The sequence below is a fragment of the Nyctereutes procyonoides genome, unplaced genomic scaffold, assembly GCF_905146905.1.
Source record: "Nyctereutes procyonoides isolate TBG_1078 unplaced genomic scaffold, NYPRO_anot_genome, whole genome shotgun sequence".
NCBI classification, from domain to species: Eukaryota; Metazoa; Chordata; class Mammalia; order Carnivora; family Canidae; genus Nyctereutes; species Nyctereutes procyonoides.
The window spans coordinates 5,223,148-5,295,236 of record NW_026575160.1 but is presented as its reverse complement, the minus strand read 5'-3'; the positions used below and the strand labels follow the sequence as shown (position 1 = coordinate 5,295,236).

Genomic DNA, 72,089 nt, shown 5'->3' with positions numbered 1-72,089 from the left:
CTTTGAACATTTTTGTGTTTGAATCCTGGCCCATATAATCACACTTAAGTATTTAATTGCTAGGTCATCATTTATGTGCATGGTTAACCTTACAAGATAATGCCAATTTTCTTTTTCTTTTCTTTTTTTTTTTTTTTTTACCAAGTAGCTCTAATAATGTTCTTTCTTACCTGCTGGGTAAACTTTTCTATGGTTCTACCTCCTTTTTGATGTTCAGTATTGCCAGATTCTTTAATTTTAAACAATCTGGTGAGTATGTAATGGTTTCTCATTGTGGTTTTTGTTTGTATTTCCCTGACTGCTAATAAAATACTTTTTCATATATTTAAAGGGCATTTGGATTCTTTTCTTTGTGAAACAGTTGTTCAGATATTTTGTCTGTATTTGTTTGAGTTGCCCGTCATTTTTTTCTTATTTATTTGTAGTTCTTTACATCAACTTAAATTAAACATGTTTTGGATATACATACTGCAGATATGTTTTCAGGACCTATGGATTGCCTTTTCACTCCCTTAATGCAGTCTTTTGATAATGAGACGGTCTTTTTTTTTTTTAATTTTATTAATTTATGATAGTCACAGAGAGAGAGAGAGAGAGAGAGGCAGAGACACAGGCAGAGGGAGAAGCAGGCTCCATGCACCGGGAGCCCGACGTGGGATTCGATCCCGGGTCTCCAGGATCGCGCCCTGGGCCAAAGGCAGGCGCCAAACCGCTGCGCCACCCAGGGATCCCGAGACGGTCTTAATTTTAATGTAGTCTTATTTACCAATCATTTCTATTTCTATTTCTATTTCTAAATTATTTGACCTATAACTATGAGGTCTGGAAAATTGGGCTCTACCACATTGGCGATATTTAGTCTAGGTAGACATAGGAAAGAAAGAAAAACATAAGCAAACACACAAAGGCATAAACAAATGAAATCACATGTAAAGAAGACAGATGGCATCAAGTCCAATAGCAAAGCAGATTAGATAGCTCCAGTGAAGCTAAAAATGGAGAGAATCCAAGATTTTAAAAAGATAGATAAAGTTATGCTACAGTAAAAAAGATTCTGGAATTCCAGTGGCTTAACACAACAAAAGTTTTCTTATTGCTCATATAAAATGTGCTGCAGGTGTTGGAGATAGCCCAGGGCAACCCTCTATGCAGTGACTCAGTGGTCTGATCTGCTTTGTACTTGCATCCCTACCATCCTAACAAGAGGACTCTTCAATAATTCTCTCACCAGAAGAGAGTACCGGAGAGTCCCATCCTGGCAATTAAACACTATTGCTCAAAAGTGACACAACCAATGGGTCTTGCTAACTAGAAGAGGACTAATAGTATCATCCTCTGATATGCACGAAGAGAAGAATTGTGGGTGAAAACTAGAGGAGAATTTAGATTACATGTGACAGACAAAAGGGAGCCATCCAGAACTTAGCAAGAAGAGGATGAAACCATGTGCAGCCACCATTCCACCCGCGGGCTGTTAAATGCCTCGGACACTAACATCTCCTCTTATTTAACCCTCAGAATAATCCTGTTGATGAGGCACCTGTGTGGCTTACTGGTTTAGCATCTGCCTTTGGCTTAGGTCTTGTTCCCAGGGTCCTAGGATCAAGTCCCACATGAAACTCTCCACAAGGAGCCTGCCGTTCTCCCTCTGCCTATGTCTCTGCCTCTCTCTCTGTGTCTCTTAAGAATAAATAAATAAAATATTAAAAATATATATATATCCTATTGATGTAGGAAAAGGTGTTATGGTTCGAAGCTGACAGCCAAGAAAGAATTCTTGAGACGTCTTGGGTGCAAAAAAAAAAAAAAAAAAGGTGGTTTTATTAAACCACTGAGACAGGATCTGTGAGCAAAAACTGCTGCGCTAGAGTCATGAGAAGTGGCCCATTATAGACTTTCAAGTTGGGAGGGGGTTAAGGATAGCCTAATCTTCCCAGGTATTTTGGAAACAAGTTTTCCAGGATCCTGATGGGGCTAGCTATTGTTAGGAAAGGTCATCTGTTACTGTTTAGTAAAAACTCAGTCATGAGACCCTTCAGATATGTATCATTGGGTCATTTGCTTGGGGAATGATTGCCAACATGTATCTTGGGGGGGTGGGGTAGAGATAAAGAAAGTTTCCAAAGGAATTTTTGCATGTTAACTTAGACTTACAGGATCCTGGAGGTTGGGCCAAGATTGCCTTTTGCCCTTAGCAACGTGTCAACATTGAGGCAGCTGAGTCTCTAGAGGAAGATTGCTCTGCCTGTTTCAGAATTTGTCAGTGGGCTGTAGATAGTAAAGAAATTTAACAATTTTTCTTCTGCCTTTGTTTCCCACATCACTATGACTGAAACATTAGATCTTAACAAATAAAGGATCAGAAAAGTTGGGGGATATACCTAAGAGATCCCATGGCTAGTAAATGGAAGAACTAAGATTTCACCTGTCTTTCCAATTCTAAGTCTGTATTCTTTCAATAGTAGTATCCTATTACTTCCAAAAACATAAAGATTCAGTGGTAGGAGCATCAGGAAGGATAAAGGATATTTCAGGGAAGGCTGTGGAAGTTCTTTGCATGTGATGTGCTAAAGCTTTAGTAAAATTATGAGGAGCAGACAAAGAATGCTCACATATATGATTATTTATGGAAAACAATCTTTAAGAAAGATTTAGTATCTAAATCAATAGGAAAGGAAAGAGCAATGAAGAAATAGTGATAATATAAAGATTATTTCTACTTGCTAGCCAATCTTGTTGGTACAGGGATGGCACACTATAAAAAGAAATGGAGGCTAGAAAAAAAATACATGTTTGTAGAAAAAAATCATAAATTTGGTTTCAGATATTTGAGGGAAATGAAACATTTAAGTAATAAATATCTAAGGATATGAATCTGGATTTTTGGAGATAGATAGTGAAGCCGTTAATTTTAGCTTTTCTTTTTAACAGTATCTATATAAATAATCTTTTTAACAGACATTGTGACAATTTATAAAAATCACTGTAATTACATGCTTATTAAGTAGTTCCTAATTTTGCCAAAATATTCCTTGGGGGGAAAATACTTTCCTAAGATCTTGAAATGAATCCTATCAATTCTCAATCTCTCCTAGAAAGGCTTCTATAGCTCCCATTATCTACAGAATAAAATCCAAACTTTTTAATATGGCATTTAACCTTCTAAAATCTAGTCATCCTACCTTGCCTTTGTGCACATCACTGCCCTATAAAAACCTGAGCTGGTCACACTGCCTTTCTCTCAGGTTGAATGTGCCATGCAGTAGATGAATGGGTAATCTGAGATTCTTTATTTTTCCCAAAATGATAAAACACAAATTTAGTTATAGTACTAGTTATTTAAGTATTTTGATTTTATCTTCATGGCTATAAACTATTGGCTATAAATGATAAATAGCATATAAGTATTTACAATCAGACAAATCCAGATTTACTTTACGTGAAGACACAGCTTTTAGGTAATGGTGACTCATTCAAACAGAACATTTGCTTATACATGTGAATGGGCATCACCCTTCTCTCCCCCTAGCTCAAAAGCAGAGAGTCAATTACTTTATTATCAGTTAAAACTTTTAATCAGAAGTTTTGGTCAACTGGAAGGTGTTCTGTTATGTGGGAAAACTATGGACTGTTTTACTCAAGACCATATATTTCTTCTATATGTGCTTATTCTAAAAGCCAATTTTTCAATTTCTTATAGGCATATGTATGAACCCTTTTGAATCAGCATGCACAGTGATAGGAGTTTTGGACATTTATTTCTTTGCTGTTGAATGATAGAAAGAGTGCCCTCTTTGCCTAAGAATACATTTGGTTCTATAACTGACAGCGAAGTTGAAGGATAAGTGAACAGTTCTCTCTTTTTTGTTAATTTTTCTAGAATGTGAATCACTCAGTACTAGTGTGTGATCTGTTGAAAGTGGTCATCTTCAGGTGATAATATTTGCTCCTGGGGTTGTACTTATCTGTTTTCTAAGGTAAGTCAACTTGCTAAACTTCCATTCTTTCATTTTGAATATTCACAAAGCCATACTCTTGGATGTCTGATAGAACTTTTAAACTCCACTTAATAGTCACTTAATTTCTGATGTTTTGTCTGAGACCTGCTCCAACTTGCCTAAAGAGTAACAACTCCATCTTGCAGTTGCTCAGGCCAGAAACCTTATGGTTGCCCTGACTCTTGGTTTTCATCAGAGTTTCACATCCAGTCTATCAGGAAATTCTGTGGCCTTTACCTTCAAAATAGGCCCACAATTTGAGCATTTTTAGATCTGGGTCGCTTTTTGGCTCTTACGTGGTCTTGCTTCTATCCTGCTTCCCTCACAGTCTGCTCTGAAATCCATAGCCAGAGTGACCCTTGCCACTCTATAAAACCTAAGTAAGATCTGTTATGCCTCACTCCCTGCAGTGACTCTCCATTTTACTCAAAGCAAAGCCCAAGAACCAAACCATGACCTACACAACTGACCTTTGATTTCCTCTCTCACCACTGTCTCCTCCTTTCTTCCCTTCAGTCACTTTGTTCTGGCTACATGCACCTCCTGGCTATCTGCTGAACATTTTAGGCACAGTATTCCTCAGGACCATTATACTCATTATTCCCTCTGCCTGGAATGTTCTTCCTCTAAATGAATGTATGACTTATGAGGGTGACATTAAGTATATGCAAGTACAAATGTTTCATTAACTATGAAGTAACAAATAAAGATTATTATTTTCATAATAAATATCTATTGGCACTATTCCTAATTTCTTTAGAATGCATTTAATTTAACTGTATATTGGAATCTAACTAAAATAGCACTTGTAATAAATAAATAGCTTTAATTATAACACTGGTGAAAGCACAGTCTTTGGGATATTTATCATTTAGATATGTGCTATTACTCTCAATAAGACAATTGCTATTTGTTTAGCATTCACTATAAGCCAGGCCCTGGATTTAAGATGCATTATCTGATTTAATCCTCACCTCAATTCTGTGAGATAGGAAATATTGTTTCCCAATGTAACATCTGAGGAAAGATTAAGTAACATACTTAAAGCCATGGTGAGGAAATATGCTGGAACTTACATCTAGGACTGACTCCAAAGACTTACATAGTCCTCCTTACAGCTCACATTAGAAATAAAAAAGCATTACTGTGCATTTGAACACATTTATCTGATTTATAATGCTCTTGAAAGTACTTGAACTATTTTGCATGCCAAAGCAGTTTAAAGATGGGACAAAATGATTTCACACTAAAAATGCAATGGTTACCCTGTTTCCATTTAGCAGTCAAGCAAACATGGAACATTCCTGATGCATAGTACAACATCTAAAAACAAAGAACCAAGGTAAGTTAAAAGTGCAATAGTGTAAAAGACGGAAACATCAAACATGTTTGAGAAGATCAGAAAGAGTTCATTTAAGGGTAAAGAATTCTAAAATGTTATAAACAAAACAAAACAAAACACAAAAGGGACAGGTACTTCTTTTTTATTGTAAGAAATGAGCTCTGATAAACTTGGCCCTGTGATGGCAAATCCAAATTATGGACCAGCTAAGGGCAGATCCATGCTGGAATGTTTCTAGTTACCAAGCAAACAAATGGCCACATTGCAGTTCAGCAGAAGAGCTTTCCTCCATCCTTTCCCTTTGCCTGGCATGTGAAAAGACAAGCAGTAGCTTTAAAGCCAAATGGGAGATAGAAATGTGTAGCAATGCCATCTGTGCTTTTCTATTTTTGGTCAAGAGGAGGCATATGCTGATTGAGAAGATACCAACAGATACAGCTGTAAATAGTTACTCTAATTAGCGTGTGTTAGGACCAAAGAATAGAAATTGTCATCTGGCTCAAGGGCTGAGACCCTTTCAGATGAGGAAATGAGTTGTAAGTCTATTACCTCTTGCTGGGAAATACTGTTGACCACGACCCAATAACAAACATATCTACCCAGTTGTTTGAAGGCTTTTAGGAGTCATTAACTGAAAATGTTTTTGTAATTGATACGCATCTGCAAACCATAAGGTAGCCAAAACATAATGGTTATAAAGAAAGAATGGTCAAGTGCCAAAATGAAAGAGTATACCTTAAGAATCTGGACATTATTAATATAATGCATCTCTTGTCCTTTGGATGGCCAGGGAAAATACACTTCTTTATTCACCAAATATATATGTAAGTCTCAGCTAAAGTGTTTTTCATTTTTAAAAAACCTCTAATGATAACAGAATATAAAAATTAATTACAGGGTCCTGGGTGATTCAGTCAGTTGAGTGTCTGCCTTTGGCTGGGGTTGTGATTCGGGGGTCCTGGGATCAAGTCCTGCATCTGGCTCTCTGTTGAGCAAGAAGCCTGCTTCTCCCTCTCCTTTTGTCCCTCCTCTACTCATGCTCTCTCTCAAAAATAAATATTAAAAAATTACAATCGTGCTTGTTTTCCTCCACAAAGAGAAAAATGTTTATGCTGCTAGGGAAGAAAAAAAAAAAGACCAAAGGATTAAAGTATTTAAGAGTTCTTACATTTTGATGAAAAGATATTTAACCTCTCTTGGCCATCAGACCTGTGTTTTCTCTCTCTCTCTCTCTCTCTCTTTTTTAAGTATATCAAAGACTTATTTTGGAATCTGGGAAGAACTCTTTTTAAAAGGAGGAAAGTTCTGTCTAGATGCCACAGGCACAGGTGAAATCTTCCGCTCCTCTCTTTCACTTATTCAAGAAGTATTGAAGAAGGACCTACTATGCACTGGGTGTTATTCTAGTCACTGCGAATAAAACAATGAACCAGACAGACTCTGTTCTCAAGTTCTCAAGGGGCTAACATTTTAGTGGAGGAAGGAAAGCTCATAAATGAAAAAGGTTTTATACCATGATTAGATACAATAAATAAGAGTAAAATAAGAAAATATTAAGATTATGTAAAAGGAGGAAGAACCTATGTATTATTCAAGGTGGGCAGGGTTTTCTGTACTAATAAACAACCTCAAAGTCTTAATAGTGTGGAAAAAATTCTTTTTCTTTCACAGTACACTTCTACTATGGTTCAGTGAGGGGCTCAGTTCCATGTCCTCTCTCAGGGATGCAGGATGAAGGAAGCTTACTTGACTGCCACCAATAACAGTGACAGGGGTAAGGACACATGTGGCAAATTATATCCCAGCTTCTAGAGGCTTTCACCTAGCAGTGTCAGGCCGTATGCTCTCACATTTCATTGACCAAAGCAAGTCATGTGTCCATGAGTAACTTTAAGGAGGTAGGAAAGTGCAATCCTACTGCATGCCTGGCAGAAGGAGAACTAGGAATATCAGTTAAAGGCAATAATGCTTATCACAGTCTAGTTTAATTAGCCTTATGGAAGAATGCTTCTCTGAAGTAATGGTATTTAAATGAAGATCTAAATGATGAGAAGCGAGTCATAGGTAGATCAGCAAACAGTAAGTGCAAAGTTTCAGGAGGAAACACATTTGGTGTGCTGAAGGAAAAGAGAACAAGGATGCTGAGGCTGGAGCACAGCTAATCAGCACAATTAAGAAGATTGGAAGAGGGACGCCAGGTGGTTCAATCAGTTGAGCATCTGACTCTTGGTTTTGGCTCAGGTCATAATCTCAGGGTTATGAGATCGAGCCCCACATCAGGCTCCCTGCAGTGGGGAGTCTGCTTGAGATTGTCTCTTCCCTCTCTCTTTACCCCTCCCCTTGCTCATGCAAGCTCTCTCTTTCTCTCTCAAATGATAAATAAATACCCCCCCCCCAAAAAAAAGGAAGACTGGAAGATTTTAAGGCTGCGATCAGAGAGGCAAGTAGTGACCACATCACATAGAAGCTTATAGGTAATAACAGTAAATGTATAGTTATTTTATGTATAATGATAGACCATTTATAATTTGATAAAACTAAAACTAAAGAGATCAAACAAATTCTTGATCCACAAAAGGACACACACAGTTATATACTCTTTGAACTCTTCATATTGTGGTACTACTATTCTTTCCTACAAATTAACCAAAGTCATTGTGCTACATGATAATAATGTATATTCTTCCCACATATGTCACTACTTAGACATTTTCTTGAGAAGATATTCTCAAATGCATGCAGAGATTTACTAATGTGCTGCTTGTCATTAGGTTGCCTCATAAGATGAGACACACTCAGGCCTTTTAAACTATGCCAATGAAATGTTTAATAACATGGGAAAATTTTACAATCTATTATAAGCCAAAGTAATTAACTCTACATTTATTTATCTCATTTAAAGAATATTTCATTTTATGAGAATACACACACATATCCTGTTTTGTCGTTTCAAATTGCTATAATATCCTAGAAAGCAATTTGTTATTCAAAGACATAAAAATATACATAATCTTTGCATGGATTAACTATGCTTCTGAGAATTTGTCTTAAGGAAGTAATTAAGGATTTGTTTAAAAATTAAACTGTTAGAACGTTCATTGAACTATTGCTTATAAAAACAAAAAGGCCAAGTAAGTAATGTCCAACAATGTGGTATTTCTGAAAATCAATCGTGTATATCCACAAGATAATTTTATAAAGCTAGCAACTATGATGGTGCAGAACTATACCTATTGATGTAGGGATTATTATATTATATTATACTCTTTAAAAGTACACAAAGAGATGGAAAAATATTCCATGCTCATGGTTTGGCAGAATTAATATTGTGAAAATGTCAATGTTACCCAGGACAATTTACACGTATAATGCAATCCCTATCAAAATACCATGGACTTTCTTCAGAGACTTAGAACAAATTATTTTAAGATTTGTGTGGAATCAGAAAAGACCCCAAACAGCCAGGGGAATTTTAAAAAAAGAAAACCATATCTGGGGGCATCACAATGCCAGATTTCAGGTTGTACTACAAAGCTGTGTTCATCAAGACAGTGTGGTACTGGCACAAAAACAGACATATAGATCAATGGAACAGAACAGAGAACCCAGAAGTGGACCCTGAACTTTATGGTCAACTAATATACGATAAAGGAGGAAAGACGATCCACTGGAAGAAAGACAGTCTCTTCAATAAATGGTGCTGGGAAAATTGGACATCCACATGCAGAAGAATGAAACTGGACCACTCTCTTGCACCATACACAAAGATAAACTCAAAATAGATGAAAGATCTAAATGTGAGACAAGATTCCATCAAAATCCCAGAGGAGAACTCAGGCAACACCCTTTTTGAACTTGGCCACAGTAACCGGAGAAGGACAAACAGTGTATGTTCTCATTCATTTGGGGAATATGAATAATAGTGAAAGGGAATATAAGGGAAGGGAGAAGAAATGTGTGAGAAATATCAGAAAGGGAGACAGAACATAAAGACTTCTAACTCTGGGAAATGAACTAGGGGTGGTGGAGGGGGAGGAGGGCGGGGGGTGGGGGTGAATGGGTGACGGGCACTGAGGGGTACACTTGACGGGATGAGCACTGGGTGTTATTCTGTATGTTGGTAAATTGAAGACCAATAAAATTAATTTATAAAATTAAAAAAAATAAAAGTACATAAAAAAATATCCTATAAGATACATAATCTATTTTCCAAAAATATATTTTTTTTTCCAAAAATATTTATTTGCAAATATACAAAAAATGTTTTAAAGATCATACAGCAAGATATTAACAATGGTTATTTCTGGGCTACTGAGATTTCGCATATTTTATACTCTTTTTTATTGTATTTCCTATTTTTTTGTAAATAAGCATTTATACTATAATAAGAATCTCTGTTTTTAAGGAAATAAACATCCAGCACATTAATAAACATTGTGCATAAGAGCACAGTTTTGTAACAGTATTTAAAAGTATGTTTGTTATAAATTTCTGGTACTAACAACACAGGTACTACACACACACACACACATACACATACCACACACAAACACAAGAATATACAAACATGTTTTATTTATTTATTTTTTAAAGATTTTATTTATTCATTCGTTAGACACAGAGAGAGAGAGACAGACAGAGAGAGAGAGAGGCAAAGACACAGGCAGAGGGAGAAGCAGGCTCCATGCAGGGAGCCCGGCGTGGGACTCGATCCCGGGTCTCCAGGATCACGCCCTTGGCTGAAGGCGGCGCTAAACCGCTGAGCCACCCAGGGATCCCCACAAACATGTTTTAAATAATTGTGCTAATAGTAGGAAAGATTTTTCTTATTTTTTCTTATTTTTTAAGATTTTTTAATTTATTTATGCATGAGAGACAGAGAGAGGCAGGGACACAGGCAGAAGGAGAAGCAGGCTCCATGCAGGGAACCCGACATGGGACTCGATCCCAGGACTCCAGGATCATGCCCTTGGCTGAAGGCAAGCTCTAAACCAGGCATCACAGAAAGATTTTTCTTTTGTTTTGCTATACTTTAAAATTTTCCTGTAGTAATTATATATTACTCTCATGATAAGAATTTTTTTAAACAATAAGTCTTACTTCTCTGATACTCCCATTTACTACCATGATTTTCAATGAAAATGTTTTACACAATGCAAGATTTAATTCTCCCACAAGCTACAACTCTATTTTGACTGTCTATGCTTATAGGGATTAATTTCAATACAGATGCTTTATTTATCTTTAAAAGATAATCTAGTTTTCTCTCATCATTATGTAATCACCTTTTGGCAACTGTACTTAAGTCTGATACCACAATGAAATTCTCACAATTCATTGATTTGGTAAACTCTAACTAGAGCATAAAAAGGAATAAATCTTGAAAACACATTTGTCAAACTTGAAACTATGAGTTGACATGCATTTGTTAGAAACCTATTTTATGATGAGATCTGTGAGATAAACTTTGGTTCAGTTTTCCTAGAGTTTATATTCTCTAATTTGAAAAACAGTTATAGAAAACAAAGGATATCATTGTATCTTCAAATACTAGCTTAGAGTACTATCCAATATCTGTTCTATTTGAGGAGAAACTCCCTTTTTTTGTATGAGTCTTGGCAGGAGGCAACGAGATCGGATCTCTCTCCTTAGACTCTGACAGGCAGCTATACTTGGATACTCACTGGATACTTTCACCCAAAACTTTGACATTGAACATCTGATGTATGTGTGTGCATGCGTGTGTGTGTGTGTGTGGGAGAGAGAGAGAGAGAGAGAGAGAGAGAGAGAGAGAGAGAGAGAGACAGAATGTGAGAGAGAAAGATTATGAGAGATTGAGAATTCACTAATGGTGATAGCATACAGTGTCCAGATACAACAGTGTCCAGCCATGATATTCTAACCCAACTGTCCTATAAGAGCCTGCCTATGAGTCCTACTAGCTAGTATCTTTTGCTTTTAACCTATATATTTCAGCCTCGCTATCAAGATATGCTGATGATTCTGTGAGTTACCCAATATAGTTCTGCATAAATTAGCTAGAATCTGTTTCTGTTGATTGTAATCAACAACTTTAACTGATAGAACTGTATTAAATTATAGGCTCTCCAATGATACCAGTTAACATTTATTAAAGGCTTGATAGAATGTTTGGTTCTTTGCATTTACTATCATATTTAATCTTCCCCAGAAACCTATGAATAGATATTATTTGTATTTTGTCAAGGAAAATCTGAAGTTAAGATTGATTGTTTAACTTACCAAATATAGCTGACAACGGACGGAAATCGGATTTTAATCTAGGAAGTTCAACTTCAAAGACCAAGCACTTGACCACTACATACGAGCCACCTATCTTCTTATGTGGGTCAGGTCATCCACATTGGTGCCAATCTGAGAAGTGGGTCAAAGAGATCTTGGGTCAAGCACTAAGCAAAGATTCCATTCAGAGGAGAGAAAAATTTCTGAGGCAAGGACCATGACATGTTCATGGGTCTTGGAGGCAGCCGGTGTCTATTAAAAAGAAGACTAACTTCATGCATAAAACCAGAGCTTGGAGAAATGTGAACAGCATGGTTCGAAAATGGTTGTCTTAATACAATGATAGAAAGCATCTGGGATGTGAAAATGGTATGAAAAAAGGGCCATTTAACTGACTAAAATCTAACTGAGCTCAAAATGTATAAAAGGTGCCATTTTTGGGTTTCGCATTACCATGACTTTGGCAGTTGTAAAAAACAACCAAAGTGCATGGAACTATTTGTCCTGATTATCGTCATTGATAGACTTGCAAGTTCAGGGGAGGAGAGCAGGGGGTGGGGGTGACTGGGTGGCGGGCACTGAGGGGTACACTTGACGGGATGAGCACTGGGTGTTATTCTGTATGTTGGCAAATTGAACACCAATTAAAAAAAATTATTATTAAAAAAAAAAGACTTGCAAGTTCATAACATTACCTGTTCATCAAGTGAGGGCCAATCGACTAATGTTTATTACAGGCATAGAGCACAGAGAGCTAATAAATCCTTGGACCTTACCTAACCAGAAACATCTTCCCACAAAGTCATTTAAAAGGGCTGGCTGGATGCCTTTAACAACTTTAAGCTTTGTTCTAATTATATTGCAGTTAATTGACTATTCCAGAGAATGTGTAGTTCATGGTCATTATTATCAATATTTACTGAAGTTTTCCCTCTGGACTTTCAAGGGAATAATGATGTACTCTCCAGAACACATTAAGAATAATAATTTATTTTTTCTTCACATCTTATACACAGCTCTATCTAGATTTCTGTACAACTCCCTGTTTTATATCCCTTTTAGAAAAGACATAATTATGGAAAACTATATGCAATTAAAAAAAATGTCTTTATCACCTTGTAAGAGAGGCAGATGGCAATCTGTTCTATGTTTAATCATGTTCAAGGGAAAGCATCCACACAAAGGTCATAAACAAATGCCTAACAAGAAAAGGTTAGTTACGTAAGTGAGCAGAGCAGGCTTAAGGAGGAACTATGGCAAACGAGAGGTTGCAAACCCAACAATAAAAAAAGGCAGTCATACACAGTTTTGGCTAATTGTTGTCATGTGGGAAGGTGAGCCTAGTGTTACTAGTAATCTTCTGATTTTTCAAAAGATGCCAGAAATCCAGATTTTTATGTAAAATATTTGTTCTTTCAAAGATTAGCAGCTGATTAATAGTTTTTAATAATGTAATCTAAACAAAATGTTGAGTCCTCTCTGAAAGTATACTATTAGTCATAAAGACATGCAATTGAGGAGGAGCACTAAACCGGAATATCAGGGAGGCAATATAAAATATTCGAGTAACTTTAAGTTTGGAGTCAAGTAGGTTTGTGTTTAAACTTCAGTCTTGACATTTAATTTCTATATTATCTCTGAGTTTGAGTATTCTCATCCATAGCACGAGCTTTGTACCATCTGTGAAGATTAAGTACAAGAACATAAATATAAAATATCTATAATGTGTAATTTATAGAACATGATGAAAAGCTGTTTCTTGCTTCCTATGAGGAACAGATGAAAAATTTAAGAGTTAGAAATAGATGTAATTTGCTGTTAGCCCTCCTATAAAGTGACAATATTGGTGGGATTATGCATACTACTAATGATTTTTTTAAAAAACTAATATCACTTAAGGACAGACTTTGAGTCTCCTCTCCTATCAAATGGCCTAAAAGGAGGCAATCTAGCATGCTATAAGAGCTCAGTTTTATGATCTCATCAGGCACCAGGCTCTTGCAGCACCATCTCCCACAGCTGGGGTATGACAGTTGTCCACAAAGTCCAAGACAGCAGCATCTGAATTCCAGAGAGGAGAGTCAGACAGAAGAGGGGCAAAAGGGGTACATTAGGGGACTCTTAAAGAAGGTTCCACAAAAAAGCCATAGGATAGTCAGCTTACATCTTATTGGCTGAAACCTAGTAAATGCCATTTTGCTGCAAGGAAGCCTGGGGTATGTAGTCTTTAGTTTGAGTGGTCATATGTTAGGCTGAAATTTGTCACTATGGCCAAAGGAAAGATGAATTATTGTGGGGGGGAAACTGTAGTTTGTGTTTCAGAGATCTTTTTACCTAAGGAGGGTGAAGGTGTAACTTCACATCTTTCCATTCTTATCTTACAAGTTGTCCCCAATGCAAACAAACTGTTGTCTACTCCACATTTATGTTCTATTACCTTTCCTTCCTTTTGGAAGATGGGAATGGAAGGGACAACTGGACATGGGTGCCCATATTTGAATGCTTTCCCCAACTTGATTGTCCACATTCTGTTGTTTGTGGGAGTGCCTTATTACTTCTAGCAACATATTAAGATGTATAGTTAATGGAAAAAAGACTTCATTTTCTTTTAAAAATTACTTTTTGAAGCAGCATCACTAGTTTTATCAGGTTTTATATGTTCTAAAATTCTCAAGTGGGTGAAAGAAATAGAAGCCTGGAGCACTGAGCATTTCTTTCCTCATAATTTACTGTTATTTCTCAATTACAGACTTTTAGATTAAGAAACAAATCATCTGACACAACATAGGAATTCAATACATGTATGATGAATGACTGTGAAGAGGGGAGAAGGGAAATAAGAAGGAAAAAAAGAAAAATAGATGACAGAGAAAACAGAAAAGAAGAAAGACCTCTAGCAATACAATACTCTCTTCTTTGACTCCCCTGAAATCCAAAGATCAGGAAACCTTCTCCATCATGAAGCAGAAATTCAACAGCTAGTTATTGCTGAGCTCTTTCTCAGATGGAGCAAAAATCTACATTCATACACTTTGCACTTGCACGTGTCCTATGTGCCCTTTCCAGAACCAGAAGTTTAATTTCCACATCAGGATATATTCATTTTAGGCAAGTACTTTCTGACTAGAGCAAGGATTGCTTCATCAGTATGTATCTGCTTTTTAAGTGGTGATAATGTTTATGCATTTTACAAATAGAGACAGTAATGTGCACAAGTCGCTGAGCAAGGCTCAGAGGACAAAAAATGGGTCACAGGAAAGCTCCTCACCTCCTTCGAACTCACGTAGTAGGTGAAGAGTTAGGTTACAAAAACATAGCAATAGGTTAGTGTATGCAAAGATCTAAAAAAGAAAGTAAACGCAAATAACCTAATTTTGGTTAAGGGGCTCATAAAGTTGAAATCCTTCACTCCAACATCAGGTCAGTGTTTGTATCTTAATCGCTGTTCTCCAAACCTCTTGCCTGCAAAATCAGGTCAGAGATTTCTATCATGCCCTCTTCAGCATGCACTCATACTGTCAGCGCAGGATGTAGGGAAGTGCATTTGGAGAAACTATTCCAGGAAGAGGCATGAATGTAATGTTACACTCAGGCATTTGTTCTAACAAAAGAAGCCAACATTGAAAACTACGCTTTTTTTACATGCAGGATGGCTGAGAGTAAATCATAATGAAAGTGAACACATACCGTGATAGCAGAGCTATTTACTGCTTTGTCACTATAAGATATTAAAACAGAGTTGCTGTGACTTTCAACAGAGTAGCTAAGGCCAGAGTTAATTTGAAAGTACCAATACACTTTTCTAATATGGAGAGTCAAAATGGAGTCAAATAATAAAAATAACTAGGCTTTGAAATCTCTTTCCCGAAATGTTTCACATCTATAACATTATTTATTATTCTTTCTATATTCAGTAAATATTCATTTCTTTTGGTCAGCGCTCCCCACACATGTGCAATTTTTATTTTAAATAAACTTTTTGGAGTAATGCACTTTCTAGACATGTAAATAAGATTGCAGGGAAAGAAAACAAAGTGTGCCTACCACTCCAGACAGGGGAATAAAAAAAACAACTACATGACTAAATATTTTATATAGACAAACTTCATGCCATCAAAAGAAATCATTAGTGTCTGCCAGTAAATCCAAGGTTTGCAAAGAACCAAAATGTTGGCTCCTGTCATTCTGATGTCTTAAGAAAACAGAGCTCACTATCAGTTGAGGTGGAGATGTCTGACTGTGATTCTTTCATTTTTTACAAAAGAAATACCAAATCTGAATATTGTAAGAAACAATATTACACAAATTACAGAAACTACTGTATCTGAATTTACAGAGAATCATCAAAAAGACTTTCTTCTTTCTCCCAACATTAACCACACTTTTTTCTTATCAAATCTGTGTTTCTGACAACCACGTCTGTATATAATATACAGACACATAAACAGTCACTTATAATAGTCATGTATGTATAAAGAGTCACGTGATTAAAGCTTTCTCTCACCTGTACATACACAGAGAAAAGGAGCAAACATAGCACACACAATCTGTCCTCTCTTCTTCATAGCTATACTTCCTGAATTTTGTTTTTAAAATGCCAAATATGAGTGAAAACCCCAGAATGTGATTCTCGTCTCACTGCATAGGTCTTAATGGAATGACACAATGCATCTAATATACTCTTTCTTCCTCCAAAACTATACCTTTAAAATAAAATCCAGAGTAAAAATGAGTGGCTCTTTTTGTGTTACAGTTCATTACACAAACTATTTGTCTATCCCAGCCGTCCACATTCTCCAGATTAATCTGCTGTGAGAAGCCCTTGAGAAACTCATATTGACTCAACCTCACAAAATTTTAGAGTTACTGTATCATTGCTTGTTTTGTTTTAACTTTGCTGGGCTGGTATAGAACAAAGGGCTGACTTCTGCTTTCTTCTCAATAAAATAATAATAAAAAAAATCAGTCAGGCATCATGTCAATTTGATGTGGACTAGGCAGTTACCCGTTTCTAATCGTTAAATTACCTATCTACTCTGGCAGTTCCGTGTTTGTTTGTGGCTTCTCTCCACCCAGTGGTTCACCCTGGAGGGTACTCCCTCATTGGCAAACACATTTTACTTGATGAAACTTACTATATTTTCTGTGCAAAAAAAAAAAAAAAATTCTATTTGAAACAGAGCCAGTATCTCATTCCAGGAAGAGAAAAAAATATATATATCAAGAGTTTCCATGGCAATCAGTTGATGGAACTAAATTAGGCAGGAAACCTCTTCAGAATGTAAAATAGTCTGCAAAACAGAGTGGCTTGAAATAGCCAGGAAATGTGTCACAGCAAAACGAAAGAAATGTAGATATGAATACCTCCATAATATAAACTCTCTAACCTTAAAATAAACAATTAAAAACTTGCCTTTGTCCTACAAAAATAAACTCCCAAACAACTGTCATCCCTAATCAAACCCTTTGTTCCCATTCTTTTCAGTTTTTTTAAGTCTTATCTTTTATGATCAACACCATGGAAGAATATAAATCCAATTGTTTATGTAGCTAGGAAAAATAATTTCTTTTAGGTTACTGTTGTTGAGTTTAATTTGCACCTACTTCGTAATGAAATTGTACAAACTTCCTACTTCTTTACCAGGGAGGTCAGAAAGAACAAGCAAAATTTACAAAGAAGAAATAAGTAGATTCCTTAGTTTAGAGAAAGGAGTTGAACTTTTAAAAATAGGACTTTCTGTGGTCATTTAGATTACTGATGGTTTAAAAATATCATTCTACTTCCTGGAGTAGAGTGAAAAGAAATGAGTTTTGAAATTCCAAAAAACAGAGGAGCTAGAATAAACCAGGGATGCCTTACCTCTCTTTCTGGTCAATAGCCAAAGCTTCAAGACAGTGTGCTTGGAAACATGGTAGTTACCTGTAAGAGTATTTATTTTCAGAAGGTTTTCAGACCACCCAAATACATTAACATAAACAAACATTTCTAAAGCAGAAAAGACAATGTGACAAAACAAAAAACACATTTCTAAACCAGATTTACAATTAAAAAAAATGTTAAGCCATTCCTAAAAGTCCATGAACCACTGGTTAACCTAATTCTTAGGTTAAATTGGTACTTATTTTAGGTGAAACCATAGGGTCTCTTTTGGTAACAAACACATAAAACAAATTTCAGGACATACATCATAGAAGAGGAAGTTTTATAGATTTCTGTGTCAAATAGTCTAGCCTAATTTCAGTGTGAGCTTTAAAGTATGATCTCAATGATTATTGTGTGTAATAAAAGCATTAGCATTTTTCATTATGAGTTGCTTAATGTAACTTTGCTGGCATCACTGTGCTAAGCTTTCCCCCAAGTTTTTGGTACCCAAACCAGCTTTGTACAAGCACAGCTTTGGACTGATGCGGTGCGTCATAATAACATGCACACACACAATTTTACATACAGAGAGAATACAGTCTTAAATACAGCACCAGTAAGCAGAAAGTGCCACAGGAAGGCCCAGTTGAGAGTGTTATCAGAAACTGGACTCTTCTGGTTCATGGCCACCAGCTTCTATTCACCACCATCCTTCCCAAGTCTCTTCCCCAATTCCACTACATTCCTCAAATCACTAATCTCACTGGTGACGAAACATTGAGATCTTTTAAAACTCAATCTCTTAAAAATATACTTTAACTTGGAAGAGATTTTGTGTTTTGGTGGGGGTTTGTTTGTTTTTTTTAGGGTTTTTTGTATGCTAGGTAGAAGAAAAGCAGGTGGTTTTCTAAGTTTGGGTTAGCAGAAAGACAAAAGAATCTGAGTGCAAGCGGTTCATTTGGGAAGCACTTCCAGAAAGAACAGTGAAGGAATAGGGAAGTGAAACAAAGAAGGAAAGCCAGTAAAGGGTATGTGAATGAGCAGATTACTGAGATGTGACCCAGGCTAGTTCCAAAAGATCCTCTAAAAAGCTGTGCAAAACATTCCTCAGAACTGTCTCCATAACAAGAAAACTGGATACATATCCACCAGCTCTCTTCCTGTATTAGTTGAGGGTCACTACTGCAGTTTTAATACCTTCACATCTCAGGCCTTCACCTCTTGGATCTACCATACTCTCTGGTCAGGGAGTGTCCTCGGACAGAGAGATTCCAGACACCCCACTTATTCTAAACTAAAGTTGAGTGACTCAGAGGCTCATAAGTGTTAATAAGCCAAGTGTTCTACGGACTTGGCTAGCCCTAGTGGAGTGTCCAGGAAGCTGAGCAAAGCAGACCAGGTCCTCTTCAGGAGCACTGCATAAATAGCATGGCTTTTTACCTGGTCTCTGGGGACAGCTAAACTTTGCCCATAACAATGAAGAGGACCTCCTGACCCAGACATCTGAGAGTGTTTGAAGGGAGTTCTTTAATGTAGAGCCATATATAAAGGCAACAAAATGGCAGGAGACACAACAGAGGATGAGACTTATAGTTTTTCCTCTATCGTTAACTTTGATACAAATAAGCGTACAAAAACTAAAATGTGGAAAGTGAGTGTAGAGCGCAGTTGTCCTGTTAACACCTAAACTCCGCTCCTTAAAGCAATCGGTGAAACCAGTGTCACTGAGGCAAGTCTCTCAATTGGTCCTTTCTGTTATCTCTGTGTCCTTGCTTTCTAAGTCTGCCCTCACCCTAACTGTCACATTCCATGGGGTTACATTCCTCTGTGCGACCATAGCAGGATGATTGCTTCCTTGATGCTAGCCTCCTGATAATAACTCCAGAGAAATGTTTCCATCTGTTATGCTAAAAAAAAAAAATTACAGGGTGTTGCTCAACACTATTCCTAAAGAGACTGCTCTTCTTTGATGACATTTTAAAAAAAATACTTGCTGCCTATTGTACTTTAAGAATGACATTTTTTTTATTCACAAAGCATTGAAAACTCCCAATTCTATCTTTCTGAAATACCTCAAGATGTATCTGTGAGAAAAATATTTTCCTATTTGGGCTTTCATGGGAAAGGGAAGTTCCCGAAGTATTTCCACACATCATGAATGTATAATATATTTAATAAGACCCTTCAAATTTCACTGTTTAATTGCTTTTATGCTCACTAATAAAAAGTTAGACTAGCATTTAAGAAAAGAGGTACAAGAAATGGTCTTATTGGGACACCTGGGTGGCTCAGTGGTTGAGCATTTGCCTTCAGCTCAGGGCATGATCCCAGGGTCCAGGATCGAGTCCTGCAACGGGCTTCTCTCAGGGAGCCTGCTTCTCCCTCTGCCTGTGTCTCTGCCTCTCTCTCTCTCTGTGTGTGTCTCTCATGAATAAATAAAGAAAATCTTAAAAAAGAAAAAGAAATGGCCTTATTTATTTGGGGCCACCTAAAACCAGGACTTAAACTTGACCAAAAGATCCTAAGAATAGCATATAAAAAATACAATACAGTATAGCACAAAAGGTAGAGTCTGAAGTCTAAGTTTGTGACTCACTAGTGATCAACTCAAGGCAAGATGGTAACTTGGAACTCTCTTGTCTCATCTAATAAGTGGAGGGATATCCCCTATGTCACAAGGCATGCAGCCATTCTAAACGAGACAGCCTAGACCAGTGTCCTCCATTGCTCATATTATAGGCTCTCAGCAAATATTAATTCTTTTCCTTTCCTCCACATTTCTCTTTCCAAAAACCATGCATCAGTGCATCTTTTCTTATTTCTAAGTCAATGAATCTTTATCTCACTGAGAACAGTAATAAGACATGTGACCAACACAAATCCTAAATCTGAGTGGAAGGTTTTGAAGGTATCATAATCAGGTTTGAAATTACTAGAAGGGAGAATAAAGAAAAGTGGAAATAACTGTTCTGAAATAAAATGACTGACCATACACTGCCACTTTTTTACTAATGAATGGTGAATATGACCCAATCTATGCAAACACAACAATCAGCAGTGAATTCTTTATAGAAATACTTAGCTTACAGAAAAGGAGTATGCTGAAATAACAGGCAGAGAAATAGACATGCATGCAATCAATACAGAATGAAAGTGAAAAAAAAATTAAGCCTGAATTTTCATTATTCAGCTTTGCGGCCTCATACTGCCAAAACAGCTTATTTAGAAAAAAGCTTACTAAGACAAAAACATTAAAAGAACATGCAGCATAGACAAAATTTAATGATGTGCAACATACATAGTAACATGGTTAATTTCAAAGTTATCATTCCATACTTTGGGTGATTTTAAATCCAAAATCTTGAGGATAAAAATTTGAATTTCCTATGAAAATCAATATTTCTTCCAGAAATAGTGTAACTATAATTCTATTGCTAACATTAAAAGTATGAATTATGTGTCATTATAGCACCAGCATATTTGTTTGCCACTATATAGGAGAAATGGGATTAGGCTGATAGTAAGTAATCAAAATATTCCATTTATCTAGGACCATTTTATTATAAAATTATATGTATGGAAATATTTCCTTCTGGAAAGCACTATAGGTTTGTGTTAATATATTTTACACTAAAATATATTAGCAAGCAATTTTTCCTTCACAATGTATTTATCATTCTCTTTTCTCCAGAACTTTGGTCATTAAATGAGTTATTAAATCATTCTTTTTATAAGATCATTATCCTAATATAAATTTTAGAATAATAATTGTTTATGCTATGAAATGAGCATACTTTTCTGCTAATCTAAGAGTAGCTTGATTAAGTTAAAAAGGACTACAACCCCCTCATTTTATGTATATTGGACTCAAATTTAATTTCCATAATTTTTCTGGATATTTCTCAGAAGACCAAACCTTATCTCAATGTCTTCTCTACTAGGAGTAAACCAGATTTTAACACTAAAAATAAACAGCTCCCCTCTTGGTAACATCTTAGTGGGTTAAGTTCCTCATATTTTCTATAGCATTTTATTTTCAAAAGCATTTCCTCACATGTGGCTTTTTAAAAAAAGAAGTGTAATATTTCAAATTATCTCTTTTTTATTTATTTGAGAAGAGAGATAGTGAGGGTGGAGGGAGAGGCCAAAAGAGAGGGAGAAAGAGTCTCAAGCAGACTCTGAGCTCAGTGGATCTGGGGCTTGATCTCATATCCCTGAGATCACGACCTGAGCCCAACCAAGAGTCCCACATTTAACCAACTGTACCACCCAGATGCACCCAAATGGATTCTTGATTATAAGGATGCAGCATAGAACAAGGATAATGAGTTCAGGTTTTAAGCTTTGGATAACTTATTTAATTTCTCTAAGACACACTTTGAATGTGCTCCTCTATGAAGTTAGGATGGGGGAAGAAAATTAAATGTATTTAATATGTATTGTACATAAAGTACTTAGCACAATCACAAACAAAATAAGACCTCAGTGGATTTCAAGTGGTGGATGTCATAGCATTAGAGTGTTAAATAGTAGAATAACAGCGATCATTATGACAGCTCCTTTCTCTTGGGCCCTAATGGAACCAGATGGTTCAACCATCCAGTATTGGTTCAACCATCCATGTATTTACCTGTCCAAACCTGATTCCATAGCTCTTTCTGCAATTTTACAACAGTGCTGGCAGGGTCAGAAGCAACTACAGCAAGTATCTTCCAAACTCTGCCATTGTCACTAGTATTCTGAGGCCCTTTAGCCAATTCCTTCTCAGAAAATAGGAATCATTAGGGTTCTTGGGTGGTTCAGTTGGTTAAGCGTCTGACTGTTGATTTCAGCTCAGGTCATGATCTCAGGGTTGGGAGATACAGCTCGGAGTTGGGCTCTGCACTGGGCATGGAGCTTGCTTAAGATTCTCTCTCTTTCCCCCAGCCCCTGCCAGCTTCTTGAGCACATGCATGTGCTCCCTCTCTTTCTCTAAAAAAAAGTAAGGATACAGGGACACCTGGGTGGCTCAGTAGTTGAGCATCTGCCTTCGGCTCAGGATGTGATCCCAGGATCCGGGATTGAGTCACACATTGGGCTCCCTGAAATGAGCCTGCTTCTCCCTCTGCCTATGTCTCTGCTTCTCTCTCTCTGTGTCTGTCTTTCATGAATAAATAATTAAATCTTAAAAAAAAATAAGGATACAAAATGACACTAGAATTAATGAATTATTTACTACATCAAGAGAGTGTGATAGTATGATACAATATGATAGAAAAAAAATCAACTTGTAAGAGTCATTCTTATCTCTTTGGGAAATAAATATCAACTATCCTATTCTGCAAAATAATTTCCAAGTAAATTAAGTAATACAGCATAAAAAAGAAAACTATAGGAAACTACAAGAAAATATAAGTAAGTATTTGTCTGCTTTTAGTGGGAAAGGCGTTTCCAAACATTTTACATATATATATAATATATGGCCAATGAATAAAATAGTATTCAAATAGTATTTGATAGTATTTGAATAATAATTTGAATAATAATTCAAACTAGTCAAAGAAAAGCCCAATGCTATATCTTTTATCTTAGCAAATGAGTAAGATTAAAAAAGATAATATTGTCTATCAATAGTGTTTCTAAATAAACTCATGTACCCAAAGTATAAATCCATTAAATAATACGTTTCTGGAGACATTTTGGCAATGAAAGCCTTAAAAATATCTACACTCTGATTCAAAAACTCCCCCTTAAGGGAAGTATCCTAAGAAAATTCTCAGAGATTTGTGCAAATTTTTTTATTTTAAAAATATTCATTACAGCATTATTTATGGCAGCAAAAGATCTTAAAACATCATAAATATCCAGAACTATAGGGCTAGTTAAACAAGTAATGAATGAGATTTTCATACAAAGGAAGACCATATAATCATACCAAAAGACACTATAGTTTTTACTTACCTGAGAAACATTTATAACACATTACAGAACATAACATAAAAATTTGAATTTTGCAAACTTAAGTATTTTTTTTAAAGATTTTATTTACTTATTCATGAGAGACACAGAGAGAGAGAGAGGCAGAGACATAGGCAGAGGGAGAAGCAGGTTCCATGCAGGGAGCCCGATATGGGACTCGATCCCGGGACTTCAGGATCATGCCCTGGGCTGAAGGCAGACGCTCAACCACTGAGCCACCCAGGTGCCCCAAACTTAAGTATTTATACACACAAACACACAGCAAATATCAATGAAATGTCAAAGATACTTATCTCTGCACAGTAGGATTATGGGTATTCTGCTTTATAGTTTCGGAAATGTATTTATGTGTGTATATATATAATACATACATATTTATGTATAATATAAAATTTTTATACATATATGTGCATATATATGTATATATATAACCTTCTAAATTTTAAAATATTGTTCTTAAAATACCTATAAAACCAGTTGCTAAAAAGAGAATATGGAAGAGATAGGAGGCTAACATAAAGTATGGGATGGGCATCAGACAGTGATGTGAACAGTGAGAATATGGGTAGAGTTAGACCAGTAGATCTGAATGGGAAGATGTTTATCTTGAATTGTTCTTTCAATAACCAAGATTCCAACCAATTAACTTGCATATCTGCAAGGCCATTTGATTGAGATTGGGCAGCTGCCACACTGTAAACTTCTTTCAATTTCTGGGTCATTTCCATTGAAAATGGAAGAAAGGGAAGTGGCTGACAAAGTGCTCTTCCCATGGCTAGTCACATCAGGTAGGGGCCAAGAAGGGAGTGAGGGAAGTTTCCTGATTCTTCCTTAGAAAAAGACTTGGTGCCAGCAGCTATCCCTCTAATCTCATTCTTTTAGCAAATACCTGGTCTCTTTATGTCCCCTTTGAGATGCAGGGAAACATTTGCAGTCCTTGGCCCAAAACCTTAAATAATTTAGCAACAATGTAAATACTAGATGTTAGTTTTCACAAAATCAATTTAAAGTGATACCTGAGGCCCACTTCTCAAAATTGTAATTCACCTGGCTAATATTAGAGAAGAAAAACAGTGGAAGTAGAAGAGAATGGAATGAAGATGGGAGAGTGGGACAGAACATAGGTGTGGAGCAAATGTCCTCCGATGTCTAGAAATCCAGAGAAATCCATTAGGTACTCTTGAGCGTCTACTATAATGTGATCAATGTCTACTCTCTAAGGAAAAATTCACACGTTTTTATTGGAAAGCCTGGAATCCTTGGAAATCCTGCTGCAGGCTGGTACCTGCCTTTGTACAGGGTCAGAAGTGTGTTCTCATTTCCCTCTTTCTTCAAGTAGCCAAGAGAACCAGGCACCCAACTTCCCTCATCTGTTACAGGAATGGAGTATGTTCTCAGGAGACAAGCCACAGCTGAACACCATGTTAAAAAGAAGAAAATGGGCCCAAAATGTATTTATATATGCTAAGCTCCAAATCAAGATTTAGCTCAATTATAGTTTTGGTTCTCCCAGAAATGGCGTCTTTTTCTTTTTGTTTCTTTTCTTCTTTTCTTTTCTTTTCTTCTTTTCTTTTCTTTCTTTTCTTTTTTCTTTTCTTTCTTTCTTTTCTTTTCTTTTTTTCTTTCTTTCTTCTTTCTTTCTTTTTCTTTCTTCTTTCTTTTTTTTTTTTAGAGAGAGAATACCTGTGAGTGCAGAAGTGGGGATCAATCTCATGATCCTGAGATCATGACCTGAGCTGAAATCAAGAGTCTCATGCTGAACTGACTGTGCCACCCAGGCACCCCCGAAATGGCATTTTTAAACCAGTGAATCAGGAATTGTCTAATCAGCATGAGTTAGACTGCCTGATAGAGCCCTACCATGCCCTAAAGGAAAATTACCTTGTAATAACCAATTGTTTTGCCTAGTATAACTTCCTTATTCCTGCTCCCTTCTGCCTAAAAGTCTTCCATTTTGTATAGCTCCTCAGAGCTCCTTTTCCTCTGCTAGACCGGATGCTGCCTGAATCATTCACAAATCATTTTATAAAGACAACAAGCTCTTTAAAATTTACTCAGTTGAATTTTGTTTCTTAACCACCAGGATCCCAAAAATCAGGGCTATCCCTCTCATTGTCTGTCCCAAAGAAAACCTAAAAGGCAGGGGTGGTGTTCTCCCAAACACTACCCAGAGTGATTCCATAGTACACTGAGGAAAAAACAACTCTATGGTTTGCTTGATTAAGACTTTCCTTCAGTCATGTATCAGTCATATTTCCTTTTGGAGACATGGAAGCCTTCAAGATAATATTCTATTTACAATAGAAATCTAATTTTCCTTATTAGCTATTCTGTTTTTCTTGACAAATTAACATTTGATAGACTTGATAATTCTATTTAGAGACTTTGTTATGGGAAAAACAACCCTCTATAAATGACTAAATTCCCTAAGCTTACCTCAGACATAATTATTTGATACAAGGTGCAGATTGCTTTGTATTTTGGTAAAGGGGATTAAGATTTGTAGGATTTACTCCCTCATTAACAAGAAAATAGCTGAAAGCAAATGGGTTGAATTTGAGGTTCCCGTGAAATACCAAATGTCCAGGAAATAACAAAAAAATAACAACCCTGAATGTATGAAAAGTGTGTTTTGGCTTTTCTTTGCAGACCTCAGCTCTACAGAGAAGATATAGTCTGATATTAAAGAAAAAAAAAAGGCACTGTTTTATTATCTTGGACTACATCTTTAAGCAAGGCTAAACAGAAAGAATTCTAATGCCACTTCCTGTCTCCCGGGGCTAGCTCTTATACTTTGGCAATGACCACAAAATAGATATAGATTATGAAGCACTAGCTAGTATAGGCCTGTGGATCTTGTTTCAGTTTGAAACAGAGAAATGCCACTAATCCAATTAAGAAAGTTCAGCTTCCCAGGTCACTGAAGGAAAATGTCTCTCAGGAGAGATTTGGACATGATAGAATTAAGGTTTGATTCTCTCCAGTACAGTGTTTTGTAGACCTCTAGGTCAGGAAATTAATTAGAGATGAGCAGAAATCCATAAATATGTGAAAATGTATTTGCAAGAAATTTGATAGAGCATTGGTTTCTGTACCATCTTATAAACATACTAACAACATTTCCACATATGTATCTTTGTGCATGACTTTCCTACTCTCTTTGCTTTCTGGATAAAACCATATGCTACTGCCTAACTGAGATCTCACCTTTCTTTTGGTAAAATTTTCTCAGTCTAAGATTGCTTTATTTATTTTAATTCCTATCATGGCCATTTGCTGCTTAGCTTATCATTTATTATCATGTTATCATTAGCTTATCTTATTATCTTATATTTATTCATTCACTCACTAATTTATCCAATTGACAAATACTTATTCAAATTTATAGTATTCTGGGCATTGACATAGTTCATGGGTATGCAATAGTTATCAAAGCAGAGGTAATAATGCCATCATGGAGCTTAAATTGTGCTAAATTCTAGCAAAAACAAATACACAAAACACAAAAAGCTAGGGAGTTAAAGAGGAAGTAACCTGGGAGACATACTTTTTAGTTGAGGGATCAGGTGTTGCTGGTGGCAATGGACATCTGTCACTAGGGGCTGCCCACTATGTTGTCAACATCTTTCTTATATTGATAGTTTCTACATTGTGAAAAACAGCCTTCTTAAGGTGGAAACCAAAAGCCCTATGGTATAGGACAGAAACCTATTATGCATGTAGAGACCACTTGTAGGCAAGAGGCTTGAGCAATAGAAACCCAAGCAAGGCAAAAGGGCTCACAGTGACCAGTGAGCTGAATGCAAACAGGCTCAGGAAGCCATAGGTCTTAACCAACATTGGGCGACTTACAACCAGGCACAGTTCCTAAGGTTACCGAGAAAGGGAAAATCCCATACATTCCCCACATTCCCTCACTCCACCCTCTATCTATGGCTATCTATCTACTCAGGGTAGACAATCTGTCTTGCCAACCTGCCCACTGCTCCCTTGCAGCATATTCAATGAACTTTTATCTCCCTTATTCTGACATGTGAATTCTTTCAATGACTGTGCTGCTGGCTCCCATCTGATCAGGATGCCCCACAATACAACTTAGATTTTTCTCAACTGCCTCCTACCTTCAAAGATACTGACCATTTCTGGGATGTGTCACTGCCATGAGATGAAACTCCAACCCACATGGTCAACATCGCTCAGATGTAAAACTATCCACCCTCAACTTCCCCTCCACTTACTTAGGTGAAATGCCACAGTACCAGGAGGGGAATCTGGCTTCCTGAATGGTCACCAGTGGGCTGAATTATACAACTTAGATGCATGAGGAAACTGGCCCACAGTAAGGCTGACCTTAGCCAATAGGAAATACCTGTAAAAAGCACCAGACAAATTGTTCCTTCTTTTTCCCTTCTGAGAATTACCTTGAATCAATTCCCCTTTTCAGTTGCTCTGCAGAACAGCATGCCAATACACATGCCTAACAGCAGCCACAGTAACACACTAGAGCAACTTGTTTGTCACCACTTCTTCCTCACTCTCAGTCCTGAATTTGTACCTCTCAAATACCATGTCAGCATATGAATCCTTGTCTTAGGTTCTATCTTCTGGTGGACGTGGCCTATAAGACCTACATTTCCCATGCTCCTTGCAGCTATGGATGGGCATATGTCCAGGTTCATTAGTCAGGTACACTTGAGATTTGTATGAAGATAAAAGCAATTTGAGTGAGTGGCCACTGGTGGGGACATCTTCTTGCACATGCTTTGAGGGGAGTAATATCGTAGATCTTCTAGAATCCAGATCCAAGATCCATGAATGACCACTGCCATCCTGGGACAGTAGAAGCTGTGATGTTTTTGCTAGAAAAATCTCACAGTGTATTGGGTATGGTCCTAGCTATAACATTAGTCTTAGTCCTATACCCCTTTTGAATAGTCTGTTATCTTTAATTTAAGTATGAATAAATTTCTATGCTTAAATACTACAAATTTGTTGCTTACAACTAGGAATCTTGACCAATGGAAGGTTGGTTCACTGAGCACCCATTCTGAACCTCCTCTTTTCCTTGCAATCCTCAAAAAAAGACACTAAAGGGAAATATATAAATTTCTACTGTTATTTGCAGGGTACACAGGGTATCCCTGTTGTGTAGGACTGGTTTAAGAGACAGAAGAGGAGGCCTTCACTTCCTGATTAAAAAGAAAAGGACTTGTTTTCACACTTTCCTCTTGTTCCTACCTTAAAGAGAAATGTTATACCTCCTGCCATGGTAGCCATCTTGCAGCCATGAAATAATAGGCCAACACATTAAAGATGGCACAGTGGAAAGAAGGAAAAAAGCTGGGTCATAGATGGTAGCATGAATGAATATACTCATGAGTTACTGTACTGTCTCTGACATCTCTACACTGATCTTATATGTAGTAGGCTGAATTGCGACCCCCAAAAGTCCACACTCGAATCCGGAAACTGCCAACATATTGTTTACAAGGAACTCCGCAGGTATGATTATGTTAAGGATTTTGAGATAGAAAGATGAGCTTGGATTACTCAGGTAAGCTCAATATAACCACAGAGGTGACAGGAGGATCAGAGTCAGAAAGAAAAAAAAAATGTAAGGATGGAAACAGAGGTCAGAGAGGAAACTAGATACTACACTGCTAGCTTTGAAGGTGGAGGAAGGAGCCATGAGCCAAGGAGCATAGGCTGCCTCTAGAAGCTGGAGAATACAGGGAAAAGATTCTACTCCCAGGCTTTGGAATCAACACAGTCCTCCTGACACCTTATTTTTAGCTCAGTGAATCTAATTTCAGTGACGCTAATTTTCTGACCACTGGAACTGTAAGATACTAAATTTGTTTTAAGCCTCTGAATTTTTGGTAATTTGTTACAGCAGCAATAGAAAACAAATGCAATTTATGACACTCAGTCTGTCATTCATTAAACAGATCTTCTGTTACAAAGACATTCCTTATTGATGCAACATACGCTTTTGTTTTATTGTGGAAAGGATTCCTGATTGGAAAACAGAAGACTTTGTTTTTCATCTTAGCTGTGCCACTAACTCACTTTGTGGACTTAAACAACATCAGTTTTTCTTAATCTGCAGTTGGGGTTCAAATATTACAAACTTTACAGGTCTGTTGTACAAGGTAACTGCCTCAGTGTATGTGAACACATTGCACAATCTCTAAAGCGTCATATAACAATAGAGTCAGTATATAAATGTCTGGAGGCTTTTTTCCTCTGTAAATTTAGCATGTTTAACTAGATTAGAGGTGTCAAAACACATAACATACCTGCAGATATTCTCTATGCTGATCAATGCAGACATAAGTAATCACAGAACTCTTTTTTTTCTTAATCTAAATGCATCCCCAGAATTCTCAAGAAGTGCTCCATGCAAACACTACTATTTCATCAGTATTGATACAAGACTGTAAAACAACTTACAAGGCTGACATTACATGGTTTCTAAGATCTGATCTATCTACAACATGCCAATTCCAATATTTTATACGTATGAGCAAATTACAAATAACTGTGGATCTTATACTATAACAAAAATCCAATACGTAATAGATGACTAACTTAAAGGATGTATCTAATGGAGGATTGTTAGTATAAATTTAAAAATCAACATATGTTATTGATATGCCTATTTTATGAATATTCTATCCCAGTTTATTCAACAAGTTAAAACTCAGAATACAATTACTATATACTCTAAATCATTTTTTATTCCTTTAACTTAATTTCTTTTCAAGATCATAGCGTTCCATCTTCCTTCTTCCATCCTTTCCTCCCTTCCAGACTTTCTTTCTTTCTTTCTTTCTTTCTTTCTTTCTTTCTTTCTTTCTTTCTTTCTCTCTTTTTCTTTCTTCTGTCTTTGCCGTAAGGATACTCATGGACACTCCAAACATACATACACAGACTCAAACATACACACAGTTATTCAAACTTTTCTACACTCAAAACAAATGTATAATGAAGTATTTATTACACATTAATGAGATTACACACACTCACACAGAGAAGATACAGTAATAATTTCTGGACAATGCTCTATGCTGTATTTGAGATGGAACAACTACCCATCCAGTTAAACACTCTCTAAAAATTCAGGAAGCACCCAGAATTCTAATACATTTGAAGATAAAGTTCTCTGCTATCTAAATAGTAGGTCATAAACCTCAAGATGTAACTGCAGAAATTTACACTAATCCATAGGCATCAGATTTACCTTCTTCCCCATGACAGCAACCAGTGAGAGATATTTCATTCATGTATACAGAAGGAGGAGGTATGGGTATTGCCAGTTAATTCGCTGAGCATGAGATCAGAGTCAAGACATAGTTGTAATATATTTATCTCAAAGGCTTCCTGAGGCACTGCAGCGTGAGGTCCAGGTCCTCTCAAATAAGGTTGTGCCTTAAGTAATTATCAGAGCACCTCCATGTAAAAATCCTGTCCATCTGTATTTTTTGTTTACGATACAGCTGCAGTTAAATACATGTTAATTACTGGCTATTTAAGATCTTTTAGCCAAACTACTTTTGAATTAGTATTTCTTCGGAGATCAATCTCCTGTATTATATGTTTCTTGCCTTTTCACTTTACATGAATACTTCATCAGTGGGAAGGGAAGGTGAAATATTTATTATTAGCTTAATTTCCCCTATCTTCATGTAGGAGAATGAATAAAACAGGGGAAAAGGAATTTTTTTCCTTACTGCCTTCTCATTTAACCTTCTAGTGTTCTCTAAATATAAGTCAGTCCATTCCAACAGACACTACAGAGGAAAAATATTCTTGTCATTAAGACAAGAAAATCTGGTCATAAAATTAATCTTGAAAACATACACTCACAGTTATATTGATTAGCACAGTCTACAAACCAGAAATCCATTTGGCCTGGCCCCAAAAGTCAATGTCTGGAAAAACAATAATAATTGAAATTCTAATCCAGGTTTTCTGGTACAGTAAAGCATTTCTTAAGACTGTTTATGCTAATTGCATTCAGATGCATCAAGATTATGATATTATTAAAAGTGAGAGGAAGAAGACAAGTCAAATTCCATTATCACAAATAAGGTTTCATGTTTCCATGATAGAACAGTTAGCTAGTTCATTATACGTAATTGTAATTTCAATGATGGGCTAAATTCCAGGACAGAGATGAAGAATCTTAATGGAGGCAGTGATGTCCTATTGAAATATCTGTGTGTGGAATTTAAGATACGGGAATTAAGAAGTATTGCCACTAAAATATAGTAAGATATTTTGAGTAACTCATGAGTTACATAAAATGTAGACTAGTAGAAAACATAAGTGTAATAAAATGATATTTTATTCATGCATTGTAGTGAAAAGCAATAACAAAATGGTATTCAATAAAACCCATAACCCCAGGGCACCTGGTGGCACAGTTGGTTAAGTGTTCAACTCTTGGTTTCAGCCTGATCATAATCTCAGGGGCTCCCTCCTCCCACTTGCATGCACGTTCTTTCTCTCTCTCTAAATTAAAAAAAAAAAAAACAAAACAAAACAAAAAAAAAACAAACTATATCCCTACAACAGTGAAAAACATCAATGAACATGATTTTGCCCTGAGACATAAATATACATGCTCAAGCAGAGTCCTTTTCGAGAAGGGCTGAAACGAAACTCTTTCAAAATTTTCAAAACTCTTTTCAAAATTTTACCTCAAAATTTGCCTTGATCTTCTAAGACTCAGTTTTGAATTAATATATGCCACCTAAATATTCATTATGCACTTATGAAAAAAAATACTAAGTCTGTAAATAAAGTACATGAGTCTTGGCCTTAAGTTCCATCTTTAACTATATAAAGCAATTGTTATTAAGTCCTATATTATTGAATTTTACTGTACTAGGATAATTGGCAACTATAATAAAACTATGCATGTGATACAAACAATTCAAGCATAAAACCACATAGTGAGGTGTGGTTCACAATAGAGAGCACAAAGGCAAATAAAAAGGAGAAATATTTAAGAGATAGTAGAATTAGAGTTGGATCTTGAAAGGTAGTTAGGATCTAAAAAGGTCTAACAAAGACAAACTTAGCCACTTTGTTTAACTTCCTTGTTATTGATAATCAACCTAATATAGACAATGAGTGAACATGATGCAGGATAAAAATTCTACGTAAGGTTAATGTATTAGCGTAGATCACCTACAGACCCTCTTTTCTGTGATAGCATGATATCTTTACAGATTTTCATCGTATCTATGAATCATTGTGCAATTACCTATGCCATTTTGTTGAAATTGCTTAAAAAAACATTTAATCCTCAAAGCACCTGTGTTTTCTGCATAACTTTTCTATAAATGTACTTTCTAATTACTTTGGTAATTTCTCCCCTTTTCCGTGAAAAAATTTTAAATATCATGCATCTTGCTAGATTATCATAACCATACATGTAGACTGTACTTATGATGCCTTAGAGAATTTCTTTTACTGAATTGAATTCCACAGACTACTTTAAGGACTCTATAAGAACAGGCATATGACTATTACTACAGTTGTACCCATTAAAGGAAAGTTGGAGATTACACACTCCGTATGTGTACTATAGAGCTCCACTATATTACACCCTATCTTTTCATAATAAAGATACAAAGAAAATGTTTCTCTCAGACTTAAGCATAATGAAAAGCTCTGCTTCTCATGAACAAAAGGTTTTATTTTATGATCACCATGAATCTAAACATATTTTCCTCTTTTCTTTTTGAAAGAAGAGCAGAAAAAAGGCTAAATAAAATGATAGACTAATATCTCAATAAATGGCAGTCAAAATATTTCACCCTTTCCTACTATATTTGAGTAAATTCAATTTCTACCCAGCTTAATTCTTAAAAGGTGATCCACTCCAAACTGCTAATTATAGAAATATCTTCATTGAATATGTAAAATCCTCTTTTTCTTCCTCTGGTTATGCTAGAAATCCAGGATCTGTTTTACTAGTAGCCACATATATTAACTGTCAAATTAATTAAGCTGACATGTACCTCCTCATAAATCATCTATTGTAGGATACTGAAAAACATGAACTTTTTACCAAATATCAGCAGACATATTGGAAAAATAATTTTGAGACTTCTAGTACTAACAAGTAATCCATTTTTAGTACTTCAAAAGCTAATAATTTATGCATTAATTTTGAGTTTTCTTTATTTTTTTAGTTATCTTTTCTATTTCAACTTTGTGTCTTGGTTTCAGTCCATGACTCATTTTAATAAGCTAGGTAGTTAACAAGTCTTGTGGGAAAACTATTTTTGCCTGAAGACCAAGTAAGCCATAGGAAAATGATACATGGAAGAGAGGGAATATTCAGCTGGTCCCCACAGCCTCAGTCCCCAAGTGAGATTTTCAGAATAACAAATCTGGACCGGGAACCTTGGTGGGGAGGCAAGGAAAAGACTTGATCTTGGTTGTGGAAGATGGCTGCTGAAGTTGTCTTCTAGCCCGGGCCCTCAAAGATTTGTGCCAAGTTCCTCAAGAATGGGGAGATATATTTAAAATGAATCAAGAAATGCACTCCATCACTAGATGTACAGTAGGGAAGAAAACGGGGTCACTCTGGTTTTTGACTCACAAGTAAGATCAACACGTGATAAGACAATACTTACCATCAATCTCTGCATAACCACAGTTGGAGGAGAACAGAGAATTGCTACTTGTCAAATCGGTGATACAGGAAATGTGACCTGAATGTAGCTGACAGAAAAAGTGATGTCAAAAAATGAGAAGAAGACAAGATAAGAGTATGCTGGGAGCCGGAACCAGAGTCCCTTTAGCCAAGCAGAAGGTGGAATCTAAAGATCTTACCATCATTTTATGCCTTTATTGATTCATTATACCCGATCACTAATATAGTATTAGGAAATGTGCTCTATACAAGTATGTAAGTGGTTAATAGCCTGACAAAATAAGAATTTCATAATTTAAAATTGTGAGATTAATGTCAATATTCAAGTTCAAGACACAGAATAAGAAGTTCAAAACAGCAGAGAGAACCAACACAGAAAATTAAAAACAAAAACAAAACCAATGTATTCAAGGCACATAAAAAAGACTCCTGCAATGGTTGAAACATACAGTGAATTGGCAGTAGGATGATAGTGGAAAAGGAGAGTCGAGTCAGGTTGTCATGAATCTCGTAGACCAGGATTACGAATTTAAATTTGTTCCTAGAGAAATTTGGGAGTCATTGAAGATTCCAAACTGAGAGAATCATATTTGGTCTAAAAAGTAACAATGCTAATAGTTTGGTGGATGGAGCTGAGGCTGATGGTATGCAAGGGATGCTAAGGACCTCCTCCAAGGACTGGGCTGGGGGTGATAATGAAAGAGCAGATATGAAAGATACATGATTTGATAGAAGCAAAAGGATATGGCAACTGATTGAAGCGGAAGGATATCAGGAGGTGGCAAGAAGTCACTTACTCATTCAAAGATCCAAGAGGATTTATTACAAGTATTCCTATGTGCCAATGATGTTGCTTGATGTGATGGTGGATCAGAATAACACCCCTGTGATCCTGCAAAACAGTGGGGAAGTGAAAAACATAGGCCTTTATTTAATGATCACTCAAGTGTTCTTTTTGCTTTAGGCCATAAGAACTTCTAAGAAGGCAAAGTCAGTTTCGAAATAGCTTATGAAAAATAAAGCTGAGAAAGTATCAATGAGGAATTAGTACAAAAAGTATAATATCCTAAGGAGTTAACTAAGGGAGGGGAACATCTGAGAATGAACACAGGCAAGGTCCTGGAGGGAAGGAGGTCTAGCATGGCCTCACTCTAAAAAGATTTTCATCTGGGCTCCATGACAGATGGTGATGTTGTAAGGCAGAAACACAGGAAGAGCAGTAGGTCCAAGGGCAGTAGGGGAAGAAAGTAAAAAACAATGTTGTACTTGGGAAGTTTAAAATGTCTGCAAAGCATTGGACAGGGCAGGTAGACAGAACTGGAGGATGACACTTTGGACTCAGCAGTGTCCATGGGATACTTTGATTCATGGCTCTGTGAAGTTACGCAGGGCATGTATGTTGACAACAGGGTCAAGAATGGAACCCCAGGGGAAAACCAGGAATTACAAAATAAGTAAAGTAAAAAAGAGAAACTAAAGAAGACTGGGGAAAAGTAGCCAAAAAGACTGGAAGAGAGACACAAGAATGGTGTCCCTGACACCACTGGCACAGTGTCATGGGAGCCAATGGCTGCAATTTCCATGGAGACAATAGCTGATTAGGTTAAATGTCATAGATGGATCAAGCGATGCGTACTGGAGAGTCCATGGTTGGGGCAGTCAGAGGTCAAAGACAACTTTAGCAAACTAAATTTCAGTTCAGGATGGTCAGGATAGTTACTGAAGACTGAAAAGAAGAAAAGTTCCACATGCATTAAAACAAAACAAAACAAAAAATTAGTTTAATTTCTATAGCTCTTAATTATACTTACATTGCTTTTTCTCACACACTAAGCTTCCACTACCTTTACTTAAAACTCAAGATTGAAAAGCCAACTTCCATGAGAGGTTAGATACATGATGTGGGACAGTTTACAGTTTCTTAAACTAACCTTTTTTTTTCCTTTTTGTAAACAAATCTGGTATAACTTGAGAAAACAATATTTTTGTTTTCTCATTTCCTTGTAGAATCAGATTTGATTTTCAGAAAGACAAAGGTTACATGTGTGGGGGTAGGATACCATCTTATACACACAGCAGATTCCAAGAAAGCATTTTGTGGCGTGGGTGGTTAGGCAAATATTCTTCCCTCAGTTCCGGTACTTTCCACTGGACTTTTGCCTCCTAAGTCTGAACTTGCCTATTGGGGGAAGCAAAGAATGTGGCAGAAACATGTGTCAGCAAGTGTATGCTTATTTCAAAACAATTTCAAAGAATGAAATACGTAGGTCTGATGTCTTTGACTACAATATGATTGGTTAACACAAATGTAAATAAGTTAAGAATTTTCTAAAGAAATAAAATGATATATCTCCAAGTGGTGATATACTTTTAAAGCATGTTAAAACTATACATGCCTCCTAATTAATAGCTTAGTATAAATTAATGCAAAAGAACCATTTTTTCTCCCTCCCTATTACCACTAGGTACCAGGTTAGCAGGTATGCATGTGCACATATATGTGTGTGGGCACCAAACATGCGGGTATGCGTGCACGAGCACATACCCCCATCCCCGCCAACCCTATACTACCCTCCTGCATATACACACAAATATCCCACAGAAACCAAAAGAAAACCAAGAGGCCATACAGAGCTTAGATAATAAAAGAGTAGAACACATTATTTATTTTTATATTAATTACTTTTAGATAAATAACTTCTGGAAAGCTTTACACCATGAAGAGATTCATTACTTCATTCACTAGAATACAGATGAAATTAAGAATGAAGATATATGGGGATACCTAGGTGGCTCAGTGGTTGAGAGTCTGGAGTTCCAGGATCAAGTCCCACATCAGGCTCCTTGCAGGAAGCCTGCTTATCCCTCTGCCTGTGTCTCTGCTTCTCTGTGTGTGTGTGTGTGTGTCTCATGAATGAATAAATAAATAAAATCTTAAAATTTGCTCCATATTGATTGCTAAATTTATTTCATCCTTTTTACTCTATTAGAAAATCTATTTTTTTTTCTTTCAGTTTAGCCTCACCTTCAAAACAGTAATCATGGTTGTAAAAACAACTACTTTTTTTCTAGTACCCCCTATGATGCAGGAAACATGGAGTAGGTGCTTTATAAATATCCCATTTTCCAGATGAGGAAACTGAGTCTCAGGGAATTGATAACAATCTGTCTGGGGTCACGCAAGTAGTTGCAAAAGCAGGGATTGGAACTCAGATATTAATCTGAAGTCCAAACTCTTTCCTTCAGTCAGCTGTAGTCCACAGTTATACTCACAGTTGAATAGAAGGTGAATTTAGAGACATGTGGTTATGATGCACCATGAGATGAAAATAAATAAATAAAACTAATATGTAGAAAACAGAAAAAAAAAACCTGTGAAATATGTGAAGCCAAAGCTTCTTATGTGGTTTGAACATTTGTTGCTGCAGCTGAAAATGATTAAATTTAGAAATCCCAATTGAGTGTTCACAAAATGATTTTTATTCTGGGATCAGGCTCCACATTACAACCATTTTCATAATTTTCTTAAGCAATACAGTTTGGCTTGACCATCCTCTGCTTGAAATGCTTTCCCGTAGTTGTCGAAGTTAGACCAGTGTGTGTTTACTCTGATCTCCCTTGCAAACGTGCCTACCTTGTTGTCTGGCTCAGTTCATTTTCTGACATAGCACGTTCCCGACAGTCCCAGCCTCTGCCCTTTCACGCTATCCTAATCTGCCGGGCTAAGCCACTGGCATGAAACTAAAATTCAGTTTTAGGGACAGTCCAGCTGTCCCTTATGAGGGAAAGAACTGGTGAATTACAAAATTAAGCCATTGTCAAAGGCATTTCCAGAGTGTCATCAATTTTATTATCTCATCACACATCCTGTGGTATGACACAAACTACTTAGATATGAAATGGAAAGGAGAAAGAAACACCTTCAAAGGCACATTAGGGACATCTCAAACTTGCTGTGCTTGTAGGCAGGGGGTCAATCACTACAACACAGAGGCTATTCTGTTTCGAGAAAAGTGCAGGCTCACCATGAGAAGAGAATTACAACTGTAAATACTGTCTGCAGCCACATCAAAACAAACACTCAGGTGCACAGTGTGAAATTACTGCTGGTAATCTACCCCAACCCAGAGATAGTCATCACCACCAGGAGTGTTCTGTTTGAAGGGCAGAAGTTTACGTGCTTGCAGGGCTAGCCAGGAAAAATATCAGAGACCCTGAGACTTACTGATCAAAGCAAACTCAAGTTCCCTAAAGGAATCAGGATATGAACCAATATACATGTTTTTAAAATGAGGATACACTCAGCTTATGCATATATAACCCTTGGATATGGCCCCACAGGTCTCCTGGTCTAAACCACACCCTTTGAGCTCAAAAAGAATGTAAAGAAATAAGCTTAGCATGGCCAACACTCTCGTTCATGGTTTTAGGATTGGAAACCTTGAAATTCCTCACATTTCTTCCAAATCAAGATATTTAGATTGCAAACCCTTTAATCCAACTAAAAAGAGATATTTGGAATGTCTGATCTCTGTGCCCAGATTTAGATTTGTTTTTCAATTAGTACCATAAATTGAGGAATTTTCTGGCATCTGCCACTAAGTGAGTAAACTCAAAGACGATAAAATAAACTTAAAAAGCCAAAAAAAAGTTCATTTTAATTAACTTCCGGTGAAACTTAAAAGTCAGCTTAAACCATACAAAGTCATTTTCTGAGACGTCGCTCTTTTTTTATTTTTGCCAGACAGCATGACTCCACTACCACTTATTAGGGCTGATTAGCGCTATATTGCTTTTTTTTTTTTATGTAACTGACATGTAAACAAAGAGAAAAGAATTCTCAGAAGAACCAAGGCAATATTGACATCTCTAAGTTGTTGTAAATTAATGCACCAAAACTAAAATATGAACGTATCTCAACATCAATAGTCAAAGATCTAGGTCAAGCCCATGCTAAATTTGTAGCATTTTTCTAAATAATAGGAACAAAAAACAATAAAATTTACTGGGTTTTTCAACCACAGGAACTCTCCAACTCTCTAGGTGGATACTGTTTACAAAACTATTAGCTCTATCACCCTTATATCCTTACATTTGTCCCATATCTTCACTACAGCATTAAAATATATATGTATATATTATATATATATGTATGTATATATCATGCATTTATTGGCATTTAGAGAGAAGCTGCCATCATATTATCATTGGGTTAGATGAGTTTTTTCTTTTAATTTAAATGTATCAAAATTTATTTTACTAGAAATCTTCTAGTGAAAAAAATTTACCTTTTACACATCAAAGAGGCCCAATAAGATAAGAGCTCTTTATGTTAATTCAGTTCTTATGTTTAGCAGAGTTGGCAAAATTAAGATTTATAGAAATTTTACTCTAAGAAAATCAATTCATAAATCTGGCAATGATTGACCGTTTCCCAAATCCATCTCAAGCTATGACCTTAGTCAAATCTGTAGATCTGTAGACTATGGATCAGATATATAACGTGTGAATCTAGTGATACAATTCTTTACACTTTGGAAGTGTTTTTGATTATCTCAGTATTTAACTGTCACTTAAAGATTTGTTCAGGATTCACAATGTGAGTGATGCATTCTGTCCAAAGAACAGACACTTCGGATGAATACTGGATTGTTCCCATTCCTTCCCAAAGACATGGCAGTGAGAAAAGGGGCTCATAGTCTTTCCAAGGGCATCTCATGAAAACTTGATGTTTTCTTAGGTGCTTTTGAAAAATGACATAGACTCTTAACTGTGAAGAGTGAAATTTCCTTTCTTCAAGTACAACTTTGAGAAAGCACTCCAGGCCACCATGATATTAATTGCCTCTTACACTCTTCTCATCTCCTTTGGTCATGAGTCTGAGTGGGTTTAAGGGAATCAGATTACACTGTCCTCAGATTATGCTAGGCTGGCCTGGGCAGTCTCAGAATGGATTCTGCTCTTTCATGATTATTCAGCGCAATCATTTTGCCCCCTCACACCAAACCACCCAAGGGCCCAACTGTCATTCGCTGTGCAGGAGGTAAATGACAAGAATCAACTGCTCCAGGGTAGAAAAATTCTCTCCTCCTGCCTACTAGGCTTACAAAAATAAAAGGGTTCCATTCTGCCGACATCAAGGAGCTTAACAGTAAAGTAGGGGAAAGTGAAAAGTAGGACTAAAGCCCAAATTGCAAATGAATTCCCTTAATTTTGTCCCTATTAGTGGAAAACCAGAGAAGTATGAACAAAATATGACCCATTACCAAAGGAAAAATTTACTGCAACATGATCAAAAAACACTGCTCTATTCTCAGTAATGCTTATCAGCACCCGTCTAAGATGAATCAGATGGTGGTATTCCTCCCTGCTCCCTCATCATCTTCCTCCCTCCTCTGTGATCTTTCTCTCAGGCACTACCTCAAGCCCATAGTTAATCATCCACTCACTTTCCCCTGGAGGTTTAATGTCCTTTTACTTCTCAAGGGTGAAAGAAAACAGCCCTTGCTCATCTGGCCTCAGAAAGCCATAGCATTAAGACCAGCAAATTGCTCCCTTCATAAGTCTGACAACCTCCTCCAGCATAATTCCAGTGAGTCATGATACAGACACTTCATAATGTCTCCATTTTACCAGAGTCTCTTTCCTGATAGGTGGGCAAAGACTCAGGATAGGGATGGGTAAGCATTACTTTCCTGAAGGGCAGCAAGAATGAAAAGAGGAGAAAACCCTATCTGCTACACTTGTGATGATAAGATCCCTCAGATAATCTTGAAAACACCCTAAGTATGTTTGAGTATCATTACACACGTGGATTTCACTGAACAAACAAGAGAGGTGGAATCAGAGAGTTCACAACTCTTTTTCAATTCTTACTTTATAACATTTACACTTTCACAGATACCAGATGAAGAATCTAATACACCTCATCCTCAGCAGACAGGTCAAAGAGCTAAGGCAAAGAAATGCTGACCCTTCGAGGAATTGTGACTTTTAGTTCTGATGCCGAGGATCTCATTTTTTGGACTCTTGGGATTTAATTTTTATCCTTTGCAAATGCCCCATTGCCAAGAAAGGTTATTTCCTCATGGCCAACTGACTGTGAAGGGGAATCCTAAACTGAAATATTTTTCACTCTTTCCTGTTACAGAAGTGAAACATGCTTTGCTAATTCTTTGGATGGCTTATTCCCTTGTTCTGGAAAACTGCTCTAATGGGCTTTTTTTTAGTTACACGAAGACCCTCCCCATAAATGGTGAGGCTTTGGACGTCAGCACCAAGGGGTTAAAATTGCTTGACTATGAAGCTAGTGTTGATGATGTTGAAAACAGAGTTGTACCTCTGCAGACCAAGTTATATTTGAAGAAAATGTGCTTAGTTAAGAAAAGGATAAGAACAATGACCAGCTGTCAGGTGTATGCCCAGCCTCTTGGCCTGGATTCTATGAGGGAGTTGGTGAGATTCCCAACTCTCATTTGATAAGACCATTACCGCTGTTCACATTAGCAGCATCTGTTCTGTCCTAGGCTGTGAATACAAGGAAATCATGAATTTTTGCATATCCATTTTGTATCTGACTTCTTTAACAAATTCTTACTAACTTTCTTAATTCTTCACTTAAATTTTGAGTGACCAAACATATTATATATTCATTTAAGGAGAATGTTGCTTTATTCTATCAAAAAGACATGTCAGCTGCAAAACAGATCCTTTTACACTTAATTTGAATAATAAAAAAGTGCTAAGCTTTTTGAGCAGGTTTGAGATACACAGATTTGAGGGCAAAATATTAAAGATAAAGCAATTGAACTATCATAGCAGTTTAAGCATAATACAATGATGTCTGAAAGAAGATGATCACCAAAAAATATATATAAAGAGAAAGAAATATCTGTAGAAAACTTCAGATTAAAAACAGTAGTTGGGGGCACCTGGATGGCTCAGTCAATTAAACGTCCAACTTGGTTTTGGTCATGAGATCAAGCACTGAGTGGGGCTCCACACACAGTGGGGAGTTTGCCTGAGGATTCTCTCCCTCCACCCACATGCTTGTGCACTCTTTCTCTAAAATAAATAAATAAATAAATGCTTTAAAAAATCAATTAATTAATAGTAGTAATTGGAAGGATACATAGGCAACAACAACAAAAAGTGACCCCAAGATTTTTAATGTGCACTATGGTGAACTAATGAATGGTAACCAAAGTTGCTACATTTTTTATAAATACTGAAGTGCATTATAATATAGAAATCTGAAAAAAAGGAAATTTAAAGAAGTAAATAAATCTGACTTTATAAACTGTCCAAAAAGTATGCAGTTCAAGAGAAATCAGCGTATATTTTACCATGTTTCTGTGATGTTATACAATCTTGTAAACACCAAAATATCTCATAATAATGACATTCCATTAAAGCTTTTGCACTACGTGAAGCAACTACAAATGTAGTTGGATGTAGACATGATCCCTAGGACAATGCTGAGAGATTTTTGACAAGAAAAATTCCTAAAAGTACTTACAATTTACAAAATGTTTTCTATAATTGCAGTTGATAAATGTAATCCATCCTTTATTCTCTTGCAAATCCCATTTTACCAGACCTGATCTACTAGTGTCCTCTCCATGCAAACCTGTTTTTCTACCCTTCCATATCCACATATCATTCATCTCTCCATTCTTGTGCATATGGTAAGATCCTATTTAGCTTTCAAAGCAATCTTCTGCCCTTCCATTCCCTTGTAACAGAGGGATTAAGGAACATAGGAGACAAAAAAAAACGAGGGTGGAGGCACCAAGTTTCTAGAAAGGAGAAACTTTTCACTTTTCCTTCTCTCAGCAAACGAGTAGACCAGAAGATAAGGAGTGTGATGTAGCTCTGTTTCACACCATGTACAGTGGTCATGATGTCAGTACTCAAAACCCAGGAAACCATATTACTGATAATGCCAGTGAACCTTGCATATTTCCATCACCAAAAATGAAGTAAAAACTGTTCCTTTTGCCCTTTCCCTCCCCCACCAAAAAATTTTCCCATCCTTAGCCAGTCATTTCCCTATTCAAAGGAGAAAAAACAGTGGCTTTTTTGCTTGCAAAGGCAAACCGCGATGGAAGTTGCAATTTATTTTTTCCCTAGTCTCAATTGCACTGATTTTTCTCCTGACCAAGTAAAAATTTTAAAGAAAGTGGAAAAAAATATTTATGAGAAAAGTTTAAAATAAAGCAAATAAAAGTAATTATCTTTATTACATATCAGGATGGTTTTCAGCATTTCCATTGTGGAGAATGAAATTATCCAAAATTCAGTAACTGCTCTTTGTAGAATATTCACTTTAGAAAAGTGAAGGTGTTTTTAATAGACACAATTTAAGTACCCTTGCAATGTATCTCTTAGATACTGTCAAGTGTTGGAGTTTAATAAGACTGTGGTTTCAAGTGTGTTTTTCTTAGTTACATCCCCTCACCTCCTATTCTTATGTTCCGTTTCCTTTTTTGAACTCTCCTTCTGTTTTCAGGTGGTCAAGGGGTTATCAAAATACCGGAATGGGGAAGAGGGAGAGGGTCTGGTCAAAGTTGTAAGGTAACCAGTTTTTACACTCTTTTAAGCCCCCAAAGTGGTTAACGTGTGAAAAATTGAGATCTGTTATTAAAGATCTTATCCCAGACTCTGACCTAATTTTGACGGTGCTAGAACAGAGCACATGTTACTTCTATTCCTATTTGGTTACTCTAGTCACTCTGACATCTGACATCTGGATTATGAAATAATTTTCTTTGGCATACTTTTGGAGAAGTATTTTTTCCCTTTTTTTAGTTTCGGGACACTTGTTTTGGGTCTCTGATCTCTGAGATCATGCTCCCAGAAGTAGAAGTTGATCTATCGGACATCAGGTGTCTCCACAGTAGTCCCTCTGCCCATCCTCTCTGATCCTACCCGATAGATACTAAATATGCTAAAGAACTTAATGTAGTTCACAAAAAAATGCCAGTCATTATATATATGTATATATACATATAGTGTATATAAAGTGTATATAAAGTGTGTGTATATATATTGTGTATGTATATATATATATACACACATTAAATCTCATCCCTCTTGCTACTCATATTTTCTATTCTATTCCTTCTACAGGTGATTGAGACTCTCAATAGCAATACACAAAGAAAGAGAACAGTGGAGCAGTATTTTTAAGAAATAAAAAAAAAGTGTAATCCAAAGACTTTATATCCAGCTGAGCTGAATTTCAAGTATCAGGGCTGTCACAAAACAGTTTTAAATATCAGGAAGGAAATATCAGTAAGGGAGACAGAACATAAAGACTCCTAACTCTGGGAAACGAACTAGGGGTGGTGGAAGGGGAGGAGGGCGGGGGTGGGGGTGAATGGGTGACGGGCACTGAGGGGGGCACTTGACGGGATGAGCACTGGGTGTTATTCTGTATGTTGGCAAATTGAACACCAATAAAAAATAAATTTATTATTAAAAAAGTACAAGAAAATAAATAAATAAATAAATAAATAAATAAATAATAAATAAATAATAAATAAATAAACAAACAAGAACTCAGGAAACACTGTACCTATATGCCTTTTATAAGAAATCTTCCAGAGAATGAGCTTCATTCTCTCAGAAATAACAGGAGAAATATCAGGAAGAAGCAGTTATAATGAGCATTTAATATGTTGAACTAGAGAGCCATGACTAAAATAGAGTTGGCAAGACAGGTGGAAAAAGAGTATAGAAATGCTACATGTCCTAACATAGTAGAATGAATGCATCTTGAGAATATGTAGAAAAAGAGGAAGAAAAGCAGAATATAGTCATTTATTGCTGTACAAGTAAAAGAGGAAGTCAAAGATGTCATTAAAAACTAAAAAACCATGGGGTGGCTGGGTGGCTCAGTTGGTTAAGCATCTGCCTTCAGCTCAGGTCACAGTCTCAGAGTCCTGGGATGGAGGCCCACAACCTGTTCCCTGCTCAGTGGGGAGGCTGCTTCTTCCTTTCTATCTGGCCCTCCCCCTGCTCATGCTCTCTCTCTCTCTCTCTCTCTCTCTCAAGTAAATAAATAAAATATTTAACACAACAACAACTGAAAAACCAGGTAATAAAAGATTAAGTGAAAAAGAAAGTACAAGAGAAAATTTCATGAATTTAGTTAAAATGTTGTTAGACACCAAAACTACAATTCAAAAAATAAATAACTGATAAATTGGACTTCATTTGAAAGATTCTGTAGGAAAATGAAAAAATAAGCAACAGAGAGAAAATATTTACAAATCATATATATGATGAAGAACTTTTATCTAAAATATAGAAAGAACTCTCTAAACTCAGTAATATGAAAAATAACCCAGTTAAAATACAGGCACTAAGCATTTTGTCAAAGAAATACAGATGTGAAAGAAGCCCATGAAAAGATATCCAATATCATTAGTTATTAGGGAAATGAAATTAAAGACAAGTAGTGAGTAACTGAAACTCCCATGTATTTCTGGTGGGATCCTAAATTGTACAACCACTTTGACAAATGGTTTCCAAGTTCCTTAAAAATTAAACATACACAAGCAGTACCTCAGTGGTTCTGCAGCTCTATCTCTTGCTCCAATAGTGGTTAGACAAAACAGGCCCTTCTTCTAAGCCTCCAACCACCCTCCAACCTCCTCTTCAGCTATAACCACTAGGACCATATTTTTGGCAGTTCTCTACCTCCAGGACCAGCCAATACCATTTTGTGGTTAGCCCCTTGTTGCCAACCATGAGCTCACAGATTAATCAGAATTGTTCTACTGAGGAGAAGGTCACAGTCAACCTCCTGGTCAACTTGTATCTGTGGGCATCCTAAACCTACTTCCCATTGGGTTTCTATTTTGACAGTGGCTATGTGGGCACATTTTCCACAAGGGCATCTAGCATCTCTAGATTGTACAAAACTGGTGTTGTGGCTGTGCCCTCTTCCAGGACATTCAGAACCTCCCAAGATGAGCAGGATGAAATCTGGGTTGCCACTGAAGCCACATGGCCCCAAAGAAGAACCTGACCCAGGCCCATTGGCATCTGCCTGCTTTGGATTCTGCCTACACAGATGCCCATATCTGACTTCCTAAAGGGGCACTAACTAACTAGATGAACGCTTGGAACTCCTCAAGAAGGTGGGCAACCACTTGACTAACTCCACAGGTTGGCCACCTACAAACTGGGCTGGGCAAGTGTTTTTTCAAAACGCTCATCCCAAAACACTGCTAGAACTCTCCCCAGCCCAGAGGTCTCTGGCTGCATCTCTCTGGTGTCAGATTATCTTTCTGAGCCTCTCCTTGCAACAACTAGACAGCTTTCTAAGCAACCTGGAGCCCTCTCCCAAGCTGTGAATCCAATGGCAACAATAATCTGCAGTTTTTTGCAGGATAACAAAAACAAAAACAACATAAACTTACCACATGTCCTAACAAGCCTCATATAAGTATTTGCCCTAGAGAAATGAAAACTTACTCTCACAGACACACACACCCTGTACACAAATATTTATAGTGGCATTACTTGTGATTATCAGAAATTGAAACAACAATGGATAAAAAATATTGTAGTATATCCATATAATGGAATAAAAGTCAATCATAAAAAGGAATGATACCCACAAAAACATGGATGAAGCACAATGCAGTATGCTAAGTCAAAGAAGTCAGTTTCAAAAGTTACATATTATATGATTCATTTAGAAGACATTTGGGAAAAGGCAGCTGTAGAAAAGAGTTAAATACAGGTAACAGAGGTACTAGGATGAATGGTTACCAGGGATCATAAGCAAAGAAAGGAATTGACTACAAAGAAGCAATAAGAGGAGATATATATATATATATATTTTGAAATGATGAAACTGTTCTCTATCCTGATGGTAGTGTTGATTACATGATTCTAAACCTGTGTTAAAACTTAAAGAACTACAAACCAGAAAGTAAATTTGGCTGTCAGTAAATTAAAAACTATTTTTTAATAGGGAAATTGTTATAGGTTAAAACCATGTAAAAATACTTAACTATCCATTGCAATGCCTGAACCTGGATTGGACACTATTGCTGTTCTTTTTCTTTTTGAAAAGTAAGTATAAAAAGGCATTCTTGTGATAGTTTTGAACATGTGAATATGAACCTAACACTGGATTTTCTTTGGTGGGTGAGAGTATAGTGGTTTTGTTGTAAATTATTCTCATACTGGGATCCCTGGGTGGCGCAGCGTTTTGGCGCCTGCCTTTGGCCCAGGGCGCGATCCCGGAGACCCGGGATCGAATCCCACATCGGGCTCCCGGTGCATGGAGCCTGCTTCTCCCTCTGCCTGTGTCTCTGCCTCTCTCTCTCTCTCTCTCTCTCACTGTGTGACTATCATAAATAATAAATAAATAAATAAATAAATAAATAAATAAATAAAATTAAAAAAATTATTCTCATACTTAAGAAATGCATACTAATTTTTTAGCTGTAAATTTCATAGGGCCAACCACTTACCTTTAAATGGTACAGAAAAAAAAAGGCCTGGATATATACGGGGGTATATGTTATATTCATATATTCACCATCTACTGAAAACCTAGGTAAATGTATGTGACTATTCATTTTACCATCTCCAAATTTTCTATATTTGAACAATTTAACAATAAAATACTGAGAAAAAAATATCAGTAATGAGTCAAAGGACAGCTCAATCTGAATAAAAGCTCAGCCATATAACAAGAAAGCAGTTTACAAATTTCTACTTTTGTCAATTTTCCACAGCTGTCTCTTTGAATTTGAGTTCATATTACAAGGTTAATATGTTTTATATAATAATAGTGGTATATAGTAAAATATTCAGAGTAAAAATATACCTCTAGGGGTGCCTGGCTGGCTCAGTGGGTAGACCATGTGACTCTTGATCTCAGAGTTATGAGTTCAAGCCCCATGCTGGGCATAGAGCTTACTTAAAAAAATAATGAAATAAAATAAGATAAAATAACCTCCTCTTAAAATATATATATTTATATAATTCTTACCTAAGTTCTTTCAGGAAGCTAACAAAGTATGCATTCCATCAACTGAAGGAATAATTAAAGCATTAGGAAGATATGGGTCCAGGAAATACTATCTTCAGAAGGATGGTGAAAAGAAGACAACATAACAATACAGAGCAGAGAATCACAGAGGTTGGAGCATGTCATATCTCTGGGGAGAGATAGCTCTCTGTAAATAAAACAGAATGCCAAAGTGTCTTTGAACAAACTGAAAGGTGATTTATACAACCAAGTAAGATTTGAGGCTGAATTAATGATAAATAATGGGGAAGCAAAGAAAAACAATAATTAACTTCAGAGACAATAAATAGTGTGCAACAGTGGAAAAGTAACCATAGTTTACTGTATGGATCAGCTACAAGCACTGTTAACAAAGTCTCAATAATCTAAACACGGAGAAAGAATCTAAACAAAATTATAAAACAGTATTTAAAATATAGGAGCATGGGAAGTGTGCATGTGTCTAGTAACAGGTGAGAGAAGCCAGCGAAAGACAGGTAAATTTTTATTTTCCTGAGTAGGGAGTCAATGGGCAATGCCTAAAATGGAAGCCAAGAAGTAGCAATGCATGCATTTTTAAGAGCTATGGAGGTTAATAATAATAATAATAATAATAATAATAATCAGCTGAAAGATCTGAAATTGTTAGAGGACTACATAAGTCTTACAGAACACTTTGACCCTTTTAGGTACATAAATACATTAATTAAAATTAAAACTAATTTTTAAAAATTGAGACTATAGCTTCCTTTAAAAAAATAAAGTCACCTCTGGAGATTGCAATAATGACTCTAATTCATTACTCTTCTCTGTATCCAAACAGTTCTCTCACTAAAAAAGTTCAAATCCAATTACCCACCCCTCGAATATAAGCTGGGCATATGACTCATCTTAGCCAATAGAATGTTAGCAGGTGCTTCAAAAGCCAAGTCTTGACAAGTGCTTGTATGACTGGGCTTGCCCTCTCTCTCTTGCACCTCTATGATAGCATAGGAACTATGCTCAGGCTAGCGTGTTAGGATCAGAGATGCAAAGAGAAAGTCTCCCCAGTCACCCCAGCAAAAGCTAGTCCAGATCACTTGATAGCCAATCTCCAGAAATGTAAGCGAGCAAAACCAAAACTAGCCTAAATTGATACACACACACACACACACACACACACACACACACACTAGAACTAAATCAGTACTTCCTGCTTTAAGCCACTCTTGGGATCATTTGTTATGGAGCATTATTGTAACAATAGATGACTTACACAGCATCTAAAAAATAATGCAGCACTGGTTCTCAACTATAAAATATGTGTAATGCAAGCATGATGACCAGACATACTTCATCTCTAGTAAGGTGTAAAGAATACTTGATGCATTTGTATTTGCCAAATTTGGTCACACTTACTTCTAGGAATCCTCCTATCTCTTAAGATTACTGTTATGGCTGTGTAGTTAAATAAAGACCCAAATGAAACAAACAGTGAAGAAGGAAGAAAAGGTCCATGTTAACCTAGTGGATTCTAAAGTTTCCATGCTAATTAGCTGTTGTATTCCAATGCGTATATTTTCATTCATGTTTTTATTCTATGATATGCTTGTGGCACCACCAATCTGTATTGCTAGCTCTCTTCTCAGATAATTTGTTAAAGTGGGCAGAGGGCAGGGAAGAATTTTGAGAGGTTTCACAGCAATTCTGACACATTATAATAAATGCCTTTTTTTCAATTCAATAACTTTATAACAGTTCTAATTTTTCTTACCTGTGCAATTGGGATACCCTAGCACCTACTTATGTTGTTGTAAAGATAAGATTTATATAAAGTGCTCTGCATTTACTAAACATTCAGATGTTAGCTGCTGTAGTAAATACCAGCATGAAGAATTTAAGACTGTGTGGCATAGGTATGCTTTATTAATAGCAGCAACGATATATGTGCCAAAGAACAAAGATGAAGCACAGTGGTCCTGGGCACCCACGTTATAGAAAACCTCCTGTCCAGCATGCAAGAAAACCTCTTGTCTACCGATCTAATAGCTAGAGGCACTGAAAAAGAAGATAATTATAATAATAATCAATATTTATTGAGCTCTCTCTTTCTCTGCTAGGTACTATTTCAAGGGCTTACTTGCACTAAATCATTAATTCTCACAACAACCTTATAAAATGCAGAGGAAATCCACTTTTGATGAAGTCCTCTTTTACAGATGAAGAAACAGAGACATACAGCTTAAGTAACTTGCCTACAGGCACACTTACAGTAAGTGGCATAGCCTCAGTAGAGAGTCCATATCCCTAACCACAGCACTAACAACTCGTGTTAAAGATGGTTTCAATTCTACCTTATGTTCCTAGGTGCTAAGAGAATGTCCAGTGAGAAATTTCTCATTATGTCTCTGTATAAGCCCATTGTCTCTCTCCTACCAAATTTCCTAAGAATTCCCTTAATTGGCCTCCTAGGTCAAGGCATTTTCCAGGTTCCCCTAAAATACGGTTCTAGGGCTCCTAGCCTCATAATAACATTCTTGTAGACTGCTATCCATATTCACTTTGCCATAAGTAGCTTGGAGCTACTTATAAGTTGGGGATAGGGACTAGAAAGTTCCAAGCTAAATAGTCACTACAACACATTCATTATAGATTTAGAGGCAGACAGCCAAATCCCAGGCTCTGCCATTCAATAGCTTGGCATATATTTAACATTATGAGCCTCAACATTCTCATCTAAAAGTGGGGGTAATCAGAACTTCTACCTGATAAAGCTAGTAAATATGATGATGATGGTGATGATAATGATACATATAAAGTGCTTACCATTGGCCTGAAAGTGCTCAATATAGTCTACTATTTTCATTATTAAAATTTTTGTTTCCTCTCAGGTTCTTGCTGTAACTCTCTTCCATGTAAGCTCATCTTAACTGTCTTCACTACATTGTTTTTAATATGATAAATTTCCTCAAATTAATCTTTTTCAAAATTAAATACGATTCAAATTATTTATAATTAGGTACATTAGTTCCTAATGGCCAGAAAACATTATGGTTTGGGGAATGAAATATGGTAAATATTCATCTCTACCCCAATTGTTCTAAGTAGGACCTTCAGATAGGTGAAACAGATTTGGGTAAGGGACTATTATGAGAAGGTATTTTTTGCAAGGGCAAGAAATAAAGAAGGCAGAAAACCCAAGAGCTCAGTCTTACCTTGCCCTATAGAAGCAAGAACTCAACAGCGGCAAATTCCTCAGCTGCAGAAGGCCAAATGTCCCTGCCATGGGCAAGACTTTCTGTTACCCTCTCCATCTCCCTTTTTGGTGTGCCTCTTCTTAAACTATTTTTAGCAGCATCCTCATCTTCTACCCTATATCCTTTATTCACCCAAGTTTCTGCTCATTCTTGGTCTATGCCATCCTAAATTCCTAGCTTACATATAACCACCCTAGTCTGACTCTGACCATTCCTGCTGACTTTAGCTTTAGCTTTAGCTTCAACTGCTGATACCAGTCTTGTTTTCCCAATTCAAATTGCTGACAGAGAGATACTGATTGACCCAGATCCTTTTTTCATTCCAGAACATGTCAATCAAAGGTCACTAATCTGCCTATGTATTGACTGTATTGGTTAGTTTCCCAACTTTGGTCCAATTAAGTGTGTTATAGTAGGTGGAATCATCATATGGTACAAATTATTCAGCCTACCACTATCCCTTCAGCAACATCCTTGTTCTTGTATTTCCATTAGAGGTCCCTGTGAATATGGCAAAGTACTGTGCCCTAGGACTTAAGATTTTAGAATTGTAGAATAACCAAGATATGATAGGGTAGTTCATATCAGAATAAGAATACTCTAATCCCACTGTCAAGATTATTTTTAAAAAATTAATAAAATAATATTACTTTTTTTAGTTGGAAAGATTTTTGCACCCATTTTTTTCTGACAAATTTCTGGACTCCTAATGGTAACAATATCCTCATATTTGTGTAGAATTTTACATTTATCAAAGTAGATTTAGCTAAATATGATCTGCAAACCAAATTCACAGTGGCTTAAACACAAAAGGTGTTACTCTGTTACATAAAAGAGGTATGGAGGCCAGTAGTCCAAGGATGATTTCTCATTTCATTTTTCATTAGAGCCTTACATTATACAATCTTTCATTCCCAAACTCCTAGAGTGAGGAGCATTATCCATGCAAAAAGCCACCTAGAGTGTGAGCTATTACATCCATGTTCTGGGAAGTAGGATGGAGGGGAAAAAAGAAAGCTTGTGTCATCCACCATTTTTCATCCATTCATTCATTTGTTCATTCATTCATTTTTAAGTAGGGTGCATCCACACCCTGCAAGGAGTTCAATTCAGGACTTGAACTCATGACCCTGAGCTCAAGACTTGAGCTGAGATCAAGAGTCGGATGCTCAACCAACTAAGCCACCCAGGTGCCCCTGTGTCATCCCTTTTAATAAGTAGTAAGTACTACCTCTTATATCTCATTTGCCAGAACCTTGTCACAGGTCTGCATAAGGCTATATGAAAAGCTGAGAAATATCATCCTTTAGTTGAGTGAATAGATCCTCAAAATGAATTTAAGATTTCATAATTAAAAGGAGAGGAAAATGGATGTTTAAGAGCTAGTTAGTGGTCTTTATTACTGTCTATGTTTTTTAGATACTTGACTCCATCTATGTGTACTCCTTCCCTACAAGAATACACTCCCTTCTCCAGTGGAGACAACACAAAGTCTTCCCCAGTTACTGCATTAAGCTCAAAGTCTAGGATCTCTGGGTGATGCACAGTTCTCTCTGTCAGGTAAGTTGGTATTCCCCATAGTTTGGTGTCCTAGAACAAAGAAAAATTCTGCCTCCAACAAACTTGAAATACCATGGCAGAAAAGGGACTGCATAGTCACAATAAAACCTTCCTTTTGGAAATTGGAAGAATAGCAAACCTAACACCCACATAGGTCGAAACGATTATAAAACCCATTTGTGAAGAACTGAAAAGATATATGACTCTGACAGTGGAGTATGTTCCTGGGTTAGCTCCTCTGGAACCTCTGATTCTTCTTTCTGAGGAAATACTCCTATCCATTTTCTGTGACGCTTGGTTTTTCCCCCTGAGAGAGCTACCCATGTCCACTATCATCTCTTGACACACTGAAGTAGGTTCTGGAGGATATGACCTTCTTGGGGCCTGTACAGCTTTCACAGCCCACTCCAACTGGGCACCAGGTTCACTTAAGGGTTTGCAACCACATACTGTAGACTAACTTTGGAATATCTTTGCCAATTTAGTAGGCTTCTGATATACTTGTTTACAGTTAGTTTCACATACAAAAAAAAAATCAAGATTTTATCTACACTTAGTTTTTCAGCTTGGCAACTCTCATCTTTTATTTACTATCCTCTTTATTTATTGCCTTCTCTCTTAAATGAGTGAGAGAAACTTGGACAGTACTTAAAAAATGAGCTTGGATGGGAAATTGGTAACCTGAAGATTTTAAGTCAGTCTAGTTCTCATTATCTGTAGAGAGCTCTTGCTATAACGTTTGGTGATATAGTATTATCTCCCACTAATAGTGCCACTTTGTAATGATCGCTTAAAAATGCTTTGAGTTATGGAAGGAGTTTTCTCACACCTTCAATATCTCATAGGCAATGTGTACTATAGGTTGCATATGGAAACTCTAAGAGAAGAGGCATTTCCCCCTCTCTCTGGCCTTGGATCCCATTTCTCATTCCTATAAGACTTTGCTAAACTGACAAGAAGTACCAAACACACACCAACATTCTGAATTTTTCATACCATTCCCTAGTGCATTAGCTCTAATTCATATATGGTTTGTCTTCCAAAGGACAATAGGTGACAATGTGGCAGTTTCTTATTCCATAATGAAAGTTATTAATTGTCTGCCTGCAATACTTGAGCCCTCGCTACCTAAATATCTGAGCCCTCACTATCTTACTGCTAAGCCAGATCATGTTCTCAATTTCTGCTATTGCACTCTACCTCCAGATATCAAATATCTATATTAATTAAATATAGATATCTAAGATATCAAATTCTATATTAATTAAGATTCAGTTTGGCTGTGGATAAACAACAAAATAAAAACCAATCTATCAGAATCTTAACCAACACAGGGAGGCAAATATGCTACAGATTCTGCTGGAGGAAAGAGCAAACATAACTATCCAGTTAATTAAAGATAATCTTTCTCTTCTGAGCAAAGGTCAAGCATTCTTATTGCCCATTATAAAATACTTTGGTTCCTTAACTTTAGGGCTCATCTCCTGTAAAGCAACCCACTGCAGGTACCTGAGTCATCTGATCTGCTTCTTGCCACCCTATAGGGATTGCAGTTCAAGGAACCAATACAAATGCTGATGATCTGGTTACTGCTGTTACCACCAGTAATAAAGCCTCCTGTTGTTGACCTGAGAGTCACATGTCTTCTGCCAGCAACCAAGAAACTGTGACAGCTTAATTTGTTAGCTTGCAATTAGAGCAAAATCTCAGACTCCTCACAATTCTTGAAAGATAAAATAGACAGTAAATATTAATTCTGTTTCCTGGGTGAAAACAATACTCAGGGAAGTAATCAGACTCACCTCAAAAGCACACAGCGAGAACAGAGTGCACTTCTTCTCACTCCTCATCCAGCATGAATTACTGCACCTACAGCTGCTCCTATGGAACTAGGAAGGGTCTCAGTGCAAGTTATAGAAAGTGGCTGTTTGTCTCATAAGCAGGGAAAGGACTAGGATGATGCAAGTCTGCTTCCCCAGGTTCAAAATTTAAGGAGGCCCTCACTCTCGGGTGTGCGACCTACACTTGCATGAGGCTGAGAATGATGCCTCTTTAAATATTCTGTCCTTAGACATTATATTGCACAAAATGGGCCCATCACAGAAGGACAAATGCTGCATGCTTCCCTTTGCATGAGGTGTTTGAAATAGTGAAACTCATGGAAGCAGAGAAAAGGAGGTTGCCAGGGCTGGGAAAAGAGATGCTGTTCAATGGATAGAAAATTTCAGCAATGCCAGATGGGTAAGTTCTAGAGATATGTTGTATAGAACTGAGCCAGTAGTTAACAATTCTGCATTGTACATTGAAAATCTGTTAAGAGGATTAGGTATGATGTTAAGTGTATGTATGTTTCTTTTTAGAGAGAGCCTATCCTGGAGCTTGAATCACAAAGGATAGCTAATAATTTTTCAGTTCTCAAAAAAGATCACTTGGGCAGCTATATATGAAATGGAAGAGATTCCATTTTCCATGAACAGTTCAGACTTCTCTGCCAGAGCCAAGTAGTTACTGACAAAGGATCTTGATTTTAAGTGATAAAAGGTCATTTAATAGTGTTTTTTTAAATAATAGATTTTTTTCTAACTTTTCTACCCAGAAGTTTTAATATTTGGAAATACAAACCAATTATTTATTTATTATATATTGACCAGCAATTCATCCTTCTGCCAAAAATAAATTTAGAAAAATCTGAAGTCATTTTAATAAGAATTTAAACCATTTTTATTTTCACATACCAATTTATGACTCCAAACATATTTTTTTCAAAATTAACTTCCTAATGTCCCCAGAACTTATACCTGGCACTCTCCCATAAAGTGAGTATACAGATAGGTAAGTTTTATTTTTGGAAAATATGTAAACATAACTTTCATTAATATTGTTTATAATTTTCATAATTAGAAGTGCACTTAGAAGAGGGAAAATATGTATATATATATGCTATGCCCTGGAAGCCTCTTTTGCCTCATTTTCATCTAAGCCCTGCTTAGAAGTGTCCAAATCCACTGCCTTTCTTTTCTGACTCATTTTCTCTCAAACATACACTTACTCTTTCTGATCCCATTAATTGTCATTGAAACCTATACTCTCAAACAGATCTGAAATATATTCACACTAGCATCAAACAACTGCTGAAGCTTAACATGATCCTCCCAAAACTGTTGGAATTTTATTATTTTATTTTATTTTATTTTATTTTATTTTATTTTATTTTATTAGAGAGGGAGAGAAAGAGAGAGCATGCTTGGGGTTGGGGGTGGGTGGGCAAGGAAGAGGGAGAGAGAGAATCCTCAACAGGCTCTACACCCAGCTCAGAGCCCTTGCAGGGCTCAACCTCACCACCCTGAGATCAGGGTCTGAGCCTAAATCAAGAATGGATGCTTAACCAACTGAGCCGCTCAGGCACCCTCAAACTGTTGGAATTTTAAAGGTAATCTTTTGGCAAAGGCATGAACACTAAAAGTAGAATGCCAAGTACTCTAGCTTGAATTTTACCCTTTATAGGGGCTGTGGAAGGATTTCTGTTTGTGAAGAACACCACCAAAACCTTCACGAAATATACAAATCAGACTGCCCTATATTGCCAGTCACCTGCCATGTTTATCTCTGAAGTCTGTATCTAATATATTAGGTTTATCAATAGCAAATAATATTTTTTTTTAGAAATCTTGTCATTCAGTTCGTTCCAGAAGCAGAGGTGACCTTATTTGTCCCTTTAAAAATGGAGTTAAGTGAAGTCCGAAAGATATTTCTATTTAGTCATTCTTACTTTACTGAAGCCACAAGATGAAAAGAAAGACTTCATCAGCCAGATGGTTCAAGCAAGAAGTCAAATAAAGACAAACCCCCGATTCTCTGTCTGCCTGGAAGCCGCTGGCATCTCCTTCCAAGTGCTAAACAAACGAGCCTTTGTGCACACTCATGATGGATCCCTTTGAAGCTCTGGCATCCTGATTGGCAACTTTTCATATCTGCCCATCTTAGAACAGGGAGATTGGGAAACAGAGAGGGAAGGACCAAGAGAAGGAGGCGGCACTGGGCTGGCTCCGAGCCCACTGGGTAAACATGCTAGCTCCCTTGTGACACAGATAACTTTTCAGAAATGAAAAGGGAGTATCCAGCTTCATTTGGAATAAAGATGAGGAAATGACTCTCAGCTGTCCACATACAACAAAACAACCGACCACTCCAGAGTAGTCAGCCTTCCATCTAAGGGTAGACCAGACGGGATTTCTCTCCCAAAGTATATGTTCCCCTTCAAGAATGTTTACACTGCTAGTGTCTTCCACATGCTGGGGACAGAGACATTTTAATGAGATCCATAGTCTTTACTTCCTACAACGAATACACAGTCACAAACTTAACTTCAGGACAATAGCAGCTTTACTTTTCCAAAAGCTTTCCTTATATTGATTGATGGAGTTTGGGTGGCCTTTGATTACGAGTTCAGGATTATGAGTTTGAAACTCTGACGTCCAGTTTTCAGTTTAAATCTAACTTCTTGTGTGACCCTTCACAAGCAATTATTTCCTGTCTTATTTTTCCAGGCTTTTAAGGGGACTATAGTGATGATGGTGGGGAGAAGGGAAGACAGGGATATATCCAGTTTTAAATACTTTCAACTGATTTCAAGACAACCATTATCAAGTATTTATCAAGCATCTGCTCTCAACAGTGAACAACAACAAAAAGATGAAACAATATCAAAGAAAAAGAATATAAGAATGATGCATTCAAGAAACTTACAAACTAAATGATGACAAAATTAAGTAGTTAATATAAATACAAGAACTAACAAGGTGGTGTCCAGTCAAATACATCACTGATTAATACTAGCTATTTGAATTTGAGAAAAAAAAAAGATGCATCATAATTAGTTGGGTTATTTGGGATAGGCTTTATGAACTAGAATGGACTTTAGGTTTAAAAAAAAAAAGAATGGGCTTTAGGTTAACCATAAGAAAAATAATAATAACACTGACTTGTAAAAAAGAAAGGTAGTTTTTTTTAAAGTAATCATATTTTCCAAATATAAAATAAGCAACAAATAGTTTTATCGTGGTTAACATCAAGGTTAACCAAAACATGATCTCATTCTCCTTCGTAATTCAGACTTATTAGATTAAAAACAAATGCTTAAAAGGAGACAATGCTGAATTACTAGGGAGATTATAGCAGGATTGCCACATGATAAGTGACTTTTTAGGATATTGAACCATTTCATCTGGTCCCCAGACTCCTACCTTCACCCAGAATAATTTTACCTACTGTTTCTTCCTACTTCCGTCTTCTGCTTGCCAAATGGCAGCCTCGCTTAAGGGGTATAAAAAGTAAACTTGACCATTTATATTTCATCCAGTATCAAAGGTCATTGAAAGTATCTTTACGAGAAAGATACAACAACACATCCTTTCAAGATACAAGATTTGTATCTTGTGAGAAGTCCTTTTCTTCTAAAGTTGTTAGGAGTTTATCCTATTTGCAGTGTTCACATTCATATTATCTGCCATTTGTATTTTCATTTTCACCATATTCAATACATACACACACAGAGGAGTTTATTTGCCTCAAGTTTATTAGATCTTAGAGGAGCTTCCAGTGGAAATCAAACAGAATTTAGAGAAAACAAAGTATATTCAAATATATTGTCTCAAAATCTATTTTTATTGATACTACTCTAATTTCTTCTAGTTCTGTGGTATATGAAGCAACACTTATTTTTAAGACTGGATGGGGCAAAACACAAGGTTAAAATAAAGTGAAATGCATTTATACTCACAGATCTCCTAATGACTACACATCCTAAAAGTTACCCTACTACATGCTCCGGAGATTCAGCTATAAAAAAGAGAGAAGAGAGATATCTCAAAAAATGGAGACTATCATTTTAAACTGCAAATTAGGGGCACCTGGGTGTCTCAGTGGTTGAGTGTCTGTCTTTGGCTCAGGTTGTGATCCCGGGTCCTGGGATTGAGTTCCGCATCAGGCTCCCTGCAGGGAGCCCACCTCTCCCTCTGTCTCTGCCTTTCTCTCTGAGACTCTCATCAATAAATAAATAAAATCTTAAAAAATAAAATAAAATAATAAACTACAAATTGGATGCTGTCTTATTTATATGAAAAGTCAAGTTCCAGACCAGAGTTAGCCATCATGGTGATCAACCCGTAGCTAACGAATCCTACAGAGACACCTGTAGGGCCATTAAGGAGACTTGTCAGCTCCCATTGATAATGACCTTGACAGTGATCTTCTCTAATGCTGAAGATGGTAAACCAAATCCTCAAGATAAAGGATAGTCTGTGTTTGGAGTCATGAGCAAGGTTTAAGGCAAACAACAATTAAAGTTGTTTTCCCATGTAAAATCTATGGGCTGTTTCCAGCCAAAATGAAATAACAAGAACTAGATTTACCCTCCTCTAGAACTTAAAAAATAAACAAAATACATGAAACAGTGATTTTCAGTTATTGGATATTGGGTAGCACAGGACAGTGACCTAATAAAGAGATGGGAAACAACAACAAAGAAAGTGATCCTTGTGGTTACCCCGGCTTATTGTTTGGAGAGAGTTTCTAGATCAAAGCCCAGGGAGCCGGAACACAGGTGGTACCTGGTAGAGTCTCTGAGTTGAGGAAGTAGAACTCAGAGTCTGTGGAGGCCAGGGGTTTACAGGCAGGTTCCAAAGAAGACAGATGCAGAGAGAGAGAGAGAGAGAGAGAGAGAGAGAGAGAAGTTTGCAGAGGGTCCATTTTCAGTCTGTACCTGAATTCTGATCAGCACATGAGTAAAGAAAAAAAAAAAACTACCTGAACCTGGGGTGTTGGGGGACCACCCAAGGGAATAATCCTCAGAACTCATACAGAGACAGGCATAGATTGCTCACCCTCAACAGTGGGAAAACTGAATAATTCCCAGGACACTAAATTGAACAGTCAGAAGGATATCACCTCAATGGTGGGGAAAATTTAGTCCTAGAATAAAGGCTGTTCTAATCTCACCTAATAGCATTTAAAATGTCCATAGTTAAAATAATTTATTTCTCATCTTTGGGGATGATGGTTGCCATCTGGCCCCTACGCTAAACCCGGACTCCTTGGGAGATGTAAAAGAGTCTCCAAACCTGTTGAGTGACTTCTTCATTCCAGTTCATGGGACACAGGGCACCCTGCCCCCACTGCTGCCTTACGCCATCTCTCTGTGGAGCCATCAGCCCTCGGCTTCCAGAGAAGTGGAGCTAGATCTTCCCAGCTCTGCTTAGGGTTTGATGCAGTGGAATTGTATATGGGTTGGTGGTGGGAATTGATCCTGTCCCTCATCCATTGGGACATAAGGATTTGACGTTCGGGAGTCAACCCTCCTGTCAGTGCCATCTGACCAGTGGTCTTCCTACTTTCTCATCCGTTCGCCACCCTCTTGTGTTTTGTTGGGGACAGTTGTTTTGTGGCTGTCTACAAATGCCTTTTGTGACTAATACCATGCAAAACATCTTGTATTTCCCAGGGCTTCCAGGGAAGACCGTTGCCAATTTCACAAAAGTATCATCTGTCACTTCCTGTGTAGGCATAGAATTCTGCATCTTAAAAAACTTAACTGGTATGATTTTATGCTGTAATAAAATGACTTATAACAATAAAAAAAATTTTTTTGACTTTGTCCCAATTTCAGCATCTGATGTCCCAGTTATACAAGAGCAAAAAAGGACAGGGGTAAGAACATCACAGGAGTGGAATAAGGCATATCATTCAAATTGTTCTTTCTCCTCTATGCATCTTTTCCACTGAGCAGCACAGGAATCTGATATCCTGGATCAAGTCATAAAATCTAATGTCCCCGTAAGTTCAGTGAATGTTTAAGGAACTTGCAGTGGCAACACTGGAAACTGTTTACTTCCTCATTTTGCACAATGTACTGATTGTTCGGTAGCATTACTGCATCGCTGTTAGGCAATTATCCACATATCATTCAGGCTTCATGCTTCCCAGAGACCATGCTGTTGATTTTCCCACCCATGACACTTGCTCCTAGCTCAATTTCACTGTTCATTAAAGCACGAATTTGATAAACTCAGTAATGTTGCTCTTGGAATCATAAGTTAGTCTTCCAAGGTTGGTCTCATAAACATTTTGGTGAAAAGATATTTTTTTTTCATTTTGTAGAAGAGAATCTTCAGTGGTCTTACTCAGAAAACAAAAACACAAAGTTGTGATTTCCTGCAGGATTTCTCAGCTGTTGTGATAAAAATTTTGTGTTCCTCAGAAAGCCCCTGATGACACGAAGCTAAGCTGGTGATATTGCCATCTCAAATAAGCATAAGGGGGGATACAAGATCCCCTGGCAATATTCAGAGTTCTCGGATTTCTGAACCCAGTTGTTATGGCCAGGGAATGCCTGCTGACTTCTCTGTTAGTAGATTCTATTTTGAGAGATTGTCTGGGAGGCAGTTGCCTGCAAAATTTTCAGGGGCTTCCTGGTTAACATCTAAGTCCAGATGCTCCTCTTTCCTGCCCTCTCACTGCTGGCAATTGTTACCTCTCTCTGAGGGTTTGCACAGATGAGAACAAGCCTTAGGATGGAACTACATGCTTCTTCGTTGATATTTAACCATCCAATGAAATGTCAACAGTGGCTCTTTTACCACTGTCTTGGGTAGAAAATCACATCCTCGTAAATCCTCCCTGGATTTAGCCATAGATTCGATAAAGTCACAAAGTCCAAACACAAGTCGCTACAGGGGTGGAGAGAGAAATTCAGAAAGGACTCTTCTCTGACCTTAATACAGTCCACCCTGTATTGAGCTCCTATAACTTTGTGGGAGGCAACTGAGTAAAGGAAGAACAAATCAGAGCCTGTTCACTCCTATCCAATATATTCTGAAATGTTATGCTCATCTAGACACTTGTTCATAATACTGGAAATACAGCCTTCCTTTTTCTATAATGTAACCAGCATTCTTTCTTGCAAATGAATAGGATCATATTAGTTCATATGTAGTTAAGAATTTATTTCAAGGGGAGATCCCTGGGTGGCTCAGCAGTTTAGCGCCTGCCTTCAGCCCAGGGCGCAATCCTGGAGACCCGGGGTCGAGTCCCAGGTCGGGCTCCCTGCATGGAGCCTGCTACTCCCTCTGCCTGTATCTCCGCCTCTCTCTCTCTCTCTCTCTCTCTCTCTCTCTCTCTCTCTCTCTGTCTATCATGAATAAATAAATAAAATCATCTTTAAAAAAATAATTTATTTCAAGAGCACAGAATAAAAGAAAAACGTAAGATCAATTAAGCTTAGAGTTAGAATTAATTGTGAATTTGGATTTAAGTTTCTTCCATAGATTTCTTAAAACACATTTTAGGGATCCCTGGGTGGCGCAGCGGTTTGGCGCCTGTCTTAGGCCCAGGGCGCGGTCCTGGAGACCCGGGATCGAATCCCACGTCGGGCTCCCGGTGCATGGAGCCTGCTTCTCCCTCTGCCTGTGTCTCTGCCTCTCTCTCTCTCTCTGTGACTATCATAAGTAAATTAAAAAAAAAACAACACACATTTTAAAAAATACCCTTAAGAATTTTTTAGAGTTTAGTGCCTTTTATGGTGGAGAAAATTTTATCTGGAGTGCAGCATTTTCTTCAGTTATATTTCATTTTTTTCTTCTATTAAAGTATAATAACATTAATGTAAATTATCTTTAAAAGAATTATAGTATGATCACATTTTTATAGTTATGTCTGTCCATCTACTCATTCAGTTTTACCTATAGCTCTATCTATATGTTACATACAGATCTGGAATGATTCTCACCTAAAGTTAATGATGGTCATTTTGAGATGGTTGGTTTGGATGGCTGTTCTGTATATTCAAGCTTTGCAGTATTTCTTGAAAAGGTTTTGAATTTTTTTTTTGGTTTTGTTACTTAGGAAGATAATAAAAAATTAAAAAATCACCCTATTTTCAAATTTCTATTCAAAATTTAGTTGTATTTTAAGAGAAAAAAACACACAAAAAAAGGATTTTAAAAGTCCTTATAAAGACATCAAAATACTTAGAGATCTTTTGAAAAAATGTATCTCCAAATACTAGTTCAGAGCTATAATACTGAATGTAGGTTTGGGTCTCTAAATGTATAACACTGGGAGAAAACCATTTGAGAGAAGCACCTACCTTATCTTCAGAGGATCATTATCACCTGCACACAATAGTCTCAATCAATAGCTTCAAGTAACTTTTTAAAAAAATATTTTATTTATTTATTAATGAGAGACACAGAGAGAGGCTGAGACATAGGCAGAGGGTGAAGCAGTCTCCCTGCAGGGAGCCTCATGTGGGACTCCATCCCAGGATCCCAGGATCACGTCCTGAGCTGAAGGCAGATGCTTAACCACTGAGCCACCCAGGTGCCCCCAAGTGACATTTTTTTATATGCCCTAGATCATGCCTCCACATTTTATCCCCTAAGTTCTCTAAAGTTCTCTCCATAAATAGAAACAAGAGTTTTGTACACAACTCATTAATTAATTTTTACCTCTCAAATGACAATTTACTGACCTAACTGCCTACTCAATTAATTTCACAAGAGTTTCAGTGGCTTGAACTAGCCACTCAAGCTATGGGACCCAAGAGATGCAGAGTTCTGAGGTTGTCACTGGTAGCAGATACTGTATCTGTATTTATATGGCCTTTAGTATTACACGGAGATTCTAGGGCAAGCAAAAGAAAAAGCCATATAGAAATCTAGATAAGACTGGGAGAAGGATGAAGAAAACCTGAGGGGAGTGTACAGAAAAACAGATGCAATTACAATGGAATAAAAAGGGCTGTTTTCTAGAAGATGTTCTATCATCATCTCAAATGAAGCTTTCAAGAGTCAAGAAAACTAGGGCATCTATGTGGCTCAGTCTGTTAAGTGTCAGACTCCAGGTTTCAGCTCAGGTCATGATCTCCGGTCATGGGAGGAGCCCTCCTTGGGACTCTGCACTCAGCATGGAGTTGGTTTGAGATTATTTCCCTCTGCCCCTTCCCCTGTTTGCATGTTCTCTCTCACTCTAAAATAAATAAATAAAATCTTCACAAAGAAAAATCAAGAAATCCAAAGGGTGTACTCATGTTTGAAATGTAAAAATGTAGGAGTAATCATGGGGGTGAAGGAATCCTTAAATTTAGAAACATATTTTCTTTACTGTGAAGATTTTTCATTTTGAGCAGCCTTCCAGAATTCAAAGTAAGTAGGAAAACCATGAGAGATGCAGTAAGAAGTGATAAAAAATATATATATTAGTACATACAAATATATATTACCTTACATATTTCATTGCATTGCCTTATAAAGATTTTCAAGTAGAAACAAACACGTTCCTTGAGTCTGTACTAATAGGACCACGTCTTGAATCGTAACAACATGAATTATCACTTAATTAGTGAACAAATAATCTTAACAGAATAGAAGCAGAAAACATGAGATAAAACCTGGATAGAGAAGATCAGATATTACGCTCCAAATATGAGTCTATTTTCAAGTATTGAAAATAAATAGAATAAAATGATATGTTTTTTACTCTTGGAAATATTTCCTTTCGGGGAAAAAAAAAGAAAGAAAGAAAATAGCTAATGTATTAATGGACTGTTACTGTCAAGCCAAACAATTGTGGAATGTTCAGTCTGCATAATAAATGAGCCTCCACTACACGCATGCTGACATATTTACAGCATTAACAAATGTTAGATACCTGTCTATTTTCAGCTAGTGCCAGGAAAATCACCCACAGCCACAGAGCAATCTCTTCCAGTTGCCCAACCTATTTAAAAGTAGTTGTGGGGTACCTGGGTGGCTTAGTCAATTGGACAGTTGGCTCTTGATTTCACCTCAGGTCACGATCTTGGGGTCCTGGGATGGAGCCACAACACCCCCGCTCCCACTCAGCCCCACTACCCCACTCAGTGCTCAGGGGGGAGTCTGCGGATTCTCTCTTCCTCTCCCTCAGCCCCCCCCACCACTCATGATCACTCTCTCTCTCTCTCTCTCTCTCTAAAATAAATGGGTAAACACCTTTCTAAAAAAATCAATAAAAGTAAATAAAATAAAAGTGGTTGTCATTGGATGGGGATAAAACTATGCTCTGACTAAAGGCATGTCCCTCTGCATTTGCCACCCAAGCGTTAATTTTGAAGCATTCAGGAGTTTCTCTTTTTTATCTGCTCTTTTCTTCAGATAATTGGGACTTCATCATATTTAAGAAAGCTGCCTCCTTTGTCCGTTGTAAATTCCAGGAATTCTAATTTAGGATCAAATCTCTAAGGAAAAGTCTATCCATCTGTAAAGCCTTTTCTGTGTGTGTCTCTGATAGTCTAATTGGCTCCATTTCTTTTTGAACATTCTGTTTATCCACCTAATTATCCTGGGAAAACTGGCATGTTTATCAAGTTAAACTAAACAATTGACAGAAGAGACCAATAAAATAGGGTTTTCAGGAGCAGCCGCAGCCTCCTTGACTATTGGCTTGAGTAGAGTTTGTCTTATTTAAAAGAGTATCATATTCAGGAGTTTAGGAGTTGAAAAGAGAATTAAATTCTCATAAAGAAAAGGGTACATCATTAAGCACAGCTATTAAAATAGAGAGTTTTATGAACCATGTCATCATGACAGGTTCATGTAAATCACCATCATTAAAATGCAGTAAGCATCCATGTATGTAACGACATTTATGAGCTTGTTTTATTCTGACTTAATACCACACCAAATCCTGGTTTGGGTACTGGAGTTCCAGACTTGCTGCAGAATAGTGCCCTCTGCTGATTACAATGAAGCACTACATTTCAAGGGAAAAAATTACAGGGAAAGGAAGGAGAGCAGGAATGAGGAGCAAAGGGGAGAGGGAAAAGTAGGAAAGAAAAGGAGGGCAAAAGAGAGGAAAAAATAAGAGAGCAAATAAGCAAGTAAACTTGGGTTATATAATCTTTAGCTGAGGCTTTGGTATATATTAACAATAAAGTATGTTTGCCCTACAGTTACGGTTGTTCAGTAAAGAGATTGTACCTTTACTGCAGAAAGTCTGTCATCCCTGAAAGATTAAAAAAAAGTCTTGTTATTGAAACTGTTCAGAAATTACTGTCTGGTGATGTAAATTAATTTGGAGGAGCTACAAATTTAAGAGCTAGTGAAAGATCAACTCATAGTAGTAATGATTAATACTAATTAATATTATCCCTCCCCGGCCCCCTCCCAGTGTCATCCCTGAGGCCAAGTTTCTCACATTTTAATGAGCATCAAGAATCTCTTAGGGAACTTCTTAAAAATACAGTTGGCCAGGGCTCTGCCTTTGAGGATTTTAATTCAATAGTGCTGTGGACATAGGAATCTGCATTTTATTATATATCCCCAGAGGACAATGATAAGGTATTTCAGTTGCTCAGCTAGGAGCACAAGGATCACTGTGCACCTGGTCTGTCATTCAGGGGACTAGAGCCCCACTGTCAGTGCTCTTGGAAGTAGTACCCTACCTTTCATCATCACCCCCACCATCACCATAGTTGCTATAATTTATTGATATTTCCTATGTATGAGGCACTATATTCTCATTTTCCTTAGACCATGGCTTAAAAAAATAAGCCTCTGCCTTCTTTCTTTTCTTTTTTTCTTTTTTTTTTTTTTTTTTAGCCTCTGCCTTCTTATTAGTACCGAGATCTTCAAAAAAGGAACCTGGACCATGCCGAAGGCATAGCTGAGCCTCAACAAATGCTGGTTTTGCTTCCCCTCCCCTGTATCCCTTGCTGTTTTAGACTGAAATGGCTGCTTAATCATATCAAGACCCTAACTAACCCTGGAGGAATTCATCGTTGCTTTCCATAGTTGCTCAAAGTCCAAGTTCTAGAGAACAAAGATGTCATTAACTGATCCCTAAATAGGTTTTAATTGCCTTCAAAACATTCTGAAAGATGCCTGCTCCCGTTCATTCTTTGAAATGCATTTACTTGTGCCTTGATCTACTTTCCCCTCTTTGGTACATAGCCATGCTTCTGGCCACATCTGCGTTCCTTACGTGCTGAGATAAGGAGAGTCAGCAGAGATTGAATGAGATTGAGTCCAAGCTGAAACCTAGTCCATTATTTCATATAAACACAGAACCTGATGATTACTCAGAAGCAACATTAAATGGACACTGACAGATGAGAGGTTTTACCATATAATTATTTCACACCCACTTTATACAACTCAACTCATCTGTATCAAATAAAACTGGTACGTTTTCTTTAACAAATAAGGAGAAAGAAGTGGCTAGTGGAACAAACGAGAACACAGAAGCTACCAAGTTGAATGGATGAGGGCTCATTTCAGTACAAGCTGTATCCATTCAACTCAAACTGGCTTACCAAGGAAATGGATTTTTATTGGTTTATGCAACACACAAGTTCATGAGTGGTACTAGAATTAGAGTAGATTCCTGTCCTCTGAATACCCAAGCCTCTATCTACCTCGTTTTCCTCTGTGTTGGCTTTATTCTCAGACAACCTTTTTCTCCATGGGAGGATGGTGGCCCCTAACGATCTCAGAGAGATGGGGCCCCCTGCACTTTTTGCAGTAGAACACATTGGCTGGGTCCCTTTCCCATCCCCACCACAATCACTGTGAACATGAAAGAAGAACATAAGATAAGGACCATGTGAACAACCCTGATGGAAGAGGGTGGAAGTCTAGGCTGAATCACATTTATGGAGAACAGGGCAAGAAGCTGGCAGGAGAGACAAATGCTTCCTACTAGATACACTCTCTTGAAAATGCAGGGAATGCAGTTTTTCAAAAACAAAGAGAAAAAATCATAATTCCATGACCTACAGCATGTGGAAGTGAATGTGACTCGACACGGTTGGAGAGCTAGCAAAAATGCTACTCTGATTGAGCAACAGCAAATCTCAAAAGAGGACCAGAGGGAGAAGGAAGCCAAAGAATCCAGCATGGATACACAGACACGATAACAAAAACAAATATAAAAACTTGTCTAGAAGGTTAAATTTCAAGACACAGAATGTCTACATACTTGGGGGAGTCAATGAAATTGATTTATTACTGATGTCTGAAGCAAAAAGGTGGTCAGAAATACTAGACTTACATAAGATAAATATGTTTTTGAGGGACAGAGAGAATTCCTGAACTCCTATTTAGCTGCTTTTCTCTTTGAGTTTTAGCAGTGATGGCTCATTGCCACCCCAAAACTTGTTCTCATCATCTAAGTAAAACAAATCACCTTCTAGTGGAGTTGTGATGCGCCTGGTCAAAGATGGTATTTTTAGCCTCCCTTAAAGCTCTGTGTTGGCTCTTGACAAAGTTCCAGCAAACAAGGATAAACAAGCTGATTTTAAAATGCTGGATCAGCAGTCAGCCACATTGCCCCTTCTGCTCCCAGCTACCTGAAAGGTGCAAGTGATGGGTGGAGCTCCAGCTTCATGCTGGAGACTAAAACCCTAATATTAAGATGATACCAGAGAAAGAAGGAGCTGGTTCCCTGCTCACTTGGGACCATGTTTCCTTCTCTTTTGTGGAAAGAGCTGTGCTTTTGTGTTTTCTGTTACTTATAGCCAATTTTAACAAATAAAATGGCCATCTGATGGAAGCACATTGATTCACCTTTGGTATGTCGAGATAAAGAAAGAGTCATTTGTTCAGTATGACAAAATATGCTCTGTGGCAAGATGGGAAGGCCCAGGAGATGCAACTCTTGCCTTAGAGGGACTTACACAGTTATCTAATGATGCTTAGTTAATCAATCCATTAATTAATTATTAAGGAAAAGCCCATCTAGGGTAATTGAGAGTTTGAAAATGAGATACAATGGTAATTTAACAATTGCAAATTATAGAAAGATGCAAAAAAAAGTTAGCTGTGAGGAATTCATTCTTTTTTTTTTTTTTGCAAAAGAGTAGATAATTTAGAAATGGTAGCTTTGTATGTCAAGATTCTAGGACAGATTATTTAAACAGTGGTTTCTAAACAATGGACAAGAAGGAAGTGGTAACTAAATGCATTACAGATTTACTAAAGACCAGTTATAAAGAATTATTTATACTTTTAACTTTGACAAAGAAATGTAGCCTATTGGGGCACCTGAGTGGCTCAGTGGTTGAGCATCTGCCTTTGGCTCAGGTTGTGATCCCAGGGTCCTGGAATCGAGTCCCGCATAGGGCTCCCCACAGGGAGCCTGCTTCTCCCTCTGCCTATGTCTCTGCCTCTCTCTGTGTCTCTCATGAATAAATAAATAAAATCTTAAAAAAGAAGATGAAGAAGAAGAAAGAAGAAGAAGAAGAAGAAGAAGAAGAAGAAGAAGAAGAAGAAGAAGAAATAGAAATGTAGCCTATGGCTTTTTTTAGCAAGGGTTTTGTCGAGATCTTTCATAATATCATTTAAGAAAAGATGGAAAATGGTACTGTATATGCAGGTGGAATTGGAACTGATTGGACAACTATGAATGGGCATCAACCTAAAGGGAGATTTCTAGTTGCAATTCACAGGGGTCTCTTGTGCCCAGTTGGCCCATTTTCATCATTGAAGCTATGGAGAGTCAATTCACAAAGCATAGACAGAACATGAAATCAAAATGGAAAGTGAATATGTTGGATTACAGATTTAGAATTCAAATGATTTAAATAATGGTTCTCTCTAAGAAGATAAAATATGACATGGATGAACGTAATACACTGAAGTTCAGGAGATATCTCTGTGAAATAGAGCAGATAGTGACTTGGCAGGGTCTATTTAAAAATGCAAGATTTTATGTCACCATTTTGATATGAGCTAATGGTATGATATGTCCACACCACACTCAAGGATTAATTAATTTTTAGGTCGCAATAGAAAAGCACCAAGAAAGAGCTCAGTGACTAGACCTCATCTTTGGGTCTGGATAACACATCTCAGTCAAATTAGAGACAAGCAAAAGGAATTGACCCACCAGGAAGTAAGAGGACTTCAGATCAGATCAGAGGCAAGACATTGGGAGAAACCGGTGGTGTGATTCCTGAAAGGAAGGCAGCTGAGAAATACTGACAGCATTCTGCAGTCAAGAGGGAAGGTTTGGGTTGGCAGCCTCAGAAGCAGAACCAGAGCCAAGCAATGAAAATCTCGGGGAGACAAATATCAGTTGAATAAGAAGACATTTCTGTCAGAACTGTCCAAATGCAACATGAGCTGCCTCAGGATGTGGTGAGTTTCCCATCCTGAGAGATGTTCAAGGAGAGGATGTTTGTACTTACAAAGGATCAGTTATCATCTGGTCCCTCCGAACACTGAGGTTCTGTGGTACTTGGTTCTATAATTTTTATTTGTTTATTTATTTTTTTATTCTGTAATTTTGAAAACATTAAATGTAATTTGGATTTAAGCTTATAAAGAATCTGAGTTTCATGAAAGCAGACCATGGAACTCTTTTTTTTTAATTTTTTTTAATTTTTTATTTACTTATGATAGTCACAGAGAGAGAGAGAGGCAGAGACACAGGCAGAGGGAGAAGCAGGCTCCATGCACCGGGAGCCCGATGTGGGATTCGATCCCGGGTCTCCAGGATCGCGCCCTGGGCCAAATGCAGGCGCCAAACCGCTGCGCCACCCAGGGATCCCAGACCATAGAACTCTAAGGTCATGACTGACGTCTGGTTGAAAATGTCAGATTCTAGAAAGATCTTATTTATTTGAAATGCTAATCATCCATTCACATCAGAAAGGATCAAGCCTGCAGAGCAGCTTCATGTTGTTTTTTGTTTTTTTTTCCCAGAGAACTTGCTTGAAAGCCAGGGTTTCAGGAAATCCTATTTCCAAGGAGCACAGGGAAGCAGTCCCTGCATGAAGTCATAATCTGAGCACACAGTGACAAGCTAGATCAACCTTGGGGACAGATCCTCCCAGAACCTAGGAATTCAGGTGCAAGAGCATGCATGTCAGCAGGGAAAGCAAACTGCAGTACAAGTCCCCTACAGGATGATTACAAAAGTAAAGGTGTCCATCCACAGCAAAAGGGGCTGGGCAGGAGCTGGTTATGATTAAGAAATGTGAAAATAGAAAATAAGTAAATGTAGAGTCCTTGAGATGGGGAGGGACAGACCCTACAGACCAACCTTGCCTACAGAGGCAGTGAACACTGGTCATCTCTCTCCTGTTAGACATTCTGAAAAATTGAACTCAATGATCCATACATTGATAATTCTGTGATCTACCTAACAGATGAATATCAACCTCGTCTTTTGTGTTTCCTCCAGGATGCCCAGGAGGAAGACAAAATCAACAACACAGATAAACTGTCAATGCCTGGAATGAATCTGCCTTTTCCATTTGAAAGCACTAAAAACCATCACAAGTTGAAAATATTAAAAAAAAAAAACCTCTGATTTTCCAAATCTAGGAAATCTAAACTAAACGAGAGTGACGTACAGCCAAACAATAATACTTTCCTAGCAGAAAAGAAATTTGAAAGGCAAATTTGGAGAGAAAAAAAAATGCCTTTCCTCTGAGCCTTTACTGTTCAGATCAAAGCCATCAACTTACACAGCCATCATGAGAACACACTCCAAATTTCTAGAGCAGCCAGTAAGCTGAATCATTGCAGATTAAATAAACATGCTGAGTTGAACCAAAAAGTAAATAAAAGTCCTCTTCTGACATAAGTTTGTATTTACAGAAATCCTGTGACTAAAAGCAACTTCGTTTTGGATCATTAAAAAAACAATACAAGGTTCCTCAAGTTTATGTTAATTATACAATGTACCCAGAAACCCAGGGCCTGACAGAAGTCCAAAAATCAGTTGATTAATCAAAAAGTGTTTTCCATGAAACTAAAACTTTTAAAAACTTAAACTGATTTTCAAACTAATTCTAACTATTGATTGAGCATGATGGCACTAATGGTTATGACAAAAGTTGGTGAAAATACCATGGATGCTATTATTTATCAAATTCAGCATCCACTTAAATGAAAACATTTCTGGTTAGTTTGCAATCAAATCTTATAGTAGAATTAAATAATCGATACCTATAAATAAAATTAATTTGTGGCCTATCCCAATATGTAGGGAAAAATTTGATCTGACCCTTCAATCTTCAAATGTATGTATTTTTTTTTGTATAAAAAAATAAAAGAAAACAAAACCAACTTGAGCAGACTGTCCTGAGGGCTGGGCAATTCCCTGCCCTCTAGAGATACA

At 37.1% G+C, this 72,089-nt stretch overlaps 1 long non-coding RNA gene across 1 annotated transcript; it reads right to left on the bottom strand.

Annotated features, from left to right (window-relative positions):
- Window positions 1-11,607: 11,607 nt before the first annotated feature.
- On the bottom strand, window positions 11,608-56,810 carry LOC129502978 (uncharacterized). Its single transcript, XR_008663078.1, has 3 exons — window positions 56,701-56,810; window positions 17,462-17,521; window positions 11,608-11,733 (listed from the first exon to the last, which is right to left on the bottom strand). It is a non-coding gene; the product is annotated as an uncharacterized LOC129502978 (long non-coding RNA).
- Window positions 56,811-72,089: the final 15,279 nt, after the last annotated feature.